This window comes from Bufo bufo, chromosome 4 (assembly GCF_905171765.1).
Source record: "Bufo bufo chromosome 4, aBufBuf1.1, whole genome shotgun sequence".
NCBI classification, from domain to species: Eukaryota; Metazoa; Chordata; class Amphibia; order Anura; family Bufonidae; genus Bufo; species Bufo bufo.
Window position 1 is genome coordinate 618,186,420 of NC_053392.1, and position 72,089 is coordinate 618,258,508.

Below are 72,089 nucleotides of genomic sequence, written 5' to 3' on the forward strand. Positions count from 1 at the left end.
GCCCCACCTCTATCTAAGAATGATTGGCAACCAGCGTCCGAGGTAACGCGAGATCAGTGATTACGGACTTAAAGGCCTAGTCCCGCGCATGCGTCCTGTCTCCCGGGATTTCCTGAGAGAATCTCGGACTGCGTAGTGACGTCATGCGTATGACGCGCTATGTGCACATGCGCAGTTTGAACAGTGGGAAGCAGATTCATCAGGTGAGTAGGTATTTAAACTGGTGGTGGCAACTTATGTGCGCTGCCGGCTATCACATTGGCCACTATCGCCTTAGCCACCATGCTAGTTGTTACTGTCCTGCCCTGATGAACCTTCGCATCATAGCTGGGGAAACGCGTCGGGAGATTTGGTTACTGGGCCACCCCATGGACTTTTATTCATATTGGGCATCCGTGCATGGGATATCCAGGCAGGGAGTCTAATTCTAGGGGCTACGTTTTTGGTAGGACAGTTCTCCCTATCCAGGGGGTTCTGCCCTGCTTTAGGTAGGGATAGTATAGGCTGTTAGGGTCAGTTATCCCATTGTCCAGCCTTATTTGGCCCTATATTATCAGCTGCATTCATCGCTGCATCTCCATAACTGGGGTACCTCGTTTCATCATCTAAGAATATCCAGGATGAACTGCTGACCCTATTCTGGACTAATCCTGTTCCAATTTATTCCACCTGAGATGCATGGTATCGTGAGTGGTTGCTCCATTTTTTATCAATGGTACCGTGAGTAACCGCATAGCGGTAACCTTTCTTGTATCTGCCTCTAATTATCGTGTATAGTCCTATTGGGTCATTGGTCCTAGTGATCCTATCATCTATTATTATTATTTGTTTGTCTACATTTTTGTGGGTTCTATTTTATCTATATTTAATAAAAGTGACGTTTTAAAGGGTACATTTACTAGCTTCAGTGATATTCACGGGAGTACGGGACCTAAAAATTAGGCATTCCTCTGACATAAAAGAAATTGTGATTATGTGGCACGAGGTACATTATGCGGTCTACTGGAGTTCAGGCCCCAAACATTAGGCATTTACCGTACAGAAAAGATCAAGTGATTATGTGGCTGGAGGTATATTAGACGGTCATTGGATATCAATTTTACTGCAGGCCAGTACAAATACATGTCAAATACATACGTTTAAAAGAATTAAAAATATAAAATTGGATTAAAAACTTGGCTAACGAAATCCCCCCTCTTGAATAAACCCCAAATGATAATAGGTGAAATTCGATAACAAGTGGTCGTCACAGGTGTTGAATTCCTCTGAGGCCCCAACAATTAGGCTTTCACCTTACAGAAAAGATCAAATGATTATGTGGCTGGAGGAATATTAGACGGTCAATGGATATCAATTTAACTGCAGGCCAGTGGAGTACAGGCCCCAAACATTAGACATTCACCGGACAGAAAAGAACTCGTGATTATGTGGCTGGAGGTACATTAGGCCGTCACCATATAACAATTTTATTGTTGGCCAGTAAGATTATATGCACCAAAAATGATGCATTCATCGTACAGAAAAGATCAAGTGATTATGTGGCTGGAGGTATATTAGACGGTCAATGGATAACATTTTTACTGTAGGCCACCGGAGTACAGGCCCCAAACATTAGGCATTCACCAGACAGAAAAGATCAAGTGATTATGTGGCTGGAGGTATATTAGACAGTCATTGGATGCCAATTTTACTGCAGGCCAGTGGAGTACAGGCCCCAAACATTAGGCATTCACCAGATAGAAAAGGCCTTTTATGCCGCTGTATTTACATAAGACAGGGACTATTCTTTGTACTGGGTTATGGCGGATATGTGTGGGATGGCATGAGGAAATTCTATTAAAAGTGGTAGTCACAGGTGTTGAATTCTTCCGAGATCCATGCCTCATTCATTTTTAGAAATGTGAGGTAGTCCACACTGTCGTGAGCTAGGCGAGTGCGCTTATTGGTCACGATCCCCCCCTGCTGCGCTGAACATCCTTTTGGACAGGACACCCGGCAAGGGTCAAGCCTAGAGTTCCATGGCAAATTGTGCCAGCTCTGGCCACAAGTCAAGCCTGCACACCCAGTAGTCCAGGGGTTCCTCGCTTCTCAGAGCATCCACATCGGCCATTAACCCGATGTAGTCGGAGTACTGTCGGCGTTCCCTGAGGCTGGATCCAGAGGGCGGCTGTCGATGGGTTAGCTGCAAGAATTATCTCATATCCGAAGTGACCAACACATCTTCAAACCGCCCTCTTCTTGCATGCGCGGTACGATTGTTACCCGCAACTGTTACTCTGTAGGTGGAAATTCCTCTGCCAGTGCCCGCAACAGCAGAATGCAGCATCTCTTGCAGCAAGGCCTGGAAATGCTGCATTCTGACAGCCTTCTGTGATGCTGGTAACATGTCCACTGTTTTGTGTTTGTACCGGGGGTCTAAGTATGTTGCCACCCAGTACTGGTCCTTGCTCTTTATGCTTTTTATACAGGGCTCCCTCTTCAAACACTGGAGCATGAAGGCCCCTATTTGCACTAAATTGGAAGCGGTGGAGCGCCCTGGCTCCTGCTCATCGCCCAGGAGAATGTCGTCCTCTGTCTCCTTCCCCCATCCACGGACAACACCACGGATCACCGAAAAGTTTTAAAGCCTGCTCTTCTTGCTCCTTCTCTTCCCCCCAGGTACCATTCTCCTCTGACTCCTCTTCAGACTCCTGCTGACTTGTCTTAGATGGAGTAGCCCCCCCCTGGGAATTCATTCAGCATTGCGAATTCCTCATCTTCCAGCTCCTGCTCCTCGACGGCTTGATTAATGACACGACGCAATGCGCGCTCCAGAAAGAAGGCGTAAGGTACGATGTCACTGATGGAGCCCTGGCTGCGATTGACCAGTTTGGTGATCTCATCAAATGGCTGCAGAAGTCTGCATGCGTTGCGCATGAGCAGCCACTGTTGCGGTGAAAAGAAACCAAGCTCCCCAGAACCTGTCCTGCTGCAGAGTTCGTACAGGTACTCGTTAACGGCACGTTTCTGCTGGAGCAGCCTATCAAGCATATATAAGGTGACGTTCAAGCGCCTCGGGCTGTCAGAAATCAGACGTATGATGGGCAGGTGGTGTCGCCGCTGAACGTCAGCAAGTCGAGCCATGGCCATGTAAGATGTTCTAAAATGGCGAGAGATTTTCCTGGCCTGTCACAAGACGTCCTGGACCCCAGGGTATTTGGCAACGAATTGCTGCACGACTAAGTTCAGGACGTGTGTCATGCACGGCACGTGTGTCATTTTGCCCTATTTCAGCGTGCTCAGATTGGCACCTTTGTCGCACACCACTTTACCAACTGTCAAATTGATTGGGGTTAGCCACTGATCGGCCTGTGACCGCAGAGCTGAAAGCAGTGCAGGACCGGTGTGGCTCTTGGCTTCCAGGCACAACAGCCGCAGCACAGCATGGCAACGTTTTACCTGGCAGGTCTAAATGGGTTTTGGGGAGCTTGGGGGTGCAGCGGAAGAGGCGGTAGCAGTGGAAAAGGAGGAGTCCGCTAAGGAGGAGACGGAGGATGGAGGAGGAGAAGAAGAGGCAGGCCTGCACGCAATCCGTGGCGGTAACACCAAATCCACACGGGTGCCACGGGTTGCATGCTTGACAGCCGTCAGAAGGTTCACCCATTGGGCAGTAAAAGTTATGTACCTTCCCTGCCCGTGTTTGCTAGACCACGTGTCTGTGGTCAGATGTATCTTGGCACCGACACTGTGTGCCAGAGATACATTCAGTTGCCGCTGAACGTGGCCATATAGCTCTGGGATGCCCTTCTGGGAGAAATATTTCCTTCCGGGGATCTTCCATTGCAGTGTGCCAATGCCACAAATTTTCTAAAGACCTCCGAGTCCACCAGTTTATATGGCAGTAGTTGGCGAGCTAGCAGTTCCAACAAGCCAGCAGTCAGCCGTTGGGCAAGAGGGTTATCCGGCGTCATCAACTTTTAACGTTCGAAGATTTGGGCCACAGAAGCCTGTATTTTGCCAGATGAACGCGACGACGGCACAGTGGAAGGTGGAGTGGAGGACAAATGGGAGGAGAGAGGAGAAGAGGCAAAACGGGGAGCGCCGGGAGTGTGGCTTTGTGGATTCTGACGGTGTTGCTCACACTGGGCTCGGTGATGGGAGGCCACGTGCCTTCTTAAAGGGAACCTGTCACCGGGATTTTGGGTATAGAGCTGAGGCCATAGGTTGCTAGATGGCCACTAGCACATCCGGAATACCCAGTCCCCATAGCTCTGTGTGCTTTTAGTGTGTAAAAAAAAACGATTTGATACATATGCAAATTAACATAAAAGAGTCATATCTTACTTGTGTGACCAGAGAAGAGTCATATTTTCAAGCTCTGATTCATCTCAGGTTAATTTGCATATGTATCAAATCGGTTTTTATACACAATAAAAGCACACAGAGCTATGGGGACTGGGTATTGCGGATGTGCTAGCGGCCATCTAGCAACCCATGTCCTCAGCTCTATACACAAAATTCCGGTGACAGGTTCCCTTTAAGGCGGTCGTCCCTAGGGGAGTGTTGGGCTTACCGCAACGTATGCGTTGACAGCACAGGATGCAAATGGCAATACTGTTGTCAGCAGCTGACAAGTTAAAAAAGCCCACACTGCGGAGCCATGTGCCAGCGTCCTGAGAGGGCCAGATGCGACGTGCATGGTGGATGGCTCGCTCCAGATACATTTGCAGTCTGCTTTTTGCCTCCTGTGCACTGCGAGTTCTGCCTGCTGCTGTCTATCCCTCTGAACTGTCCCCCTCTCCCTCTCTTGTTGGCACCCATGTGACATCCACCGACACATCATCATCGTCACCTTCACCACCACTGACATTAGAGATCTCGGAGTAGGCAGCAACAGCGGGGACCTCCGTCCTTGGGCTGATCTAGGTACTGTCGTCAGACCGCTGGGTGGCAGCCGTTGCTACCTCCTCTTCTTGATCCGATGCCAAGAATGGTTGCGCATCGGTAAGGTCTGGGAATGGATGGGAAAATAATTCCGCTGACTCGAGTGGAGGGGCTAAGGTGGTGGTGGTGTCTTTGCGGGTGCACACAGCAGAGAGTGAGGAGGGTGCAGATGCAGAGGATGAGGAGGGTGCAAAAGCGGTAGGCTCACGCACCTTCTCCACCTTCCCACTTAGGCTCCGGCCTGGTGAACCTGCCCGACCCCTACCACTCCTCTGCCTGTCATTTTCAAAATGATCCTGTGACTAAATCCCAATAGAAGAGCAGTATTTGTGGAAGCAGGTATATTGCACGCCTCAATCAATATTTGGAGGAAGTCGGTAGAGTTGTTGCGATACCAAATTTTTTTATTCAATTTCGATACCATAAAAAAGTATTGCGATACTCGATACCATTCAATACCACGCGAAAAAATAAACAAAAAAAGCCACATGCATTCCGCATTTTTAAAAAATGGCGAATCGTGCAGTTTTATTTATTTTTTCTGTTCCGGCGTTCACAGCATAGATTTTTTTAAAATATTTTATTAGTTTGGACTTTTTTGACGTGGCGATATGTTTATTTATTTATTGTTTATATATTTTATATGTGAAATTGGGAAAGGGGGTGATTTATACTTAATATTTTGGTGGTTTATTTTTACACTTTTTATTTAATAACTATTTCCCCCCTTAGGGGCCAGAACCTGGGATCTTTTCATCCCTTGTCCTGTTCACCCAAATACAGCTCTATCAGGGTAAATAGGACCTCACACTGTCCCTGCTGCCCTGTGCTCTGTGCACACAGCAGCAGGGAGATGACTATGGCAGCCAGGACTTCAGTAGCGTCCTGGCTGCCATGGTAACTGATGGAAGCCCCAGGATTACACTTGGAGTGTAATAATATTACAGGCTATAGCTACCAGAGATGGGTCGTTGATCCAGGGAGTTATTCGGATTGCCTGATTAGAGTCGGGAAGGAATTTTTTCCCCCTTAAGTGGGGAAAATTGGCTTCTACCTCACAGGGTTTTTTTTTGCCTTCCTCTGGATCAACTTGCAGGATAACAGGCCGAACTGGATGGACAGATGTCTTTTTTTGGCCTTATGTACTATGTTACTTTATTGAATGCTGGACAGTTCTATTTTCCCACTGGATTTGGTGATGCCGTCTCATTGCTGCAATAGAGCTTTGTTGCCAATGCTTGTGTTTGAATGTCAATGACATATTTTAATCTTGCAGATCAGTTTTTTGTGTTGGCCTTGTGGAGAAAAACAGCCATACACGAGTCGCTCGCACAGAGCTAGCGGCAGCCAAACTTGTTTTCAGTGGCATCACCAGTTCCCGAGCTCAACAAAATAGAAGTAGATCTGGCTCTGGCCATACATTGCCTGCACTCTTTATTGCAGCCACGCCATCACCCTTCTCCTCTGATGCAGTCTCCTCCTCCGCTCCCATGTCCTGTCCAACACAAAATCATCATCATCATAGTCCTAACCCTTCCCTTTTATCAGAAAGTGATATGTCATCGTAGTATCCTAACCCCCCCCCCCCCCCCCCCTTGCTTCCCTGTTCTGGGTTTGCCCATTTCACCCAAGTCACACTGTCGCCACAGATACTATTGCTGTTACTGTCACTACTACCACCAAAACAGCTATGTATTGGGTCTTCCACCTCTGCCTAACTCTGACACTTCTCACACAAGTCATTAACAGGAAGACTATTTGGATTATCTTCCACAGCACACGGGGTTTTGTTGCCTCTTCTTAGGAAACAAGAAGGTCCCTCATTAGAAGAGCGCAATTAAGAGACAGAGATGTAACAGGGTTGATGTTCCTGGAGGGATACACCAAATGGAAAAGGATTTGGGAAAACTAGAGGAATGGTCAAAATTCTGGCAACTAAAATTTAATGTTGATAAGTGCAAGATAATGCACCTGGGGCGTAAAAACCCAAGAGCAGAATATAAAATCAGTGATACAGTCCTAACCTCAGTATCTGAGGAAAGGGATTTAGGGGTCATTATTTCAGAAGACTTAAAGGTAGGCAGACAATGTCATAGAGCAGCAGGAGATGCTAGCAGAATGCTGGGGTGTATAGGGAGAGGCATTACCAGTAGACAGAGGGAGGTGCTCATGCCGCTCTACAGAGCACTAGTGAGACCTCATCTGGAGTATTGTGCTCAGTACTGGAGACCATATCTCCAGAAGGATATTGATACTTTGGAGAGAGTTCAGAGAAGAGCTACTAAACTAGTACATGGATTGCAGGATAAAACTTACCAGGAAAGATTAAAGGACCTTAACATGTATAGCTTGGAAGAAAGACGAGACAGAGGGGATATGATGGAAACTGCTAAATACATAAAGGGAATCAACAAGGTAAAAGAGGAGAGAATATTTAAAAGAAGAAAAACTGCTACAAGAGGACATAGTTTTAAATTAGAGGGGCAAAGGTTTAAAAGTAATATAAGGAAGTATTACTTTACTGAGAGAGTAGTGGATGCATGGAATAGCCTTCCTGCAGAAGTGGTAGCTGCAAATACAGTGAAGGGGTTTAAGCATGCATGGGATAGGCATAAGGCCATCCTTCATATAAGATAGGGCCAGGGGCTATTCATAGTACTCAGTATATTGGGCAGACTAGATGGGCCAAATGGTTCTTATCTGCCGACACATTCTATGTTTTATATTTGGCAATTAGCAGATGTACATATAAACGTGCCCTGCTATGAACACACTGGTAAAATGTGTTGAACGGCTTAACCGCTTTCTGACAGATTTTCCATTTTCATTTTTCACTCCCTGCCTTCCTGGAGCCATAACTTCTTTATTTTTTGTTCACATCGCCACATGAGGGCTTGTTTTTTGTGGAACAAGTTGTACTTTCTAGTGGCACTATTTAATATTGTATATGATTTAGTGGGAAGCTAGAAAAAAAAAAATCATGGAAGCACTAATTAGTACAGGAGGACCAGGGAGCGGTGAATACAGCTCTCCCCGTGCTAGCTCTGTACTCCCCACTTCTTGGTCTTCTTCTGCAGGCTCTGCGCGCTGTGCTGTGACCTGCGCACAGCGTGAGGATGTCGGCGTACTTTGTGACCTCGCGCTGTGTGACGTCGGGTCACAGCACAACAGGAAGAGGGGGTTTTATAAACATTGGGGGACTGAGCTGAGGTCTGATAAAAATATAATTACTTTTGTTTTCCTCCTCTACAACCTAGGTGCGTCTCATGGGAAGGTGCGTCTTATAGGTCGAATAATACTGTATTCAGATTTTTAATACTGAAAAAAAAAATAAAAAGTAAAAAAATACCTTTCATCTCCATATTCTGACTCCCATAACATTTTCAGTTATGTCTACTGAGCTGTGTAAGAGCTAAGGCTGGGTTCAGACGTGAGCGTATTCGATATGCGCTGTTTACAGGCGTTTTTATCGGGCGTATTTTGGGGCGTTTTTGTATTTTGGAAACGCGCGTCGTACGCGCGTTCTTGCTATTGACTACAATGACTTACGCGCGACAATACGCCCCAAAGAAGCTCCTGTACTTCTTGGGGCGTAGGGCGTTTTACAGCGCTTTCGTACGCGCTGAAAAACGCTCAGGTGTGAACCCAGCCTAATTTTTTGCAGGATTATCAGAAGTTTTTATTGATACCATTTTGTGGTGTTTTTTTTCCATTACACAATTCGCCGTAAGGGATCAATATTTTTAGCTTTAAATAGTAGAGGTGTTATCGAACGTAATGATGTCTATATTTTTCATTATTTACTTTTATTTCAATTTGGGGTAAATGGGGGCAATTTGAATTTTTGTTTTGGCCCCCAACATGTAATCATTCGATTACCTTTTATATTAAGTATTGGAATTTTAGCCATTACAGAATATAAAGATCAGTATATTACAATACATGCTGCCACCTGCATCGGAATATACAAGTAATAGTCCTAAAAGCCTTCTACAGCATCTGGCCTATTACTACTATGGGACGCCTTCCCTGATTTCAGCCATGGAAAAGTGTTCCTGCCCAGAAAGCGCGTGCTTCTGGGTTTTTTACCCCTCAGACGCCGCGGTCACATTTGAACACAGCATCTGAGGGGATTAATGTCTGTGAACGGCATTATCACTGATCACAGACATTAGCCCCGTATGTCTGCTGTATGGAACTGCAAGCACCCGGTGGCTAAGGCGCTTGTTCCGGAGCAGACACCATCTTTAGAGACCCGATATCTGCCGTACATGTATGGATGTTAGGAAAGGGTTAAATGGAACAGTTTAGGGGCCATTTTTCTGCTGACAAGTTCCATTTAATTACAATTAATAAAAAAAAATATAACACCAGAAACCATTTGCAAACAACAATAACATGAAATACAGAGTACAGTATACTCCACTGCTGCTGGGGGAGGTCAGTGGAAAGCTCCATTACATCAGTCTATAGAGGATTTGTAGAAACCTCAGCTTCACCTACCTGATGATCCAGTGGGATATTTGGTTTCTCCTCTGGGCAGTCCTGGGAATACAGAGGACTGGGACATCTCTCTGGTGGATTTCTCTGACTGGATCCATCTGTAGGAAAAACACACGGTGACTGAATACATTGTCTATATCCAATGATGAGTGAATCTGTGATGCCGGCCGGTCCGTGGCTGCTGACATCTCCTTGTTCCTTGAAGGCCGTTGGAGCGCTTACCCAACTCCCTGCTCCGGTGGTCCATACCTGTTGACATTTCATTGTTCTGTCCACAGTGTGCTGATCTGTGGCCAGCTCTTGGCCTGCAGTGGCTTTGTCCGCCTGTAAGGCATGTGCTTCCTCTGGTTCTTAAAGGGCCAGCATGTGTGGCCCTAATCCGTCCACTCTATGGCTAGCCTCCCTGGGATATTTAAGGCACCCTCCCCTGTGGAATGGTGCCTGAGTAAGAGGTTAGAGTTGCTAGTTTCCTACCAAGGAGCTCCACTCTTGAGTTCAGTTGCACATTTAGACTGCTTTCAGACGAACGAGTGTGACGCTGAGGACTCACATCGCAGCACCCGTCCTGAACTTCCAGCACTGCCAGGGTCGCATAGCATTATTGATTTATAATGCTTTGTAACCCTTAGAGGTCTGGAATGTATTGGATGACACTGACATAATGCTGTCAGTGTTATCCAATACGTTCCAGAACTGTAAGCGTTACATAGCGTCATAAATCAGTATAATGTGACCTCGGCAGTGCTGGGAGGTCAGGACGGGTGACACTTGCTCGTCTGAAAGCGGCCTTATTCACCTCTGCCTGCTAACTGGATTTAACTTATTGCTGCCTGACCTGACCTCTGCCTGTTTCTAGTACTGACCCTGTGCTGCCTACTCTGATCTTTGCACTGTTTACTGCATTGCACAAACGCTCCCTGTCTTTGCTGGTCTTGTGGCTACAGTTCTGACTGATCTCTTGGTGCTTTTCATTGGTATCTCTTGATCCCAGTGGGTCAGCAGCCAGAAGTAGTGGCCTGATGGTTCCCCTGCAGTGATGTCCATATAAATTAAAGGGTAAGGACTGGGGGGGGGGGGGGGGGTAATCTAGATGCTCCTTTAGAAGTAGCCTCAGCCAAATCTGTGGCACAGCAGATCTACATCCGCACTCTGATTCAAAACTGTTCTCTCCTCTACAGTCATGGAAGGTCTCCTCTTACCCGGTGATGTGAGGGACTGGTGATTCTCCATCAGGACGTCGTTGTACAGATCCTTGTGTTCTTCTAAATACTCCCACTCCTCCATGGAGCAATAGACAGCGACATCCTGACACCTTATAGGAACCTGACAACACAAGGACACAGTCATTACCAGACCCCTCCCTTGGTGTTATTGTATAATGTCCCAGCATTCCCAGCAGCGCTCACCTCTCCGCTCAGCAGCTCAGTGATCCTGGTGGTAAGTTCTAGGATCTTCTGCTCATGTATCAGGGAATGAGGTGGAGGCTCGGTGATGGGGCTCTGGGTCCTGCTCCATCCTCCTGACACACGGGGTGTCACACACTCACCAGACGACTTCTTCACTACTGTGTAATCCTGTGTATGGAGAGACGCCGATCACTACAGAGATTCTAAGAATCCTTCACCTTTCCAGACATTTCCCTGGTTTATTACTAGAGATAAGAGTGATGTCATGTGAGACTCTCACCTCTCCAGTTATCAAGGAGATGATCTCCAGGGTGAGGTCTAATATCCTCGCAGCCATGTGGTCTCTGTCCTTCTCCATCCTTGGTGGGTCCTTGATGGAAAGGACCATTGGCTCCAAAAAGAAGAGAGTCCTGCACCTAAGAAACCTGAGGGAAACAAGGAGGATTGGGAGCAAAATCACATCTTACATGAACTAAAGTGTCTCACAAACTAAGGCCTCATGCACATGTTTTTCTCGGCCTCCGTTCCGTTTTTTTTGCGGATAGGATGGGGACCCATTAATTTCAATGGGTCAGCAAAAAAATGCTGATAGTTCATCCGTTTGTGTTCCGCGTCCGTTGTCCGTGTTTCCCTTCAGCAAAAAAAATAGTGCATGTCCTACTTTTTTCACATTTGCGGACAAGGATAGGCATTTATTACAAGGGATCTGTGGGGAAAAAACGAATCCTCCAAAAAAATACGGATGCCGCATCCGTTTTTTTTAGCGGACGCACAATTTGCGGATGCAAAAAACAACTGCCGTGTGCATGAGGCCTAAGAGTGACAAAAGTCTAACAATATTGTACAATGGAGGTGACTTGGCTATTGAGGTGTCTTATACATACCAGACTGGTGACCATAATAAATCAGTCAGCCGGCCTCCTGCTATACAGTGAATACAGTGTTACACAGGATACACATCGCAGTCTACCACATACAGGTCCTTCTCAAAAAATTAGCATATTGTGATAAAGTTCATTATTTTCTGTAATGTACTGATAAACATTAGACTTTCATATATTTTAGATTCATTACACACAACTGAAGTAGTTCAAGCCTTTTCTTGTTTTAATATTGATGATTTTGGCATACAGCTCATGAAAACCCAAAATTCCTATCTCCAAAAATTAGCATATTTCATCCGACCAATAAAAGAAAAGTGTTTTTAATACAAAAAAAGTCAACCTTCAAATAATTAAGTTCAGTTATGCACTCAATACTTGGTCGGGAATCCTTTTGCAGAAATGACTGCTTCAATGCGGCGTGGCATGGAGGCAATCAGCCTGTGGCACTGCTGAGGGGTTATGGGGGCCCAGGATGCTTCGATAGCGGCCTTAAGCTCATCCAGAGTGTTGGGTCTTGTGTCTCTCAACTTTCTCTTCCCAATATCCCACAGATTCTCTATGGGGTTCAGGTCAGGAGAGTTGGCAGGCCAATTGAGCACAGTAATACCATGGTCAGTAAACCATTTACCAGTGGTTTTGGCACTGTGAGCAGGTGCCAGGTCGTGCTGAAAAATGAAATCTTCATCTCCATAAAGCTTTTCAGCAGATGGAAGCATGAAGTGCTCCAAAATCTCCTGATAGCTAGCTGCATTGACCCTGCCCTTGATAAAACACAGTGGACCAACACCAGCAGCTGACATGGCACCCCAGACCATCACTGACTGTGGGTACTTGACACTGGACTTCAGGCATTTTGGCATTTCCCTCTCCCCAGTCTTCCTCCAGACTCAGTCCACTGCTTCCGCAGGTCCCCCAAGGTCTGGAATCGGTCCTTCTCCACAATCTTCCTCAGGGTCCGGTCACCTCTTCTCGTTGTGCAGCGTTTTCTGCCACACTTTTTCCTTCCCACAGACTTCCCACTGAGGTGCCTTGATACAGCACTCTGGGAACAGCCTATTCGTTCAGAAATTTCTTTCTGTGTCTTACCCTCTTACTTGAGGGTGTCAATGATGGCCTTCTGGACAGCAGTCAGGTCGGCAGTCTTACCCATGATTGTGGTTTTGAGTAATGAACCAGACTGGGAGTTTTTAAAAGCCTCAGGAATCTTTTGCAGGTGTTTAGAGTTAATTAGTTGATTCAGATGATTAGGTTAATAGCTCGTTTAGAGAACCTTTTCATGATATGCTAATTTTTGGAGATAGGAATTTTGGGTTTCCATGAGCTGTATGCCAAAATCATCAATATTAAAACAAGAAAAGGCTTGAACTACTTCAGTTGTGTGTAATGAATCTAAAATATATGAAAGTCTAATGTTTATCAGTACATTACAGAAAATAATGAACTTTATCACAATATGCTAATTTTTTGAGAAGAACCTGTACAGCAGACAGTTCTCATCTTATTTTTACTGTAAATGTCTTTATTAATGGGACGACTGATAGGAAGGTCACAGACACTTGATTTGACATGCTTTCTGCAGCCTTTGAGAATTTGAAAGTTTTCCAATGTAATGACTCACAAATGAAGGTGCCACTCCTTCAAGACAAGTTAAAGAGGACCTTTCACCGATCCTGACATTGTGACCTAAGTATCATGACATATACAGTGGTGCCCAGGGATCTCACTGCACTTACTATTATCCCTGGGTGCCGCTCCGTTCTCCCGCTATGTCCTCCGGTATGTTCGGGGACTTGGTTATAGTAGGCGGAGACTTAGGGGACTTGGTTATAGTAGGCGGAGTCTGCCCTTGTTCTGCTGGGCGTCTCCTTCTCCTAGACTGTAGCGCTGGCCAATCGCAGCGCAGAGCTCACAGCCTGGGAGGTTTTTTTCTCCAAGGCGGCTGTGATCTCTGCGCTGCGATTGGCCAGCGCTACAGTCTAGGAGAAGAAGACGCCCAGCAGAACAAGGGCAGACTCCGCCTACTATAACCAAGTCCCCGAACATACCGGAGGACATAGCGGGAGAACGGAGCGGCGCCCAGGGATAATAGTAAGTGCAGTGAGATCCCTGGGGGCCGCTGTATATGTTATGATACTTAGGTCACAATGTCAGGATCGCTGAAAGGTCCTCTTTAAACAAAATCACTGAAAAAAATAAAAATAAAACATCCTGCACGTTATAGGTTATGGTTGCATCTATTATTTTAGTGCATTATTTTCTGTGACTGTATAAATGTAGCCATGTACATCCGCAGCATTCATTATCATATTGTGCAGGATGCTTTGTATAATTTTATTACGTGATTTGTTTAACTTGTCTTAAAGGAGTGGCACCTTCATTTGTGAATACGCTCCTATCTTGGGAGTAGTATTCATGTGCACTTTTGCCCCACCTATCCAATAGGCGTCCTTGATTAAGGTGGTACATATAGGTGTGTGTGCTCCTCCTCCCACCGGTTGCTGCTGCACATGGAGGTAACTAGGAGCAACACACTTTATGTGCGGGGTCTGCGCTCCAGAACATAAATGCATAACGGAATAGGCACCTGAACTGAGACCACCTTGTTGCTTGGTAGGTGGGCTTAGATGTGTTTTGATCAAAATGTAATGTTACCGCTGTCCTGATGAAGACCTATATGTGCTTTTAAAATAATGAAATAAAGCTTGAAGATTTTATTCATCTCAGTGCTGGGCATCTTCTGTTTTTCCTGGATTATACGTACTGGACCGGCTCCTTACACGAGACACAACATGGGTAGTGCTGGCTTTCTTCTTTGACTTATACGGTATGTTTGGGCTTATTTTAAGTTTATTTCAAAAATATAATCTGGTTTCTGCTGCATAGCTAGATGCATTTCACTCAGAAGCATTACTGTATGCAGTGACTTCACTTCCCTTACTTTCCACTATGTTTTTTTCTAAGGAGCTCAGAAAGCTGATAAAGAGGGATAAATCACACTTACAGAAAGGCAGGAGGCTCCTGGGATCTTCAGAAGCTTTGTAGAAGACGTTATTTTATCAGGGTCAGGATCTCATCCGGCTCTGACACCCCCCACTTCCTCTCATCCGTCTTCTGGGTCTGGGTAATGTTTCTGTATAATGACTCCTAATTTCTTTGATTGTATCTCGGTCACTGGGATTTAATGTGAAATAACTGGATTAATAACTAGTATATTCCAGGGATTCATTCAGACCCTGCGGTGTCAGGGAGATAAACCGGAAGATCCAATCCATCTCTTTTCTACAGAGGCGCTGATAAGATTGTGGCCCCCACTCAATTGGAGTCAGACAAAGTGTTGGGTCCCCATCAAGCACCTGTGCAAAATGTCCTGGTATATCCGTTCTATGTACATTCCCTGTGTGTGATTAGGGAGAGTTCAGGCGCCTTCCCCCAAATTATTGTTTTATTATAGATTTTTTTCTTGATACTTACTGTTCACCTCCTTTATATATATTTTTTTTAAACCACCAGAGTTTTTGGGTGAGTGCTGCCACTGCCTCCTCTGTTTTTTAATTTTTTTTAGAAATTTATATTTTTATTATAACTTTTGTAATTATTTTACATCTATAAGAGATTGCTTACAGTTTCCACATCCATCCTCCTCCAGGTACCTTATTCTATCCTGTTGACGCCCTTCTCCCCTCCCCCACTCTCTGAGTTTCACCCTCAGGGTATCCTACTAAACTCCTATTTTCTTTTATATACTTTTTTATTGACATCAATATCTGACCGGTGGGGGTCCGACACCTGGCCCCCCCGCTGATCAGCTGTTTATAGAGGGGGCTATGCCCCCTGCGAGCCCTGCTTCCTCTGTATTACACTGCCCATCCTCCCCCCTGTAGCGGCGGTGTAGTGCGATTACAATTACTTGCTTCATTCAAGTCTATGGAGCGAGTTCTAGTAATTATACTGCTCCTCCGAGACAGCGGGCAATCTAATGAAGAGGAGGTAACACTCACATGGAGCGCTGCCTCCTCTTCAAACAGCTGATCGGCGGGGGTACCGGGTGTAGGACCTTCACAGATCTGATACTGATGACCTATCCTGAGGAAAGGTCATCCATATAAAACCCCTGCACAACCCCTTTAAGATGGAAATGTCATATTTCAACTCCAGCGACGTTCTCTTTATTCCAGAAGGACGGTCTTATTTAATAACCGCAACTCATACGCTTTATTCTCCCTCTCATGAAGTAATCCAATAATCCTCCCAAAAAAACAACAAGGCAACATTATTTTAAGGGGACAGCACTATTGTGAGGGGCACTAAGGGGACAGCACTATTGTGAGGGGGCACTAAGGGGACAGCACTATTGTGAGGGGGCACTAAGAGGACAGCACTATTGTGAGGGGGCACTAAGGGGGCAGCACTATTGTGAGGGGACACTAAGGGGACAGCACTATTGTGAGGGGGCACTAAGGGGACAGCACTATTGTAAGGGGGCACTACCAAGGGGACAGCACTATTGTGAGGGGGCACTACTAAGGGGACAGCACTATTGTGAGGGGGCACTAAGGGGACAGCACTATTGTGAGGGGCACTAAGGGGACAGCACTATTGTGAGGGGGCACTAAGGGGACAGCACTATTGTGAGGGGGCACTAAGGGGACAGCACTATTGTGAGGGGGCACTAAGGGGACAGCACTATTGTGAGGGGGCACTAAGGGGACAGCACTATTGTGAGGGGGCACTAAGGGGACAGCACTATTGTGAGTGGGCACTAAGGGGACAGCACTATTGTGAGGGGGCACTAAGGGGACAGCACTATCATGATAGGGAACTTAAAGGGGCAGTACTACTGTGAGGGGGCACTAAGGGGACAGCACTATTGTGAGGGGGCACTAAGAGGACAGCACTATTGTGAGGGGGCACTAAGGGGACAGCACTGTTGTGAGGGGCACTAAGGGGACAGCACTATTGTGAGGGGGCACTAAGGGGACAGCACTATTGTGAGGGGGCAATAAGGGGACAGCACTATTGTGAGGGGGCACTAAGGGGACAGCACTATTGTGAGGGGGCACTAAGGGGACAGCACTATTGTGAGGGGGCACTAAGGGGACAGCACTATTGTGAGGGGGCACTAAGGGGACAGCACTATTGTGAGGGGCACTAAGGGGACAGCACTATTGTGAGGGGGTACTAAGGGGACAGCACTATTGTGAGGGGGCACTAAGGGGACAGCACTATTGTGAGGGGGCACTAAGGGGACAGCACTATTGTGAGGGGGCACTAAGAGGACAGCACTATTGTGAGGGGGCACTAAGGGGACAGCACTATTGTGAGGGGCACTAAGGGGACAGCACTATTGTGAGGGGGCACTAAGGGGACAGCACTATTGTGAGGGGGCACTAAGGGGACAGCACTATTGTGAGGGGGCACTAAGGGGACAGCACTGTTGTGAGGGGGCACTAAGGGGACAGCACTATTGTGAGGGGCACTAAGGGGACAGCACTATTGTGAGGGGGCACTAAGGGGACAGCACTATTGTGAGGGGGCACTAAGGGGACAGCACTATTGTGAGGGGGCACTAAGGGGACAGCACTATTGTGAGGGGGCACTAAGGGGACAGCACTATTGTGAGGGGGTACTAAGGGGACAGCACTATTGTGAGGGGGCACTAAGGGGACAGCACTATTGTGAGGGGGCACTAAGGGGACAGCACTATTGTGAGGGGGCACTAAGGGGACAGCACTATCATGATAGGGAACTTAAAGGGGCAGTACTACTGTGAGGGGGCACTAAGGGGACAGCACTATTGTGAGGGGGCACTAAGAGGACAGCACTATTGTGAGGGGGCACTAAGGGGACAGCACTATTGTGAGGGGGCACTAAGGGGACAGCACTATTGTGAGGGGGCACTACTAAGGGGACAGCACTATTGTGAGGGGCACTAAGGGGACAGCACTATTGTGAGGGGGCACTAAGGGGACAGCACTATTGTGAGGGGGCACTAAGGGGACAGCACTATTGTGAGGGGGCACTAAGGGGACAGCACTATCATGATAGGGAACTTAAAAGGGCAGTACTACTGTGAGGGGGCACTAAGGGGACAGCACTATTGTGAGGGGGCACTAAGAGGACAGCACTATTGTGAGGGGGCACTAAGGGGACAGCACTATTGTGAGGGGGCACTAAGGGGACAGCACTATTGTGAGGGGGCACTACTAAGGGGACAGCACTATTGTGAGGGGGCACTAAGGGGACAGCACTATTGTGAGGGGCACTAAGGGGACAGCACTATTGTGAGGGGCACTAAGGGGACAGCACTATTGTGAGGGGGCACTACTAAGGGGACAGCACTATTGTGAGGGGCACTAAGGGGACAGCACTATTGTGAGGGGGCACTACTAAGGGGACAGCACTATTGTGAGGGGCACTACTAAGGGGACAGCACTATTGTGAGGGGCACTACTAAGGGGACAGCACTATTGTGAGGGGGCACTAAGGGGACAGCACTATTGTGAGGGGGCACTACTAAGGGGACAGCACTATTGTGAGGGGGCACTAAGGGGACAGCACTATTGTGAGGGGCACTAAGGGGACAGCACTATTGTGAGGGGCACTAAGGGGACAGCACTATTGTGAGGGGGCACTACTAAGGGGACAGCACTATTGTGAGGGGCACTAAGGGGACAGCACTATTGTGAGGGGGCACTACTAAGGGGACAGCACTATTGTGAGGGGCACTACTAAGGGGACAGCACTATTGTGAGGGGCACTACTAAGGGGACAGCACTATTGTGAGGGGGCACTAAGGGGACAGCACTATTGTGAGGGGGCACACATGTTTTTATCTATCATTAATCAACATGAATGTTGAGAAAAAACAAAAAGCCCCATTCCGTCTACACGACGACCATTGTTGCTGAACACAGTTTGTACTTCTAGTCTATGGTGTCGCACTGAGACATTACGGTTCCCACCTTTCCCAACAAAACATACCGGCCAAGTAGAGCCACATCCCACAAGTCGCTATGTCATAATGTGGCTCCCAGTGTTAATAGTGCCCCCTTCAGTGCCACCTACAATGGATAATAGTATTTCCAGTAATAGTAATGCACCCCATTAGCACCCCCCAGAATTAATACTACCCATTTAGTGCCCCCAGTAACAGTAATGCCCCACCAGAATTATTAATGCCTCAATTAGTGCCCACAATAATATTAATGCCCAAATTAGTGCCCCCAGAATTAAGTGCCCTCAATAGTGCCTCCAGTAACAGTAATGCCCCATTAAAGTCCACCAGAATTACTAATGCTCCCTTCTCTTCTATGTGCTCCCCCAGTTGATGGCTCCGCTGCGTTCTAGCATGATGGCGTCCGGCCGGTCCTGTCCTGAGCTACCAGTGAGCAGCGAGTGTTCCCAGCAGAGGCAGGAAATTACCGGCCGGGGGGAACCCTACTGGTCATCAGTGTGCGGTAGGTGGGGGCTCGTCTCTATCAGGACCCCACTAATCCTGGGAATGGAGGGGCTGCAGAGCTGCTTTACTGCTGAATCTCCTCCACAGTCCCTGCTCATTAGAGCTCCGGCCTCCGCTGTGCAGGGACAGTGAGGAGAGGACACAGCGCTGCAGCCCCTTCATCTAGAAGAGGTTGTCCCCACCGACCACACACTGACTCCATATCCTAGTGACATCACAGAACAGTGTGTGATGGAAGACCCCTCTAATCCAGGAGAACAGCCCCTCTTACAGGGGTCTGGGGGTCTCCTAATATTCCAGGGGGAGAGCAGACATGTCTGAGGAGAACTCCCCTCCTGACCTCCAGACTGTGTGAGCAGAGACTCTCTATGGCCGGTGCTGCCCCCTGCTGGCTGGACCTGCTATATGTCACCTATAGAACCGCTCCATTCTAATAAACCCAGAACCAAGACCAATAACTGACCTGCAGATCTCACCTCCTGGGGCTGCAGGACCTGCGATGACATCACACTGGTCACATGACAGGAAGTGCTGCACAGTGAAAAACCTCCCCTGCTTTACTCCTCCCCTCATGTGACTGATCACATGACCGTGACATCATCAAAGGTCCTGAAGTCACTAGGATATAATGTCGGTAGTATCTACACTCTGTGAGCTGTATATCTGTAAAGAATAAATCAAGGCAACTGGACTTACTGTAGATTTCTTGAAAACGTTTCACTCGTTCTTCCAACGAGCTTTCACCCTGTGAGCTGTAGGGTGGGTTGAGCGAATCCGAACTTTACGACTTTTTGACCCCAGACCCAAACCCGTAACTCTGCGATCTACTGCAATTTATTTTTGTGTGGGTGCAGTGCAACATTTTTGTACCCTGCCCTGAGCCCAGTGACACAGAAAAAGAACTTTTATCCGTCTGTTAGTTAGGTGGGCGTCGGCATATGTGCCAGGGACTATAATTTAATCCTGTTTTTTTGGTTCAGTGGGCAACATATACCCATTTTTTAAGTGCACCTGCACTGCATATGTGCCAGGGGAAGGGAAAATAATATAGGGAATCCGTCTGTGAGTTCAGGGACCCAGGGGGTGACATATTTAAAAAAAAATCTGTAAAGTACCCCTGTGCTCCATATGTGAGTGTAATCAATTCAGTAAATCCATAGCGCATACGCATAGCGACCCTTTCAGGTTGGGAGAGATTGTATAAACGTGATTTTGGCAGCTTGGCGCCTGGGATGAGATTAATAGGGCAGTCGTACTCCCGGTGCGGGGGCAACTCCTGGACACCACTCTCGGAAAACACATCCGAAAATTCAGAGAGAAAAGATGGCACAGTCTTGGTAGAAACCTCTGAAAGAGACGCCGTGAGACACTTCTCTCTGCAAAACTCACTCCAACCATTTATTTGCCTTGCTTGCCAATCAATGGTGGGGTTATGTTTAGTGAGCCAGGGTAGCCCCAACACTAGAGGAGTAGGTAATCCGCTTAGGACAAAACATGACATATCCTCAACATTAGCGTCACCCACAGTCAAACGGATATTGTGAACTATGCCCTTTAACGATCTTTGAGAAAGTGGAGCGGAATCGATAGCAAAAACAGGTATATCCTTTTCCAAAGTGCATACCTGGAAACCATGCGTTATTGCAAATTGATTATCAATGAGATTGACAGCTGCTCCACTATCTACAAAAATCTCACAATGTTCTTGCTGTCTAGCGCCACCCTGGCAGGTAGGAGAAAAAGGGAACTACAAGCAAATGGCAAACCTTCAATTTCCGCATCAACCTTGCCAATAGTAGCAAATGGAAAGTTTTTAGAGGTCTTTTTTTTGTTTTGTTTTTATTACCTTTAGAAAACTTCATGAATCTCCTAGGGGGGCAAACATTAGCCAAATGATTTATACCCCCACAACAGAAACAAACCCTCCTCTGAGAGCTGAATCCTCTACTATCAGAGGCAAGCAAACCCAGCTGCATGGCCTCCTCCTCAGAGGGGATTGAGAGAGACTGAGGCCCCTGCGCACTGAATGAGACAGCCCCTCTGTCCTTGGGCTGAATATGACAGGAAAGAGAAGTCTCCTCTCTCTCTCTAAGACGCCTGTCAATACGAACAGCTTGAGACATGGCAGACTCCAAGGAGGCAGGTCTCTCATGAAAAGCGAATGCATCTTTCAATCTTTCCAAAAGACCATGGCAAAATTGACTTCGGAGTGCAGCATCATTCCAACCAGTATCAGCTGCTTATCTCCGAAATTCAGAACAATATATCTCTGTGGACTGTTTACCCTGGCATAAAAGACGCAGTTTAGATTCAGCCAGAGCAATACGATCCGGGTCATCATATATCTGCCCCAGGGCTACAAAAAATGAATCCACCGATTGGAGGGGCCGTGCCCCCACCGGCAGCGAAAATGCCCAAGACTGAGCGTTATCCCTGAGCAGCGAGATGATGATCCCCACCCTCTGCTCCTCATCACCAGAGGAATGGGGAAGTAGGCGAAAATGGAGTTTGCAAGCCTCTCTAGGGCGAACAAAATTCTCACTACCCCCGGAGAAAGTATCTGGAAGCGAGATCTTAGGCTCGGAACAAACTCCATGAACGCCAGCAGAACCGGTCACCTGAAACTGAGACACAGTTTTACGGAGATCTGCTACCTCCAGCGAAAGACCTTGCATGCGGTCAATCAAGGCTGAAACCGGATCCATGCTTAAGACGGTTATGGCGGTTTATAATGTCACGGATGAAGTTAGCAGATAGCTGGAACATATACATAAACATCCGACTGGCTTGATACCAAACTAAGGAGCTTATAGGTGAGCCCTATAAAACCCTAAGAGCTCTCCCTGACTGCTATGCCCATGCAAGGGTCTGTATGGTAGACGATTGCATGCCCGCGTACCTAATACTGTGTGACACCTGAAAACCCTATAATAGTGAGGGGACACGACCACCGGCTCCCTGCACTTAATACGGACGGATTCAGGGTCACCTAGAATCAAGCCAGCAAGGAAACACAATAAAGTAAAGGACTTATCTGAACAAACAGCAGAAGCAGCCTCCAGCAGTGAACACCTCATCCAGGAAGTTGTATAAACCGCAAAGTGAGGCAGTATGGGAGGGATTATAAAGGAAACCGATTAGTCGAAATAAGTGACACCTGGCAGAAGGAAAGGAGATGAGAAAGTGAAACCAAAACAAAGAACATCATACAAGAGGTAGAGAAAAACGTCTGCCAGATCTTCTCACAGAACTGGCGGTGACACCAATACACCGGCCCTCTGCTCACCGCAGTTTTTATAAACATTAATCCTTATCCTGTTAATAAGTTTAACTAAAGCTGCGCTCTCCCCGTTCCCCAGTATCAGTACAGCACTTACAAACAAGCTTCCATAGCAGGCAGAGCGGACGGCAGAAGTAACGTCACTCACTGACGTTGCGCGCCTGCTCCACCTGCTTCATTCATAAAGTGGGAGGAGCAGGCGCTCAACGTCAGTGAGTGACATTACTGCTGCCGTCCGCTCTGCCTGCTATGGAAGCTTGTTCGTAAGTGCTGTACTGATACTGGGGAACGGGGAGAGCGCAGCTTTAGTTAAACTTATTAACAGGATAAGGATTAATGTTTATAAATACTGCGGTGAGCGGAGGGGCCCGGTGTAAGAGTACAGTGACTGCACCGGGCCCCGTCCCTAGTTCCGGACTCCAGCCCTTCCTCTCTCCCGGCTCATACATCGCAGTCTGCGATGCTGCAGCATCTCAGACTGCGATGTAAAATGGAAGCATTCGCCCCATAAGACACAGGGGCATTTCCCCCCCTTTTGGGGGGAAAAGTGCGTCTTATGGGGCGAAAAATACGGTAAATAGTGCTGTTATATTGTTTGAAAAAAACATTCTCACCTGACAGCGGGGGCACAGTGGAAGCACAAGGCGAAGGCAGAGGAGGAGGTAGAGGTCGCCAACACAGCTCGGGCACCACCAGCACCTCAGAAGGCAGGGTTAGCATGGCTGAAATGTGGAAAAGCTTTGTCAGCACGCCACAACAACCAGCACCACCAGCTGATATGGAACGTCTTAGCAGGAGGCAGCATTTCACCAACATGGTGGAGCAGTATATGTGCACATGCCTACACGTACTGAATGACGGGTCTGCCCCTTCAACTTATGGGTCTCCAAATTGGGCACATGGCCTGAGCTTGCCATTTACGCCTTGGAGGTGCTGGCCTGCCCTGCAGCCAGTGTATTATCTGAACCTGTGTTTAGCACGGCAGGGGCCGTTATCACAGACAAGCGCAGCCGCCTGTCCACAGCCAATGTGGGCAAGCTCACGTTCATTAAAATGAACCAGGCATGGATCCCACAGGACTTGTCCGTACCTTGTGCAGGATAGACATGTATACCAGCCTCATCCAGCCATTGTTATACACTGCTCAAAAAAATAAAGGGAACACAAAAATAACACACGCTAGATCTGAGTTAATTAAATATTCTTCTGAAATACTTTGTTCTTTACATAGTTGAATGTGCTGACAACAAAATCACACAAAAATTTAAAAATGGAAATCAAATTTTTCAAACCATGGAGGTCTGGATTTAGAGTCACACTCAAAATTAAAGTGGAAAAACACACTACAGGCTGATCCAACTTTGATGTAATGTCCTTAAAACAAGTCAAAATGAGGCTCAGTAGTGTGTGTGGCCTCCACGTGCCTGTATGACCTCCCTACAACGCCTGTGCATGCTCCTGATGAGGTGGCGGACGGTCTCCTGAGGGATCTCCTCCCAGACCTGGACTAAAGCATCTGCCAACTCCTGGACAGTCTGTGGTGCAACGTGACGTTGGTGGATAGAGTGAGACATGATGTCCCATATGTGCTCAATTGGATTCAGGTCTGGGGAACGGGCGGGCTAGTCCATAGCATCAATGCCTTCGTCTTGCAGGAACTGCTGACACACTCCAGCCACATGAGGTCTAGCATTGTCTTGCATTAGGAGGAACCCAGGGCCAACCGCACCAGCATATGGTCTCACAAGGGGTCTGAGGATCTCATCTCGGTACCTAATGGCAGTCAGGCTACCTCTGGCGAGCACATGGAGGGCTGTGCGGCCCTCCAAAGAAATGCCACCCCACACCATTACTGACCCAATGCCAAACCGGTCATGCTGGAGGATGTTGCAGGCAGCAGAACGTTCTCCACGGCGTCTCCAGACTCTGTCACGTCTGTCACGTGCTCAGTGTGAACCTGCTTTCATCTGTGAAGAGCACAGGGTGCCAGTGGCGAATTTGCCAATCTTGGTGTTCTCTGGCAAATGCCAAACGTCCTGCACGGTGTTGGGCTGTAAGCACAACCCCCACCTGTGGACATCGGGCCCTCATATCACCCTCATGGAGTCTGTTTCTGACCGTTTGAGGAGACACATGCACATTTGTGGCCTGCTGGAGGTCCTTTTGCAGGGCTGTGGCAGTGCTCCTCCTGTTCCTCCTTGCACAAAGGCGGAGGTAGCGGTCCTGCTGCTGGGTTGTTGCCCTCCTACGGCCTCCTCCACGTCTCCTGATGTACTGGCCTGTCTCCTGGTAGCGCCTCCATGCTCTGGACACTACGCTGACAGACACAGCAAACCTTCTTGCCACAGCTCGCATTGATGTGCCATCCTGGATAAGCTGCACTACCTGAGCCACTTGTGTGGGTTGTAGACTCCGTCTCATGCTACCACTAGAGTGAAAGCACCGCCAGCATTCAAAAGTGACCAAAACATCAGCCAGGAAGCATAGGAACTGAGAAGTGGTCTGTGATCACCACCTGCAGAACCACTCCTTTATTGGGGGTGTCTTGCTAATTGCCTATAATTTCCACCTGTTGTCTATACCATTTGCACAACAGCATGTGAAATTGATTGTCACTCAGTGTTGCTTCCTAAGTGGACAGTTTGATTTCACAGAAGTGTGATTGACTTGGAGTTACATTGTGTTGTTTAAGTGTTCCCTTTATTTTTTTGAGCAGTGTACTACAGCGCAATTGCTCATTGTTGTATTTTTTATATTTCCCACTCTTTTGGGGTGTACCCTAATAGAAAATAAAAAAAATTAAAACCAAAAACCAGTGTTGGCTACCTCGTCCTCCTCCACCGCCGCTTTCACCTACACCGCTACATCCACCGCCTCCTCAAACTCCTACTCCATATGGACGTCCACCTCATAAATCAATATATTTTTTTTTTATGTCATTTCACTAATTGGTCTGTTAAATTTTCGGGTGTAATTCACCAATTTCGGGGTGTGATATACCACTGCTATACCTACTAAACAGGTAAAAAAAATTCACTAATTTGTCTGTTACATTTTAGGGTGAAATTCACCAATTTTTGGGTGTGATATACCACTGCTATACCTAGTAGACAGGTAAAAAAAAAAATCACTAATTTGTCTTACATTTTTGGGTGAAATTCACCAATTTAAGGGTGTGATACACCACTGCTATACATAGTAGACAGGTAAAATAAAATCACTAATTTGTCTGTTACATTTTCGGATGAAATGAACCAATTTTTGGCTGTGATATACCCCTGCTCTTCCTAGTTGACAGCTTAATAAATTTCACAAATTTTTCTTTTACACTTTCGGGTGACATTCAACAATTTTTGTGTTGACATTTTACAATTTTTGACGTGAATAAACCCCTGCTCTGCATAGGTGACAGGAACCGAAATTATTGAAAATAATCTGTTCCATTGGTGGGTGACATTAACCCATTTCTGGCGATGAAAAACCCCTACTCTGCATAGGCTACTTTCATACAGACGGATCCGAAGATCCGTCTGCATAAAAGCTTTTTCAGAGCTGAGTTTTCACTTCGTGAAAACTCAAATCCGACAGTATATTCTAACACAGAGGCGTTCCCATAGTGATGGGGACGCTTCTAGTTAGAATATACTACAAACTGTGTACATGACTGCCCCCTGCTGCCTGGCAGCACCCGATCTCTTACAGGGGGCTGTGATCAGCACAATTAACCCCTCAGGTGCCGCACCTGAAGGGGTTAATTGTGCGTATTATAGCCCCCTGTAAGAGATCAGGGGCTGCCAGGCAGCAGGGGGCAGACCCCCCTCCCTCCCCAGTTTTAATTTCATTGGTGGCCAGTGCGGCCCCCCCCGGCCCCCCCTCCCTCTATTGTATTAATATCATTGGTGGCCAGTGCGGCCCCTCCCTCCCTTTATTGTATTATCATTGGTAGACAGTGTGCGGCCCCCCCGGCCCCCCCTCTATTGTATTAATATCATTGGTGGCCAGTGTGCGGCCTCCCCTCTCCCCCCCCCACCCCGATCATTGGTGGCAGCGGAGAGTTCCGATCGGAGTCCCAGTTTAATCGCTGGGGCTCCGATCGGTAACCATGGCAACCAGGACGCTACTGCAGTCCTGGTTGCCATGGTTACTTAGCAATATTAGAAGCATCATACTTACCTGCTGCGCTGTCTGTGACCAGCCGGGAGCTCCTCCTACTGGTAAGTGACAGATCATTAAGCAATACGCCGCACAGACCTGTCACTTACCAGTAGGAGGAGCTCCCGGCCGGTCACAGACAGCGCAGCAGGTAAGTATGATGCTTCTAATATTGCTAAGTAACCATGGCAACCAGGACTGCAGTAGCGTCCTGGTTGCCATGGTTACCGAGAGGGGAGGCCGCACACTGGCAACCAATGATATTAATACAATAGAGGGGGGGCCGGGGGGGGCGCACACTGGCCACCAATTATAATACAATAGAGGGAGGGAGGGGGGGGGGGGGGGGGGGGGGGGGCGCACACTGGCCACCAATGATATTCAAACTGGGGAGGGAGGGGGGTCTGCCCCCTGCTGCCTGGTAGCCCCTGATCTCTTACAGGGGGCTATGATACGCACAATTAACCCCTTCAGGTGCGGCACCTGAGGGGTTAATTGTGCTGATCACAGCCCCCTGTAAGAGATCGGGTGCTGCCAGGCAGCAGGGGGCAGTCATGTACACAGTTCGTAGTATATTCTAACTTGAAGCGTCCCCATCACCATGGGAACGCCTCTGTGTTAGAATATACTGTCGGATATGAGTTTTCACGATGTAACTCAAATCCGATGGTATATTCTAACATAGAGGCGTTCCCATGGTGATGGGGACGCTTCAAGTTAAAATATACCATCGAATTGGAGAAAACTCAGATCCTATGGTATATTAACTCCTGACTTTACCTTGAAAGTCAATGGGGGACGGATCCGTTTGCAATTGCACCATATTGTGTCAATGTCAAACGGATCCGTCCCCATTGACTTGCATTGTAAGTCAGGATGGATCCGTTTGGCTCCGCACGGCCAGGCGGACACCAAAACGACTTTTTTTTCATGTCCGTGGATCCTCCAAAAATCAAGGAAGACCCACGGACGAAAAAATCACGGCTCACGGAAAAACGGAACCCGTTTTTGCGCACCGCAAAAAAAAACGGTTGTGTGCATGAGGCCTATCTCCCTTGGATGTGGTCTCTCATTCTCACGCTCCCTCTCCGGCATGGAACCCTGAATCGCCGATAACCGTGATCAACATGGTAGGCTCAGAAAAGAACATTGAAAGTTGTTAGAGAAGATATCCAAATGGATGGTGGACGTCACAGGGACGTGCGATCAGGCAGAAGTTATCTAGCGTCAACAAAGCGGCAGCAGGGCCTCTCCTGTCTAACGTTTCCTAATCCAAAATACTGCAGTGACATTCCCTGTAATTTTTAATTAATCATTGAAATAACAGGGCATCTTAAGAGTCCTGTATTGTTATTTATCGTCACTACCTCCCCGAGTCGGGAGTGGGTAATTGCTGCGCGCCCCCTCCTTAACTTGGAAGCTTATGCTTCAATACTTTGTCCCGCATTTCCACTCGATTACATTTAGTTTCATCCATTGACCTCCCTTGGATGTGGTAGCCGTTTCTCAGGCTCCCTCTCCGGAATCGAACCCTGATTCCCCGTTACCCGTGATCACCATGGTAGGCGCATAAAAGAACATCTTAAGTTGATAGAGAAGATATCCAATTGGATCGTGGACATCACGGGGATGTGCGACATTGTGGAGCAGTATGTGTGCCCACGCCTACATGTACGAACTGATGGGTCTGCCCCCTTCAACTTCTGGGTCTCCAAATTGGGCACATGGCCTGAGCTTGCCCTTTACCCCTTGGAGGTGCTGGCCTGTCCTGCAGCCAGCGTATTGTCTGAACGTGTGTTTAGCACAACTGGAGGGAGTAATCACAGGTTATATTTCCCAATGTTTTGGGGTGGACCCTAATTTAAAAAAATAAAAATAAATTTAAAACCAAAAAGCAGTGTAGGCTACCTCCTCCTCCTCCACCGCCGCTTTCACCTACACCGCCACATCCACCGCCTCCTCAACCTCCTACTCTATATGGTCCGTATTTTATGTTATTTAAAGTCATTTTCCTATCCTCATTTGTTTGCAGAGCACTTGCCATTCTCTTAACCACATTTTGATGCCATTTGCAGCCCTCTAGCCCTTTCCATGACATTTTTACAGCCATTTTAGTGCTCAAAAGTTCGAACCCGTTGAACCCGAACATCCAGGTGTCCGCTCAACTCTAGGCTTAAATTATTGGGTTTGCATCTGTTTGTATAAGTTTCCGTTTGCAGGAGAAAAGATGAATGGGCATTATTCTCCAGAAATTGGTAATTGAGTTTATATCTCTCTCTCTCTCTCTTGCAGTTCTCTGTGTAGCTATGAACAGCTGTGAATATGAGAGCTGCAGCAAGGGAACGTCAATGTACAAAACTGAGGCCCTGAGTGTGTGAAGAGGAACCATTCATAATTTTATGATGTTTTGTGTGTAATGTGCATGGGTGTTGTTTTATTGGAACTCCAAGGGATTTATGATGTCAAATAACTCAGATGCTTGTGTAACATGGGTCCTTTATGTTTGTCTGTTCCATTATATGTTGAATGTTGTGTTTATTACTTATTATATGTGGACCAGTGATCTGACTTCATGAATTGCCATGAAGAGACTAATTGGTAGAGAGGAAGATCAGACGATCCAAAGGATTGGACTTAGATGACAGAGAGAGGAGGGAAAAGGGTGGACAACACAAGACACAAGACAATGAGCTTCTTTGCTGGCTTACATTTAGACCATTTTCTGGTCCCATCCACTTACCCGCTCACTTTTTTTGACTGACATTAGAGGGAAAAAGTCACAGATTGCGGCACAAATAATTTATCAGGTAGTGACAATAACCTTCCCTCCTAATAAAAGTCGCAATAGATCTGCCATGTGGTTGAAGCAGAAAAGTTATTTTTTTTAGGTGTGGTTCACACCCGTTCAGAGTCTTCCAGTTCGCACACATCCGTCACTTTTTTCATGATTCAGAAGGAAAATTTACTTTTCCTATAAAGTCATATATCAATTGCAATTCTGAATATGTGATATATATGATTATGTGTGTGGACTGTCAGAAATGCTACACAGGGTCCACCTCCAGAAAATAAAAAACATTTAAATGACATTTCTAATCAGAATAACCCAAATAGGAATATATCTAATATATCTTGCCGTTTTGTTCAGGCACATGGCAGATCAACTAAAGTGTTCAGAGTTATGGGCACAGAGAGGGTCTTCAAACCCCCCCCCCCCGGTGGTGACAGACAGCAGCTGCTGCAGAACCGTGAGGTGAACTGGATCTTCCACTGCCGCTCCCACGTACCCCATGGTTTCAATTTAAAATGATTCTACATTATTATTATTATTGAATCTGGGTTACATAAAATATGGTGACATTCTATGCAAACTAAATACCATTCCACTGGAATTGGTTATAATTTGGTATGTCATACTATCGACATCATGTCCCACATATATTTTTATTGCATTGGTTTTCATTTACTTCTGTTTGTATGTATCAGGTGTTCTTTGTGGAATACAATGTTACCACTTGCATCTATGTATTAATTCATCTGCACCTGATGATGATGGGGGGGGGGGTACAGCCCCTACATAGACCGGGCTGTTTTCCATGCACGTCAGTCATGAGTAAGACTGTGGAACAGTTGAAACGCGTTGACGGATTATGGCAAAGCGGTATGCCCTGAATTGTTTTTAACATGTATCCTCAATAAAGCCCCTTGCAGGCGAGCGTGACGGATTCGGTCTGAATGCGTTTAGTGATAATCGCGAGATGTTGCAAGCAAGTTCAGTCAGTTTTGTCTGCAATTGCGTTCAGTTGTTCAGAGAAAAAACTGAAGGTTTACAAACAACATCTCTTATCAACCATCAGTGAAAAACGCATCGCACCCGCACTTGCTTGCAGATACAATGCATTTTTCACGCAGTCCTATTCTCTTCTATGCGTTATGTTAAAAACACAGAATAAATAACATGCTGCGATTTTTACACAACGCAGAACAGATGCGTGAAAAACAACGCTCATGTACGCAGACCCATTGAAATGACTGGGTCCGGATTCCGTGCGGGTGCTATGCGTTCACTTCACACATTGCACCCGTGTGGAAAACTCATTTGTGTGAAAGGGACCTAAAGCTTGAAATACTTTTTAACCCTTCAGTGCTGGATAAACCTGTTTACTGGATTTCTTAGTAAAAGTTAATACCAGGCACTTACTAATGTAGTGTGATTGTCTATATTGCCTCTTTTGCTGGCTTGATTCGTTTTTCTATTGCATTGTACACTGCTTGTTTCCAGGGGTTACGAACACCCAGCAATCCAGCAGCGGTGGCCGTAATTGCACACTATAGGCAAAAGTTCCGGTCTGTGTGCATTCCCGCTGTCTCGGCCACCAGAGAGACCAACGCCTTTTCCTGTGTGTAATGAGTAACTAAAAAGAAGTGATATACAGTACAGACCAAAAGTTTGGACTCACCTTCTCATTCAAAGAGTTTTCTTTATTTTCATGACTATGAAGGCATCAAAACTATGAATTAACACATGTGGAATTATATACATAACAAACAAGTGTGAAACAACGGAAAATATGTCATATTCTAGGTTCTTCAAAGTAGCCACCTTTTGCTTTGATTACTACTTTGCACACTCTTGGCATTCTCTTGATGAGCTTCAAGAGGTAGTCCCCTGAAATGGTCTTCCAGGAGTTCCCAGAGATGGTAGTCCCCTGAAATGGTCTTCCAGGAGTTCCCAGAGATGCTTAGCACTTGTTGTCCCTTTTGCCTTCACTCTGCGGTCCAGCTCACCCCAAACCATCTCGATTGGGTTCAGGTCCAGTGACTGTGGAGGCCAGGTCATCTGGCGCAGCACCCCATCACTCTCCTTCATGGTCAAATAGCCCTTACTTTCAAAGTTTTCCCAATTTTTCGGCTGACTGACTGACCTTCATTTCTTAAAGTAATGATGGCCACTTGTTTTTCTTTACTTAGCTGCTTTTTTCTTGCCATAATACAAATTCTAACAGTCTATTCAGTAGGACTATCAGCTGTGTATCCACCTGACTTCTCCTCAACGCAACTGATGGTCCCAACCCCATTTATAAGGCAAGAAATCCCACTTATTAAACCTGACAGGGCACACCTGTGAAGTGAAAACCATTTCAGGGGTCTACCTCTTGAAGCTCATCAAGAGAATGCCAAGAGTGTGCAAAGCAGTAATCAAAGCAAAAGGTGGCTACTTTGAAGAACCTAGAATATGACATATTTTCAGTTGTTTCACACTTGTTTGTTATGTATATAATTCCACATGTGTTAATTCATAGTTTTGATTCCTTTAGTGTGAATCTACAATTTTCATAGTCATGAAAATAAAGAAAACTCTTTGAATTAGAAGGTGTGTCCAAACTTTTGGTCTGTACTGTACGTTACAGTGTTATCATGAGACAGAGGCCATCGAAGACCATTGAAAAATATGTATTGCCATTGTTTATTTAATGTGTTAAGAACCAAGATGAGAATCTCTATGATGTGCAACTTACTTTGGAAGTGTTTTTTCATATTGGGCCAAATATTGAACAAATAATTGAGACTGATACATTGTATACATACACTGCTCAAAAAGAATAAAGGGAACACAAAAATAACACATCCTAGATCTGAGTTAATTAAATATTCTTCTGAAATACTTTGTTCTTTACATAGTTGAATGTGCTGACAACAAAATCACACAAAAATAAAAGAATGGAAATCAAATTTTTCAAACCATGGAGGTCTGGATTTGGAGTCACACTCAAAATTAAAGTGGAAAAACACACTACAGGCTGATCCAACTTTGATGTAATGTCCTTAAAACAAGTCAAAATGAGGCTCAGTAGTATGTGTGGCCTCTACGTGCCTGTATGACCTCCCTACAAGGCCTGTGCATGCTCCTGATGAGGTGGCTGACGGTCTTCTGAGGGATCTCCTCCCAGACCTGGTGTTACGGTTACTCCCAGGCTAGCTGGAAGCTGGACCGCTTGGATAGTCTGGATCTCTGTTTAGGGAGAGAGAGAGAGGAGCCGCTTCGTCTCGATATCCAGAAGGATCCTGTAAATGTAGAACAATCCCACTAGCTATTTTACAGCTAGGATAATCTTTCCCCCACAAAATGAGGCGAGGCTGCGATTTGAAGGTCAAGCTAGGACTGACTGTCCTGGGGCATACAGCCTCTTTTTATTTACAATCCACATTGTACTGCCCACAGGGGTTTGAAATACAATAAATCAATCCGTACAATACACACAGACACTCCCACACAAAATCCTCCTCTCTGCCTGTGATAAGATTACTGAATACAATGGCTAATATAATTATCACAGGCAGAGAAATACAGTTTTGTAAAACATATCACAGGAACCCCAAAACATGCAATAACCCCATAACAAGTATATCTTTGGAACCGGGGGATCTGGGTGAACCACATATCCGAAATTCACCCAGATCCGTTCAGTAGTTTGGAAGATACAGTTTTATGCCAGTTACACCGAAAATATACAAGTTATACAGAAAATAGTCACTAATAAATGTGTCCCCTGTTTGGTAGTTTCAAATTACTGAATGATGTCTCTGTGCACCAAATACCGGCGAGATGGCACCGTGTTGAAAAGTCAGAACAGTGTCTGTGAGTTAAAATGGCCGCCATCCATTGTTCTCACCATGTGCTTCATCCATTCAGACTAACAGGGTAAATAACAGTTTTGTAACACCTGGACTAAAGCATCTGCCAACTCCTGGACAGTCTGTGGTGCAACGTGACGTTGGTGGATAGAGCGAGACATGATGTCCCAGATGTGCTCAATTGGATTCAGGTCTGGGGAACGGGCGGGCCAGTCCATAGCATCAATGCCTTCGTCTTGCAGAAACTGCTGACACACTCCAGCCACATGAGGTCTAGCATTGTCTTGCATTAGGAGGAACCCAGGGCCAACCGCACCAGCATATGGTCTCACAAGGGGTCTGAGCATCTCATCTTGGTACCTAATGGCAGTCAGGCTACCTCTGGCGAGCACATGTAGGGCTGTGCGGCCCTCCAAAGAAATGCCACCCCACACCATTACTGACCCAATGCCAAACCGGTCATGCTGGAGGATGTTGCAGGCAGCAGAACGTTCTCCACGGCGTCTCCAGACTCTGTCACGTCTGTCACATGTGCTCAGTGTGAACCTGCTTTCATCTGTGAAGAGCACAGGGCACCAGTGGCGAATTTGCCAATCTTGGTGTTCTCTGGCAAATGCCAAACGTCCTGCACGGTGTTGGGCTGTAAGCACAACCCCCACCTGTGGACGTCGGGCCCTCATATCACCCTCATGGAGTCTGTTTCTGACCGTTTGAGAAGACACATGCACATTTGTGACCTGCTGGGGGTCATTTTGCAGGGCTCTGGCAGTGCTCCTCCTGTTTCTCCTTGCACAAAGGCGGAGGTTGCGGTCCTGCTGCTGGGTTGTTGCCCTCCTACGGCCTCCTCCACGTCTCCTGATGTACTGGCCTGTCTCCTGGTTGCGCCTCCATGCTCTGGACACTACGCTGACAGACACAGCAAACCTTCTTGCCACAGCTCGCATTGATGTGCCATCCTGGATAAGCTGCACTACCTGAGCCACTTGTGTGGGTTGTAGACTCCGTCTCATGCTGCCACTAGAGTGAAAGCACCGCCAGCATTCAAAAGTGACCAAAACATCAGCCAGGAAGCATAGGAACTGAGAAGTGGTCTGTGGTCACCACCTGCAGAACCACTCCTTTATTGGGGGTGTCTTGCTAATTGCCTATAATTTCCACCTGCTGTCTATCCCATTTGCACAACAGCATGTGAAATTGATTGTCACTCAGTGTTGCTTCCTAAGTGGACAGTTTGATTTCACAGAAGTGTGATTGACTTGGAGTTACATTGTGTTGTTTAAGTGTTCCCTTTATTTTTTTGAGCAGTGTACATATGTCATGCGAGACTTTGCGAAAAAACTTCATAAATCAATTTCTACTATAAAAAAACATTTCCCGAACTCGGATTCGGTTCCAAGTGGTACCTTTTTTTTTACAGTAGAAATGAATTTATGAAGTTATTACACGAAGTCTCGCGAGACTTTGTGAAGTAATAACTTCAGCTCATAGGAGCCAACACATTCTAATACTGTATGGGGCGCTCTCTCCGTACAGTATTCAAACAAAATATTATGCGAATCGACTTCGGATGTTTCATCCGAAGTCGATTCGCTCATCCCTAGTGAGGATAGCTCCAGCTCCCAAAGAGAATGCATCTACCTCTAAGAAGAGTTGCTTACAGACATACAGGCAATGCAAAATCGAGGCTGAGGAGGTCTGCTTGAAGGTCTGGAATGTGGATTCCACCTCAGGTATCCACTCCATAATGTTCATTCCTTTGTAGGTAAGTGCTGAGATAGGGGCAGTCCACACCTGCGTCAAGTTGTTTCTAGAAAATCTCTCATTTATAATGAAGAAAGACCGGGTGGAGGCGTCTTCTAGGAAAGTTTTTCCTCCTTCTCCTTCTAGTTTTTTCAGGGTGGGAAAGCTTTATTAACTTGTTAGACAGTCCATACACGATTGTTTCCAGTCCCCTCTAATGTTAGGAGACCCACTGGTGAGTGTGACATCATTTTTTTAGTGACTTGATGGAGGGTTCCATGTGCCACACACCTGTTCCCATCTCCAAAATATCAGTCATTGGACAAGAGGTGATGGTTCTGGGCTCTTCAACCTACGCGGTGTAAGTTTACAGTAGACTTGCTGACTTTGCAGTTCTTAATGCACAGGTACTTTCCCTCGGGAGAAGGTGTCTTAAGAACCCCACGTTAGCCAGCCATTGACTGGGGAATATTAAGCAAAAAGATTGTAGCAATCCATAAAATAGCATGGAGGTTGCCATCGGACCCCCCCCCCCCCCCCACACACACACAAAGATCCTGCTACCACACCAGCCCCAAAGAGCCTGCTGCCATTTTGCCCCAAGAGATCTAGCTGCTACCAGTTGTATTTACCTTCTCCATTCCTGCTCAATGCGGGCACAAAAAGAAGAAAGCGCCTGGCAATGATATGTGCTCATCGATCCTGTCCCGGCCACTCAGCAATCATGACGACCGACTCTGGCACCACTAGATATCTTGTTGATGTAATTGTTATGCGGCCGAGATGGGATTGGTGAGTGCACATATACATGAGCATAGAGACTACACTGCAATAGCGTGCTGCTCATAGGAGTCACACTGTTGTGGCACTACTTACCCATATTACGGGCCTTATTTCTCCTCAGCCGCCCATTACACTGGTAGGCCACAAAAAACAAGGTTTTTGACACATGTTGTATAGCAGCCTCTGCCAATCCAATACTATTTTGTGAACTGTGACTTGGGCTGAGTCCACTGCTGGCATCAGCTAAAGCTTGTCTTACAGCCTACTGCCATTTCATGAGGCCTATGTGCCTCCTAGACATTACCTAGACCTACTCTTATACATACTAATTTGTAAAACTAATATCTCTATTAATTTTGGGGTTCAAACTTTGCTGAGCAAGTGTTGAGACATACGGCTCTATGGACCTTTCCTTCTTGTTATATCTTCTGCTTTCTTGTTACTTTGAGTGGACAGGGGGTCTTCCAGTGTCTGTGCTATAATCTGCTTGTCTGTCCAGATTCAAACTTTACTTGATTCCCAGATTCTGACCCTCTGCCGCCCGACCTGACCTGTGCCTTATCACCATATCGACTCTGAGCGGCCTGCCTATCCTTTGGACTTGTTTCTATGATTTGCACAAACTCTGCTGCCCTGACCTTGACCTGTTACAACTTTTAATCAGAGAAGTAATATATATATATATATAGGACGGCTCACCCTGTGCTACTATGGAAAGGTGTACCAATCTTTTGATTCACTCTGATCAATAAGTTTAGTCAAAGAATAAATAGAGATGGGCACTCTAACAGTCGGGACCACTAGGAAATAATATAAATAATGGATCAAATTTTAATAAAAAATAACAAAGATAAAAGGTATAAAAATCACATGACATCAACGGTCTAAGAACAAATACGGCATACACAGAAGGAATCCACTAATAACAGAATGGCCATTAATTACTAAAATTAATAGTAGTATATAAATAGTAAGGTATAATCCAGTCTAGTGAAAAAGATATTCTATTGTCAATAGGAGAGTGCTATTTCAGTAGCTTGCACATTAGACAGATTTATATATTGTTACAATGCGTCGCTGTTTTATATTATTCCATACAGCTCCTCTAATATGCTGGATCTTGTTTTTACTCCTATTGAAAAACATATTATGCTGATTTATGTAAATATTTTTGGTATATTGTACTGCAGTAAATAATTGCGGTTCCGCAGTCAATTGCACCACATGGTAAAGTGCCGTAATATAAGAGATATGTTCCTTGTTAATTTGGATCAATAAAAATGACTTTCCAAATGATGTTCAGTAGATGCTAGTTATATCGTTTCAATAATGTCCCCGATGTATATGGCAGCATGTAGGGATATTGCAGGTTATTCGCTGTTGTTGTAAAACACAGCGGAGTATCGCAATGTGGAGTAAATATCCTTCACTGGTCTTAACTCATAGATGACTCTCTCCAAGATCTCCGACAGAATTTAGAACGTGTTCACCATAACATTTGCCGGCATGTAGAGGTATTGTATGTTACTCACTGTTTGTATACAGTAGATGAAGGAAGTGGTGCCTGCCGTGGCGTCCCACCCACGTGGTCTTTGGCACTTGGCGTCTTACCTCCACGCTTTTAGGTCTGTATTAAATAAAAGTAGAAATATCAGATGTTGGGTCCCAATCTCGATAAAAGTTTCGCCGGTTGTTGGTGTCACTGTAGTGGCTCTGGATGTAGATTTGGAATCTTGTAGGTCTTGGGCAAGAGGAAAATATGGCGAAGCACTTCTTCTGTTTAAATTTCCAATCGAAATCTGATTCTCTGTATCCCGAAGAGTAGAGATATTAGCGATATTTGTAATAACCCCTTTAGTAGAGGTTTTATTCAAATAGAGACAACACTCTTGGGCTATCTATTAAAAAATGAATATTCTGATAGTAGGGGTCTCCTCATCTTCAGCTCTATCAAAATTTCAAGTAGCAAATTTCAAGTAGCAACTGATAAGTCACATCCAGCACAAGTATTTGTGACTCATCTGTTATGGCCATGATGACACCGCATTTAGCAGCAATCAACACATTGGGAGGGTTTATAGTGTACGCTCAGTTCAATGTCGGACTGGGGTGCCTGGGGTCCACCGTACGGATACATTCAAATGTTACCTGCTCACACAGCAGCAAGATGCTACCAGATGCTTGAATATGGGGGTCCCTGCAGTAACTTTGAGAAGGTAGGTCCTGGGGAAAAGAGGATACTGGCTATCTTTCCTCTATACCTAGAAGACATCTCAACTATCTGATCCTTTCTATAATAAACTGAGGAGTTTCTTTAATTATCTATGAAGTTTGTTATATGAACATAGGCTGGTTGAGGTGCTGTATATTGAATATATGTATGTAGTGCAGCAAGTCTACTGTGTTATGCAAGGGGTGGGAGACTAGGGGTCCACCTTGCTCAGGGCCCCACCGGTGGATTCACCTATACCCCTGTGGGCCAGTCCGAGCCTGGCTCAGTTCACTTCAGGACCACATACAGCATCCCCGCTGGCTGCATTTTCTTTAGACCAGACCTCATAGGTTCAATTTTGCCCATAGAGTTCCTTTTTACCGTTTTGCAAGTATGCTGTCCATGATACCCTCCCTCTGGAGCCATGTACAGTTAACAGGGAGAGAGTAGCAATGTCTCTCCTTCTGCAGTCTGTCAGTACTGGACACGCTATCGATCAAATTCAAGAATGTCTCGACTGAAATCTGTTCCCAGATCTCTTCTACACGTTCTCAATGTCAGTGCATACTGGTCGACTCACATTCCTGAGGATAGGTCATTAATATGGGAAACTAGACAACCGTTTTAAGTTATACAGAAGACATGATTAGGAAGCTCCACATCTCTCCCTTGTCTTACAATCTGAAAATTACAATGGCTTCTCTTCTAAGTGAATTCTCTCATGTTTAGCAAGACTTGATATCTGAATAAAAGACTTCCCACATAAATATGGCTTCTCATATGGGTTGTGAGTTCTGTGATGTCAAAAAACACTTGCTTGACAGGTGAAACATTTCCCACATTCTGAACATGAAAATGGCTTCTCCCTTGTGTGAGTTCTCTGATGTCTAAGTAGAATTGCTTTATAGCAAAAGATTTACCGCATTCAAGAAATGAAAATGGCTTCTCTCCTAAGTGGGTTCTTAGATGTTTCACAAAATTTGATTTCTGGCTAAAACGTTTTCCACATTCTGAGCGTTAAAATGGATTCCCTCTTGTGTGACTTCTTAGATGTTTTATGAGCACTGATTTCACACCAAAAAACTTCCCACATTCAGAATACATAAATGGCTTCTCCCCTGTGTGACTTCTCTGATGTCTAACAAGATGTGATTTCTGACCAAAACATTTCCCGCATTCAAGACATGAAAATGGCTTCTCACCTGTGTGACTTCTTAGATGATAGTTAAGACTTAATCTCACCGTCAAATACTTCCCACATTCAAGACACATAAATGGCTTCTCTTCTATTTCAGTTATCTGATGTGCTCCTATGTGAGTTCTCTGATGTGTAACAAAATATGATTTCAGACCAAAGCACTTTCCACATTCAAGACATGAAAATAGCTTCTCCACTGTATGGGTTCTCTGATGCCGAAAAAAACTTGTTTGAGTCTTAAAGCATTTCCCACATTGTGAACATGAAAATAGATTCTCCTCTAAGTGGAGTCTTTCATGTTCCTCAACATGAAGATGAAAATGGCTTCTCTCTCTTATATATGACTTCTTACATGTCTTATAAGCATTGATTTCGCACCAAAATACTTACCACATTCAAGACACATAAATGGCTTCTCCCCTGTGTGAGTTCTATAATGTCTAACAAGATGTGATTTTTGACTAAAACATTTCCCACATTCTGAACATGAAAATGGCTTCACCCCTGTGTGAATTCTTTGATGTCGTATAAGAAATGACTTCACACGAAAACACTTCCCACATTCTGAACATGAAAATGGCTTCTCCCCTGTGTGAGTTCTCTGATGTCTAACAAGATCTGATTCTTGACTAAAACTTTTCCCACATTCTGAACATGAAAATGGCTTCTCTCCTGTGTGAGTTCTCTGATGCTTAGTAAAATTATGTTGACTGTTAAAGCCTTTCCCACATTCAGGACATGAATACAGCTTCTCTCCTGTGTGAGTTCTGTGATGGGCAACAAGATTTGATTTCCGACTAAAGCACTTTCCACATTCAAGACATGAAAATGACTTCTCCCCTGTGTGAGTTGTCTGATGGGCAACAAGACCTGATTTCCAACTAAAGCACTTTCCACATTCAAGACATGAAAATGAATTCTCCCCTGTGTGAATTCTCTGATGGGCAACAAGACTTGATTTCCGACTAAAGCAATTTCCACATTCAAGACATGAAAATGGCTTCTCCCCTGTATGAGTTCTCTGATGTCCAACAAGACACATTTTCAGACTAAAACATTTCCCACATTCTGGGCATGAATATGGCTTCTCCCCTGTGTGAGTTCTCTGATGTTGAATAAAAGTTGATTGATTGATAAAGCCTTTCCCACATTCAGGACATGAATATGGATTCTCCCTTGTGTGAGTTCTCTGATGTTTAACTAGAATAGATTTCATGCTAAAAGATTTTCCACATTCAAGACATGAAAATGGCCCATTATCTCTATTACATTTCTTTTTAAAACGTTTCTCACTAGAAAAAATGTTCCCACATTTCTGTTTACTTCTTGTTTTACCAATCAGTAATTGCTTGGATGAAGGTTTCTTGTGACCAGCGGTATCAGTGGATAGATCTCTGCTGTGAAGGACTGAGGGTACATTAGGAGTTATTGAATCATCTTGTGTGGTATTGTTATCTACTGCTTCATGATGGGAAGATAAATGGAGATGTCTATAGGAGTCGCTCATCCCGTCTTCCACTGGAAAATTAAACAATATTATATTATTTTCGCAGCTTTATTGAGACAATTGCAAGCCAGGAAATGTGATCACTACCATCTTCAATAACCTGTAGCATCCCCTGCATAAACACACTGATATAAACTTTTTCCTACCACATATTACTGCAACATGTCATTCTAAAACCACTGGTTGACTTGTTTCAGGATTGAGGGATCTCCTATCACTGGCGATTCCCTTTGCCCTTTTTGTCAGAAATAGGTGAGGCTCATCTATTCTCAGTCCAAGGATTCCTTCAGGATCAAGATCTACCTCCTGTGATCTTGGCTGCCTGGCCCTCCTTGGCAACTTCCTTCTTAGCTGGATCCCATCAGTCTAGAAATCATTTGGTCTCCTCGGATCTGCAAAACTGCCCTCCCCCCACATTCCTCTGCTACCCTGCTGGGCTTCCTGCAACATCTCCTGTGATGCTGGCCTGTACTGAATGAAGACTAGTTTAGTAAAAGTACTTTACACATTTACTTTTTTTGCAGAGCCTCCCTCTTGTCTAAAATCTTCACCTTTTGTAAATTGCCTTTGATCGGTCTTTAGGTAACTGCTACCTTTTCCTTATCATTGATGGTCTTGTGATATGGAAACCAGTTTTTTAAAATTACAAGTACTTTCATCTCAGCAGGTTTGGTTTGGTTTTATCAGTTTTTACCAGCTAATTTGCAAGTGTCCTCCTCCCCTTATTTCTCTTATCATCATTAGATTTCTTCACTTTTCCAGGTATTTTTTCAATGGCTATTTACCCTTCACCTTTAGGACCAGGCCCTAATCTGACTGAATGCTTACATCCTGTACTACTGATCTCCCCTGCAAGGTGGGAACCTGTCTGAGAGGGGATATGGACAACTGGAGCACTCTGACTCGAGAAGGACCCCATGGGTCCACATACCACAGGTTCTTTGGCCTATCGTATCATGTGACCTTCATTCTGAATCAGCATTTACCCTCCAATCATTTTTGTGTTTGTGATTGAATCTATTCACATTGTGTCACATTTTACCGGTGCCAATGAAGATCAAGGGATATTATGGCTATAAATTAATTATTCATATTAATTGTATCATTAATGATGATGAAGAGGAGGTTTCTCTGAACTTCCTATTATTGTCCCATTAATAAAGGCATTTATAATCAAAAAAGATTGATGAAAGGCTCTTACCATTCACAGACACTGAGATGGGTTGTTCAAGTCCACTCGTCGTTTCACCAGAACTTTCCTGCAAGATGAAAGACATGAGAAAAATATACCCCGCTGCTAGTTTTTCTTATGTCCAGGCGAAAATGAAACACTTCTACAAGACATGAATTCGGCTACTTTCACACCAGCGGTTTTGCTGGATCCATCATGGATCAGCCAAAAAAGTTTCCGTCATATACAATGATAATACAACCATCTGCATCTGGATCCGGTTGTATTATCTTTAAAATAGCCATGACGGATCCGTCATGAACACCATTGGAAGTCAATGGGGGACGGATCAGTTTTCTATTGTGTCAAAGAAAATGTATCGGTCCCCATTGACTTACATTGTGAGCCATGACGGATCCGTCTTGCTCCGCACCACATGGCGGACAGAAAAACGCTACTTGTAGAGTTATTCTGTCCGCGATGGGGATGCAACCAAACGGAGCGGACTGCATTCTGGTCCACTCCATTTCGTTCAGTTCTGTCCCCATTGATAATGAATAGGTACAAAATGGAAGCGTTTTCCCCCACTATTGAGATCCTATGACGGATCTCAATAGCGGAAAGGGAAAACGCAGAAGTCAAAGTAGCCTTAGAGATGAGCGAATTTCTTGAAATTAGTTTTAGGTCCAATTCGGACAAATCACTCCAAGAATTAGATTTGGGTCTGAATCAATTCTACCTCAATTACAAGTGCTCCGATTGGCCTCAGAACTGGTATATCACACTCTAAGATCTCCTAGGACACATATTATTTCTCTTGTGTCTCTTTTTTATTTTCTTCTCTCCCCCTTTTAAGCCCTTTAACGTTAAATAATGTCAGAATGACACTGATATGTATAGCTCTGGGTATTTGGGCAGGCATCTGCCTCTAATACGGGACAACTATTGGAATGTTTTTAATTTTAAAAAGCATAACACATTCAACGGCACAGTGTCTTTTTAACCCTTTAACACATTTGGACGCATTATTGACAGAGTTAAGAAGCAGCCTTGTTAAAAAGACACTGTGCCGTCGCATGCGTTATACTTTTTAAAATTAAAAACATTACAATAGTTGTCCCGTATTGGAGGCAGATGCCTGCCCAAAAATTCTCCCTTTTTTGGGAGCAGCAGTGCAAAAAAGGAAGGCAATGTGCAGCCATTTAGGGGTAGTAGTAATAGCACCAGGCAGAGCAGCAGCTGCAGTACAGTATGGAACACCATGAACAGGCAGGCAGTCACATCACTGGCTGATCATAAATAGCCAGCAATGGCAGATCTATTCATTGTCATCTGCTGGAAATGTGTGAAAATCCTCAAGGATCCATGTGCCTGAATTGTTTTGACAAAGCTAATGTTTTGCAAACGCGTAAGACGTTTTGTCTGCTTGGGTGGGAAAATGCCACCTTCCATGAGGAAAACCCTCCCTGAGATGACACAAGAGGCTGGAAAACATAGTACTGTGATAGCAAACTTGGCCATTTCCAGCCACTGTTCCAATCTGCATTCCCAGAAGTCCATAGGGTCAGGACACAGGGTGTGTGCCAGAGAAAGGGCATCGTCCAGGTACAACTGAACCTAGCTGTTCAGACAATGCATGTCCGGGAGAGTGGTGACTGAAATTCTGGTGAAGAAATGGAACTGCACTGCAATTACCACAACTAAGTGGTACGGCAGCAACTGCACTGTCAGCAACTTGGCCTCGTGGGAGTTCACTTTGCACACAAGCTAATTGCTGGTTGCGAATAGATTTCCCATGGTCGCACATTCTGTTATGGATGTCTCATGATGGAACAGAAGACAAGGAGGAGGAGTATGAGCAGGAGAAGAAGAAGCTAATGATGATGATAAGATCACTGTACTGCTTGGGGATGTTGCCTGGCTGTCACAAAGAAGACTGGGAGAAAGAGGTCAGACTTTATTGAATGCTGGGCAGTTCTATTTTCCCTCTGGATTTGCAGAAGCCGTCTCATGTGCTGCAATACAGCTCTGTTGCGAATAATTGTGTTTTAATGTCAATGACATATTTCAATCCTGCAGATCAGTTTTGTCTGTTGGCCTTGTGGAGAAAAACAGCCATACATGAGTCGCTCGCACAGAGCTAGCGGCAGCCAAACTTGTTTTCAGTGGCATCACCAGTTCCCGAGCTCAACAAAACAGAAGTAGATCTGGCTCTGGCCATACATTGCCTCCACTCTTTATTGCAGCCACGCCATCACCCTTCTCCTCTGATGCCGCCTCCTCCTCCGCACACAGATCCCGCTCCCATGTCCTGTCCACCACAAAATCATCATCATAGTCCTAACCATTCCCGTCACGTTTATCAGAAAGTGATATGTCATCGTGGGATCCTTGCCTCCTTCCAACCCGATTCCATGTTCTGGGATTGCCCATTTGACCCAAGTCACACTGTCGCCACAGATACTATTGCTGTTACTGTCACTACTACTGTTACCACCACCACCAAAACAGCTATGCATTGGGTCCTCCACCTCTGCCTGAACCTCCTCCTTATGGCAGTCCTAACTCTGACACTTCTCACACAAGTCATTAACAGGAAGACTATTTGGATTATCTTCCAGAGCACACAGGGTTTTGTTGCTTCTTCTTAGGAAACAAGAAGGTCCCTCATTAGAAGAGCGCAATTAAGAGACAGAGAAGATGCAAATGAAAAGCTTCTCTGGAGCCACAAGGAGGAGAGCAGGAGGAATGCTGTGACTCTTGGCTCAATGGCACATTGTCAGACTCAGAGGTAAAAATTGACATCAGCCTGCTGTGACTGAGAGGAGGAGTGAGCCATCCAATCCACAATCTCATCCTCTTTCTCCTCTATAATATTCTGGCGCCTACTAGAAGCTAGGGAGAACTGTGGTCTGCTGCTACTACTACTAGCCGGGCGGCTGGTGCTGCTAATACTGTTTGCACTACTACAGCCACCCACATTCTGAATCATAGATGATGAGGCACGGGTAGTGGAAGTGCTCATTAGTACAGAAGGCCCAGGGAGTGGGAAGTACGGTGCTAAGTATTACATACCGCACCCTGGTCCTCTTCTCCCGGCGTCAGCACTGCATTCTGTTCTGACACAGGTTTCAGGATACAGTGTGCGGCACGCAATATGACAGGGGTGGCCAACCTTACAGACACAAAGTATGACTGCCAAGAGCCACAAGCTATCCGTTTACACAAATATGCGTGCACCCGACAGTATTACTGCAATTGAGTTATCCTGTAGTGTAGACAGCTTTAGTGAGAATTCTGGCAATCTTTGTTTTTCACAATGATTTCTTAGATGACACCCTTATGCTCAGATGACCGCCCATGCTCAGATGACCGCCCATGCTCAGATGACATCCTTATGCACAGATGACCGCCTTATGCTCAGATGACATCCTTATGCACAGATGACACCCTTATGCTCAGATGACACCCTCATGCTCAGATGACCGCCCATGCTCAGATGACATCCTTATGCACAGATGACCGCCTTATGCTCAGATGACATCCTCATGCACAGATGACACCCTTATGCACAGATGACACCCTTATGCACAGATGACACCCTTATGCTCAGATGACACCCTTATGCTCAGATGACCGCCTTATGCTCAGATGACCGCCTTATTCTCAGATGACGCCCCATGCTCAGATGACGCCCCATGCTCAGATGACCGCCTTATTATCAGATGACGCCCCATGCTCAGATGACACCCCATGCTCAGATGACGGCCTTATTATCAGATGACGCCCCATGCTCAGATGACCGCCTTATTATCAGATGGCGCCCCATGCTCAGATGACACCCCATGCTCAGATGACACCCCATGCTCAGATGACACTCCATGCTCAGATGACGCCCCATGCTCAGATGACCGCCTTATTATCAGATGACGCCCCATGCTCAGATGACACCCCATGCTCAGATGACGGCCTTATTATCAGATGACGCCCCATGCTCAGATGACCGCCTTATTATCAGATGGCGCCCCATGCTCAGATGACACCCCATGCTCAGATGACACCCCATGCTCAGATGACACTCCATGCTCAGATGCTCAGGGGTGATTTTAAATTGGGGAGATGTGAGCATGGGGTGTCAGATTTTTAGTGTCTTATGTAAGCACTGGGAGGCTTATTTTGTGGGTCTGATGAGGATTTGGGGGTCTTATCTGAGCTCATACTACCCCCATGTCAGATAAGACCCCCAGATCAGTACTTTAATAAAATAAAACTGTGTAGGAGGCTTATCCTACCTCTGCTGCCGCTGCTCTGAAGACTGTGGCGACCTCTGACCGTGCACAGCGTCAGGTCAGAGCGCGGGCCTGCATGTATTAAGGGGGGGTGCACTGCTCCACCAATGACAACCTTTAATACAGATACAGGAGGCGGGTGCCGGCAGAATCACATAGCCGACACCTGGCCTCTATGCTGCATTCCCCGGCACTTAACCCCTCAGGTGCGGGCTATATGATTCTGCAGCCAGAACCCGCCTCCTGTATTTGAATAAATGAGTGAGTTAACATCATTGGGGGCAGTGGAAACAGCCCCTCCCCTCCTCTTCCCCTCTGCATTCTCATTGGTGGCAGCGGCAGCAGCACAGGGAGGAGGAGGGGACTGCTTTCTTCTTCCTTCTCCCCTGTGCTGCTAATATTTTGAAAACCTGAGACATCCCTGGCCCGCTCCTCTCTGCGAGCCGCATATGTAGAGCAGACCGCGCTCCTCTGAGAGCCGCAAGTGAAGGTCCGAGGAGCCGCGGGTTGGCCACCCCTGCAATATGACCTGACACTGACATCAGGACACAGTGCAGCGGCAGTACCGGATACAGTGCTGAACTAAGAGCGGTGGTACCTGGAGGAGGAGAGGTGAGGTTCTTTTCTTTGTCTGGTCTGAGGTCTGCATTTAAGGGGCCAAGAGGTGAGGTGGGAGATTATAGGTGTGACAGGGGTCTGCATTAATTCAGGGATCTGATATAAATTTGGGTCTTAATTTAGGGTCTGTATAAATTTGGGATCTGATCTGGGGCTAAATACATTTTGATGCCAATTTGTGGTCTGTATAAGTATGAGATGTGTACTTATTTTGGGGTCTGATTTGCAGCCTGTATTATTTTGGGGTCTGTATTTTTTTAGGATTTGTCTGGAGGTATGTATTAGTTTTGGGGTTGCCCAATCATATAAAATATATATTTTTTTTAATTTATTAGAATGTCATAAAACAATAAAAGTAGTGACACATTTCTGATCCCGGTGCTGCAGCGTTAATCATCTCGTCAAAATGACACAACATTAAGACCAGTGATGGTCAATTCGCAGTGTTCGCTAGCGAACACATGCGGGCTGCCATCTTTAGTAAGGTAGACTCACCCATCCGGCGATGCACAGGTGAGCCCTTACCTGTGTCGGGAGCCGGTCTGAAATCAAATGCAGTCACTGGGAGCAGGCAGTTCCGAGAACAGCCGCCAGGGGCCTTCATCGGGCTGTTCTCGGAACTGCCTGCTCCCGGTGACTGAATTTGATTTCAGACCGGCTCCCGGCAAAGGCACAGGTAAGGGCTTACCTGTGCATCGCCGGACGGGTGAGTCTACCTTACTAAAGATGGCAGCCCGCATGTGTTCGCTAGCGAACACTGCAAACTGACCATCACTGATTAAGACCCATGATGGCTGGTCATTACTTTTTAAATTACATTCCGCCCTACCAAACTTACAGGAGAATACAGCACCACATACCTCTTACATCCACAGATGTCTCCTCTGACGTTCTCACAGTTTGTCACACAGAAATCTTAGATTCCTACTTTTCCATCATCCTCTCACCTTCTCAACACCCTATTCTGCCTCAATAGTTGCTGTTCTCCCCAATACTATACTGCAGAAACAGATAGTCCTCCAGAAAATACTAGTACCACACAGACAGTGCCCCATTCATTAATTATTGGCACACAAAGTGCCCTCAAAAATAAATTGCACCCAGCAGATAGTTCCCCTGAAAGTCTGTAATAGTGCAGCAACCATAGTATCTCCCAAAAATAGTGTGCCAGGGTGCGCCCCATAGTAATAGTGCTACCAAAAGCCCCACCAATAATATTAATTCTCTCCCACATTGCCCTTTGTAGTAATAGTGTCCCAAAGGTAAATGTCCACCATTGTGCTCCAGAAGTAATAATGCCCCCATAGTGCCCATACTAGTAATCATGTTCCCCATGGTCCCCCAGTAGTAATAAAGCACACCAAAATGCCCACCTACAATGCCCCCAGTAGTTCTAACGCCCCCTATTGTGCTCCAGTAGTAATAAAGCCCTCCATAGTGCCCTTCAGTAGTTTTAAAGCCTACCATAAAGCACCAGTAGTATTAAAGCCCCCAGTGTGCTTCAGTAGTAAATATGCCCCCAGTAGAGCTAATGCCCCCCCCCCAGCAGTAATGACAGCCACGACAGTATGCCACAGAAATAATAATGTCTGCCTATAGTGCCCCAGTTGTAGTAAAGCCCCCATAATGTGTGCCAGTAGAAAAAATGCCCTCTTATAGTCTACCCAGTAGGGTTGCACCAGGTACCGAAGTCTCGATACTTTTTTGATAGTTTGGTACCCGATTTGATACCGGGATTGGCATTTTTTCACTATTGTGCAGCTTAGAATCAGTCACTATTAGTGAACATGGTGCGTGCAAAGCTCAGCGCACACCATGTTCTCATAAGCAGCTGCAGCGTGAAGAAGAAGGGAGAACGTCCCTCCCTCCTCACTGTGACGTGGTCTGCCACGGCCACCAATAAAGTAACTGGGTGGCCTGATGGGGGAGAGCCAGGGAGAGAGGGAGGGGGACGAATAGGAGGGCAGGAGAGAGATAAACTCACCTTAGTCCTCAATGTTGATAAGTAGAGATAAGCAATTTTTAAATAATTCGATTCGGACGGTTGCAAAATTTCCCAAAAAGATTTGATTCAAATTTAATTGTGATGAATCGCGTTAAAACAGCAGAGAGCCTGTATATTGGTGTAGAACACTGTGCATTACAGAAACATACATAGGGAGTCCGCTGTGGTAGTGAAATAATACTGTGAGTTCGTATGACATGCAGATGACAGGCGTCGCTCTTAGAATCACTGCACACTTCACTTATTTGGTCAGTTACGGGGTCAAAACTGACCAAATAACTCAAGTGTGAACTCAGTCTTACAGGTCAATGATAGCGCCAGGTATAAAGAACCGCGCAGTGGCCCAAGATTCTACTATAGCGTGAAAGAGCGCACAAACAGCTCCGCACACATAACTACAAAAAGTTATAGGGATCAGTATACGGATGGAAAGAAAAAAATATATATTTTTCAGTATTAAAATGCAAGAAAAACTATACACATGTGGTATCACCGTAATCTTACTGACCTGGAGAATGAAAGTAACAGGTCAGTTATACGGTATGGGGAACGCCGTAAAAACAAAACCCATAAAACTGTTGCGGAATTGTGTCATTTTTCCAATTTCACCCCATTTGAAATTGTTTTCCAGCTCCGCACTACATCCTATGTATTAATAAATGGTGGCATTAGAAAAAGCAACCTGTCCTGCAAAAGGCCTCGCAGCCCCGTATGGCGTCACTGTACGTCGGGATCACAAGATACGGTTTTGTCACTGGTTACCAAAACGTGATGTTACACCCTCCCTGGGAGTACATAAGGTCAGCTTGGCACAGTTTACACAGATACCCCCTTTCCGCACGGGGAGTGAGAGAGGGTGATCCACGTTACCTTCAGCGGGATACAACACTCGCTCACAACCCTGACAAGCTGAGAGAGCCTTTCCACTGCCCCAGTGAAACAGAGCACTGCGAGCCCGGTAGACTGTCACCAGTTCCTCGTTAGAGATAAGCTCGGTCCGTTAACGGGATTATATCGGGTCAGGAACCAACCCGGGTAGCGTATGACATAATGCGGAAACAGGGACATGGAGATTCGTGGATCGAGATACAGAAAAGCGCAAGGTTAATTTATATATTTATTTGCCTTAAGGGCGCACTAGACACAACACTATACACAGACAGATATATACAATGGTCAGATGTACAAATACAGATGGTACTATCAATTAGCAAATGAAAGTCAGTTCCCGGATAAAGTCGTAATACTTTAGCTGTGATGGTGAATGCTGTAGCCACACGGGAGGCAGTGACATAAGCAGGTTTTCCAAGGTTCCTCCAAACACGTTACACGACGTGACCCCCTTCAGAGAAGGACCAAGGTCTGTGCCCTGCGCGGGCATTTTAACCCTTAGTCAGTCACGCCCTCCCTCCCCTGGTAGGATTCCACTCTATCTCCCTGGTAGCCAAAATCCATAAAATCTATTATCATTCATCGCTCCTCACCGGATGGTCATAGGGAGATGGTTCTGGTACCAACAGATCAGACTGGACCGTTGGAGCATGTGGAGATCGAACACAGCATTGATATTTGGTTCCAATTAGGAGTTCCCCATATCTCCCCGTCCCTGCATCCGACAAGCAAGTGCGAAGACCGGGGGAACGTCCGTCTCGGGCCCTGGGTTGCAGAGACGTAAACTGTGTATTTATGATATGTACGGTTAGTTCATCATGTCTAACTGCCGGTTCCAGGAGGTCTACAGAGTTTATTTGTTGTTGTTGTTGACCGGCTCAGCCCCCACAGGTATTCATCCTGCCAGAGAAGCAAAGCTGCCAGTGTGGCCGAGTGGGGTGTGAAATGTAAACAAGTGGTCTGATTTGAAGCAGGGCCACCTGTGGAGCCTGATTTCCTCTGCCCAACTACCCCTCACCCTCAGCAGATGGCAGGCATTAAATCATCACTCCACATATTCCTCACAGCCGGCCTCTACATAACTTCAGCGGATCCACCGCCTGTATAAATCTATGTCACCTCCCTTGCTGATATAGACTTAGGCATAGAAAATGACACATGAGACGGGCCAAAAAGTGGTGTATATCTGTTAGTAAATGAACCACATTAATAGTAATTAACCCCTTCATGTACCTCACATGTACCCCACCATGTTGCCCAGTATGTGAAGAGTAAGTTGATGAGGTTACTACTAATGTGAGGCGTATGGTTTATGAACTTAAACTTCCATGTGCCAATCATGTCCTCACATAATGGGCAATCGATATTTTGCACACAAAAAACAAAAAAAACAAAAATACACATTAACCTCATGTTGTGTATTTTTTGTGTTTTGTGTTGCATCAAATGGTTTAGAGTATTGCAATACTTTTACTTGGTATCATACTGTCATGGCCTTTGGTTTGCGCTGTGACACTGTTGCTACACTTGCGGTTGCCCGCGGCAAGGTTTCGCTGTGTGTGCATGCGGTGGCAGTGTCTCAGCCTTCTGGTTGATGCCATGACCTGGTTGCCACGCATGCTGTTGCCGGTGGTAACGTGTGGTTTGGTATGCTTGTGTGTGTACTTCCCCTTTAAGTGACTTCCTTCCTCTGTCTGGTGTTGGAAGGGTTAACTCCCTTCCTAGTGTTTTGTGAACACTGGGTTTATGTGTGTGTGGGTGTGGCTGCTTGTTCTATTTAACCTCTGCTGGATGCCTGAGGCTCAGTTTATCCTCCAGCCTTGGTGTATGCTGGTGGTTCACTGTTCCTGGCTTTTACCATCTGTCCAGTGAGGGCCACCCTTGTGGTCATTGTTGTTATTATGGTGTCTTCTTTCCTTCTTATCTTTTGGTTTGCGTGCGTTATGTTCAGGGTGTTGTGTGTCTTGTGTTGTGTTACATGGCTGGGGATGTTTGGTATTCAGCATGTTTGCTAGACATTCCCCTGTCTCACGTTTATTGCAGCTATGGGTGTCATGGGTTCCTGTGTGGTTGTGGTTTGTGCTGTGTCCTTCACTGTTGGTGTGGACAGCAGCACTAGTGCACGGGTTCCAGTCAGTGTGTCTGTGGCAGGTAAGTGTGTTATGGGTTTCGCTTACCTGCCAACTCCATATGCTGTATGTGTTCCCCTCTCCTTGCAGCCTGGCCTCAGATAGAGACTCCTGTTCCTCCATGACTGGCATGAACAGGTCGTCTCTTCCTGGCTCCTTGGTGAGGGATTATCAGGGCGACTCAGGGTCTCTAGGAATCCAGAGTATGAGCTGTCCTACCATCGGAGTCCGCTCATACGGTGAGGAGTCAGGGAGAGGATTAGGGATGCTGTAGGAGGTGACCTGCTCCCTTATTACTCTTTTTGGCCAGGCTGATCCCCTTTACCCTTTGACACCACACTGTGGGGGGTTTCCCCCACTCCCCACCGTGACACATACTCTAGTCTGCAGTAGTACAAATTGCCCCTTTTTAGTTCTGCTAGTAGAGAAAAAAAATGTTGCCTTATTTGTGCCAGTAAAAAAAGGGTCCTCATATATACTCACATATATTTTGGTAATTAACTGACAAAGTTGCAATTAAACATCCCTCCCCTTTTACAAAAACACCACACACTGGTATTGACAATATACAATGTCATATCAATGAATAAACGTGTAGATTGATGCAGTACAACACGTTAAATAACTGGTATATTAATGCAGTAGTACAATGCTTTATATTAAACTGCACGGTATAATGATGCTATACAATACATTATATTAATCTTTTATACTGAGGCCCTCAAATAAGCTAAAATGCGAATTACAATCGGAAGATAAACTGAAACTATTTGGCAATTAACAGAGGTACATATAAACGTGCCCTGCTATGAACACACTGGTAAAATGTGCTGAACGGCTTAACCCCTTTCTGACACAGAGATTTTTCCTTTTTCACTCCCTGCCTTCCTGGAGCCATAACTTCTTTATGTTTTGCTCACAGAGCCACATGAGGGCTTGTTTATTGGGGAACAAGTTGTACTTTCTAGTGGCACTATTTAATATTGTATACGATGTAGTGGAAAGCTAGAAAAAAAAATTATGGAAGCACTAATTAGTACAGGAGGAACAAGGAGTGGTGAATACAGCTCTCCCCGTGCTAGCTCTGTACTCCCCGCTTCTTGGTCTTCTTCTGCAGGCCTCCGCACAGCGTGAGGATGTTGGCGTATTTGTGACCTCACGCTGTGCGACGTCAGGTCACAGCACAGCAGGAAAAACATTGAATCTCAGGAGGGGCGTTCGGAACAGGAGAGGTGAGTTAATTTTTCTTTTTTCTGATTGAGGACTGATTAACTTGGAGGTTTTAGTAACATGGTGTCTGATCTGAGGCTTGATTGGGGGGGTCTTATAAACATTGGGGGTCTGAGCTGAGGTCTGATAAAAAATATTATTACTCTTGTTTTCCTTCGTTACAGCCTAGGTGCATCTTATAAGTCAAATAATACTACAGTTTTTCTAGATTTTTAATACTGAAAAAAAAAAATTTAACTGAAAAAATAACTTTCCTTTCATCTCAATATTCTGACCCCCATAACATTTTCAGTTATGCCTACGGAGCTGTGTAAGAGCAAATTTTTTTGAGGGACGATCTGTAGTTTTTATTGATACTATTTTGTGGTATGTTTTTTTTCTCATTACACCATTCGCCGTAAGGGATCAATATTTTTAGCTTTTAATAGTAGAGGTAATATCGGATGCAGTGATGTCTATATTTTTTGTTATTTACTTTTATTAATAGAATTTTTGCAAATTGTAAAAAAAATATTTTTTTGGGCCCCCAACATGCAATCATTAGATTGCCTTTTATATGAAGTATTGGAATTTTAGCCATTACAGAATATAAAGACCAGTATATTACAATACATGCTGCCACCTGCATTGGAATATACAAGTAATAGTCCTAAAAGCCTTCTACAGCTTCTGGCCTATTACTACTATGGGACGCCTTCCCTGATTTCAGCCAGGGAAAAGTGTTCCTGCCCAGAAAGTGCGTGCTTCTGGGTTTTTTACCCCTCAGATGCCGCGGTCACATTTGAACACAGCATCTGAGGGGATTAATGTCTGTGAACGGCATTATCACTGATCACAGACATTAGCCCCGTATGTCTGCTGTATGGAACTGCAAGCACCCGGCGGCTCAGGCACTTGTTCCGGAGCAGACACCATCTTTAGAGACCCGACATCCGCCGTACATGTATGGCGGATGTCAGGAAAGGGTTAAAGGGGACAGTTTAGGGGCCATTTTGTTGCTGACAAGTTCCATTTAATTACAATTAATACAATCTTTTATGACACCAGAAACCATTTGCAAACAACAATAACATGAAATACAGAGTACAGTATACTCCACTGCTGCTGGGGGAGGTCAGTAGAAAGCTCCATTACATCAGTCTATAGAGGATTTGTAGAAACCTCAGCTTCACCTACCTGATGATCCAGTGGGATATTTGGTTTCTCCCCTGGACAGTCCTGGGAATACTGAGGACTGGGACATCTCTCTGGTGGATTTCTCTGACTGGATCCATCTGTAGGAAAACACACAGCGACTGAATACATTGTCTATATCCAATGATAAGTGAATCTGTGATGCCGGCCGGTCCGTGGCTCCGGTGGTCCATACCTGTTGACATTTCATTGTTCTGTCCACAGCGTGCTGATCTGTGGCCAGCTCTTGGCCTGCAGTGGCTTTGTCTGCCTGTAGGGCATGTGCTTCCTCTGGTTCTTAAAGGGCCAGCATGTGTGGCCCTAATCTGTCCACTCTATGGCTAGCCTCCCTGGGATATTTAAGGCACCCTCCCCTGTGGATTAAGAGGTTAGAGTTGCTAGTTTCCTACCAAGGAGCTCCACTCTTGAGTTCAGTTGCACATTTAGACTGCTTTCAGATGAGCGAGTGTGACGCTGAGGACTCGCATCGCAGCACCCGTCCTGAACTTCCAGCACTGCCAGGGTCGCATAGCATTATATTGATTTATGAAGCTATGTAACCCTTAGAGGTCTGGAATGTATTGGATAACACTGACATAATGCTGTCAGTGTTATCCAATATGTTCCAGAACTGTAAGCATTACATAGAGTCATAAATCAGTATAATGTGACCCCGGCAGTGCTGGGAGGTCAGGACGGGTGCTGCGCTGCGAGTCCAGTGTGACACTTGCTTGTCTGAAAGTGGCCTTATTCACCTCTGCCTGTTAACTGGATTTAACCTATTGCTGCCTGACCTGACTTCTGCCTGTTTCTAGTACTGATCCTGTGCTGCCTACTCTGATCTTTGCACTGTTTACTGCATTGCGCAAACGCTCCCTGTCTTTGCTTGTCTTGTGGCTGATCCCTTGGGGCTTTTCATTGGTATCTCTTGATCCCAGTGGGTCAGCAGCCACTGAACAGAGACTACTTCCAAAGGTAGTGGCCTGGTGGTTCCCCTGCAGTGATGTCCATATGGATTAAAGGGTAAGGACTGAGGGGGAGGGGGGGGGGGGGGTAATCTAGCTGCTCCTTTAGCAGTAGCCCCAGCCAAATCTGTGGCACAGCACATCAAAACTGTTCTCTCGTCTACAGTCACGGAAGGTCTCCTCTTACCCGGTGATGTGAGGGACTGGTGATTCTCCATCATGACGTCCTTGTACAGATCCTTGTGTTCTTCTAAATACTCCCACTCCTCCATGGAGAAATAGACAGCGACATCCTGACACCTTATAGGAACCTGACAACACAAGGACACAGTCATTACCAGACCCCTCCCTTGGAGTTATTGTATAATGTCCCAGCATTCCCAGCAGCGCTCACCTCTCCGCTCAGCAGCTCAGTGATCCTGGTGGTAAGTTCTAGGATCTTCTGCTCATGTATCAGGGAATGAGGTGGAGGCTCGGTGATGGGGCTCTGGGTCCTGCTCCATCCTCCTGACACACGGGGTGTCACACACTCACCAGACGACTTCTTCACTACTGTGTAATCCTGTGTATGGGGAGACGCCGATCACTACAGAGATTCTAAGAATCCTTCACCTTTCCAGACATTTCCCTGGTTTATTACTAGAGATAAGAGTGATGTCATGTGAGACTCTAACCTCTCCAGTTATCAAGGAGATGATCTCCAGGGTGAGGTCTAATATCCTTGCAGCCATGTGGTCTCTGTCCTTCTCCATCCTTGGTGGGTTCTTCATGGAAAGGACCATTGGCTCTAAAAAGAAGAGAGTCCTGCACCTAAGAAACCTGAGGGAAAGAAGGAGGATTGGGAGCAAAATCACATCTTACATGAACTAAAGTGTCTCAAAAATTAGGAATGACAAAAAACTACCAATATTGTACAACGGAGATGACTTGGCTATTGAGGTGTCTTATACATACCAGACTGGTGACCATAATAAATCAGTCAGCCGGCCTCCTGCTATACAGTGAATACAGTGTTACACAGGATACACATCACAGTCTACCACATACAGCAGACAGTTCTCATCTTATTTTTACTGTAAATGTCTTTATTAATGGGATGACTGATAGGAAGTTCACAGACACTTTCTGCTGCCTTTGAGAATTTGAATGTTTTCCAATGTAATGACTTCCATTTGGTGTCAGGACTGTGTTTAAAGTGAACCTGAGTCTTCAAAAAAGGTTTGTATAATGGCAGTGCGTCTTTGCACAGTCTGTGAAGGAACTGTTATGTTTGGGCTTACCTTAAGTTTATTTCAGCCATATTATCTCATTTCAGCTGCACAGCTAGATGCATTTCACTCACAAGCAGGGGGTGTCTCCCTTCTACAGATACTGTATGCAGTGACCTCACTTCCCTTACTTTCCACTAAGGAGCTCAGAAAGCTGATAAAGAGGGATAAATCACACTTACAGAAAGGCAGGAGGCTCCTGTGATCTTCAGAAGCTTTGTAGAAGCAGTTATTTTATCAGGGTCGGGATCTCAGCCGGCTCTGACACCCCCCACTTCCTCTCATCCGTCTTCTGGGTAATGTTTCTGTATAATTTCTTTGATTGTATCTCGGTCACTGGGATTTAATGTGAAATAACTGGATTAATAACTAGTATATTCCAGGGATTCATTCAGACCCTGCGGTGTCAGGGAGATAAACCGGAAGATCCAATCCATCTCTTTTCTACAGAGGCGCTGATAAGATTGTGGCCCCCACTCAACTGGAGTCAGACAAAGTGTTGGGTCCCCATCAAGCACCTGTGCACAATGTCCTGGTATATCCATTCTATGTACATTCCCTGTGTGTGATTAGGGAGAGTTCAGGCGCCTTCCCCCAAATTATTGTTTTATTATTATTTTTCTTGATACCTACTGTTCACCTCCTTTATTTTGTTATTTTTTTAAACCACCAGAGATTTCGGGTGAGCGCTGCCGTTGCCTCCTCTGTTTTTTTTAGATATTTATATTATTATATCTTTTGTAATTATTTTACATCTATAAGAGATTGCTTAGGCTAGTTTCACACTTGCGGCAGGACGGATCCAACATACTGTTCACCATGTCGGATCCGTCCTGCGGCTATTTCGCCGTGCCCCCGTGCCGCCGCTCCGTCCCCATTGACTATAATGGGGACGGGGGCGGAGGTCCGGCGCAGCACGGCGAAAGCCGTCAGACTAAAAAACTTGACATGCAGTAATTTTAGTCCGGCGGCCTTAAGCCGTGCACCGCCGTGCTGCGCCGGAGCTCCGCCCCCATACCCATTATAGTCAATGGGGACGGAGCGGCGGCACGGGGGCACGGCGAAATAGCCGCAGGACGGATCCGACATGGTGAACAGCATGTCGGATCCGTCCTGCCGCAAGTGTGAAAGTACCCTTACAGTTTCCACATCCATCCTCCTCCAGGTACCTTATTCTATCTTGTTGGTGCCCTTCTCCCCTCCCCCTCTCTGAGTTTCACCCTCAGGCAGGGTGGATTTGATTTAAATCATAGTTTTCTACATAAAGACTAATTCTTGCTGGTATAACTTATAATATGCAAGTAGATGAAGATTTAAACAACTTTTCATATTAGTTTGATTAGGTTGATTCTGCATTCATAGGTTTGTAGAAGTTAGGATTAAGGTATTTTTCTCAACTCTGTTCACGTTATAACATTTTTGCTGTGAAGAAGAGGCGGCCTGTGATCTCTGCTGAGTCAAATTCAGTTATGAGAACTGCAAAAATAAACCAAGCATCTGTGATAATATCTTGTAGGCAGAGAAACTGCCCAATAATCTTACAAAAACCTCTGGAAGAGCCGGACATTGTGAATGGATTAATGGAATTTATTTACCAAAAAAATTACACATATAGAAACATAGAATGTGTCGGCAGATAATAACCATTTGGCCCATCTAGTCTGCCCAATATACTGAATACTATGGATAGCCCCTGGCCCTATCGTATATGAAGGATGGCCTTATGCCTATCCCATGCATGCTTAAACTCCTTCACTGTATTTGCAGCTACCACTTCTGCAGGAAGGCTATTCCATGCATCCACTACTCTCTCAGTAAAGTAATACTTCCTTATATTACTTTTAAACCTTTGCCCCTCTAATTGAACACTATGTCCTCTTGTAGCAGTTTTTCTTCTTTTAAATATTCTCTCCTCTTTTACCTTGTTGATTCCCTTTATGTATTTAGCAGTTTCATATCCCCTCTGTCTCGTCTTTCTTCCAAGCTATACATGTTAAGGTCCTTTAACCTTTCCTGGTAAGTTTTGTCCTGCAATCCATGTACCAGTTTAGTAGCTCTTCTCTGAACTCTCTCTAGAGTATCAATATCCTTCTGGAGATATGGTCTCCAGTACTGAGCACAATACTCCAGATGAGGTCTCACTAGTGCTCTGTAGAGCGGCATGAGCACCTCCCTCTTTCTACTGGTAATGCCTCTCCCTATACACCCCAGCATTCTGCTAGCATTTCCTGCTGCTCTATGACATTGTCTGCCTACCTTTAAGTCTTCTGAAATAATGACCCCTAAATCCCTTTCCTCAGATACTGAGGTTAGGACTGTATCACTGATTTTATATTCTGCTCTTGGGTTTTTACGCCCCAGGTGCATTATCTTGCAGTTATCAACATTAAATTTTAGTTGCCAGATTTTTGACCATTCCTCTAGTTTTCCTAAATCCTTTCCCATTTGGTGTATCCCTCCAGGAACATCAACCCTGTTACAAATCTTTGTGTCATCAGCAAAAAGACACACCTTACCGTCGAGGCCTTCTGCAATTTCTCTGATAAAGATATTAAACAATATGGGTCCCAGAACAGATCCCTGAGGTACCCCACTGGTAACAAGACCTTGGTCTGAATATACTCCATTGACTACAACCCTCTGTTGTCTGTCCCTCAGCCACTGCCTAATGCATTCAACAATATGGGAGTCCACGTACAGCCTTATTCTACATAATTAAAAAACTAATCTTTATTTCATGATGGAATAACCTTTGGATGGTAATATATTTTCCTCAAAAAGCATTTTATATAAAAAAAAATCTGATTTAAATCCCAAAAATCTGATTTAAATCCCAAAAATCTGATTTTTTTAAAAAAAAATCATAGATTTTTATCCACCCTGCCCTCAGTGTATCCTACTAAACTCCCATTTTCTTTTATATACTTTTTTATTGACATCACTATCTGACCGGTGGGGGTCCGACACCTGCCCCCCCCCCCCCCCCCGCTGATCAGCTGTTTATAGAGGGGGCAGTGCCCCATGCGAGCCCTGCTTCCTCTGTATTACACTGCCCATCCTCCCCCCTGTAGCGGCGGTGTAGTGCGATTACAATTACTTGCTTCATTCAAGTCTATGGAGCGAGTTCTAGTAATTATACTGCTCCTCCGAGACAGCGGGCAGTCTAATGAAGAGGAAGTAACACTCACATGGAGCGCTGCCTCCTCTTCAAACAGCTGATCGGCGGGGGTGCCGGGTGTCGGACCTTCACAGATCTGATACTGGTGACCTATCCTGAGGAAAGGTCATCCATATAAAACCCCTGCACAACCCCTTTAAGATGGAAATGTCATCATTTAACTCCAGCGGCGTTCTCTTTATTCCAGAAGGACGGTCTTATTTAATAACCGCAACTCATACGCTTTATTCTCCCTCATGAAGTAATCCAATAATCCTCCCAAAAACCCCAACAAGGCAACATTATTTTAAGGGGACAGCACTATTGTGAGGGGGCACTGAGGGGACAGCACTATTGTGAGGGGGCACTAAGGGGACAGCACTATTGTGAGGGGGCACTAAGGGGACAGCACTATTGTGAGGGGGCACTAAGGGGACAGCACTATTGTGAGGGGGCACTAAGGGGACAGCACTATTGTGAGGGGGCACTAAGGGGACAGCACTATTGTGAGGGGGCACTAAGGGGACAGCACTATTGTGAGGGGGCACTAAGGGGACAGCACTATTGTGAGGGGGCACTACTAAGGGGACAGCACTATTGTGAGGGGGCACTACTAAGGGGACAGCACTATTGTGAGGGGGCACTAAGGGGGCAGCGATATTGTGAGGGGGCACTAAGGGGACAGTACTATTGTGAGGGGCACTGAGGGGACAGCACTATTGTGAGGGGGCACTAAGGGGACAGCACTATAGTGAGGGGCAACTAAGGGGACAGTACTATAGTGAGGGGCACTACTAAGGGGACAGCACTATTGTGAGGGGGCACTACTGAGGGGACAGCACTATTGTGAGGGGCACTACTAAGGGGACAGGACTATTGTGAGGGGGCACTACTAAGGGGACAGCACTATTGTGAGGGGGCACTACTAAGGGGACAGCACTATTGTGAGGGGCACTACTAAGGGGACAGGACTATTGTGAGGGGGCACTACTAAGGGGACAGCACTATTGTGAGGGGGCACTACTAAGGGGACAGCACTATTGTAAGGGGGCACTACTAAGGGGACAGCACTATTGTGAGGTGGCACTACTAAGGGGGCAGCACTATTGTGAGGGGGCACTACAAAGGGGACAGCACTATTGTGAGGAGGCACTAAGGGGACAGCACTATTGTGAGGGGCACTAAGGGGACAGCACTATTGTAAGGGGCACTAAGGGGACAGCACTATTGTGAGGGGGCACTAAGGGGACAGCACTATTGTGAGGGGGCACTAAGGGGACAGCACTATTGTGAGGAGGCACTAAGGGGACAGCACTATTGTGAGGGGCACTAAGGGGACAGCACTATTGTAAGGGGCACTAAGGGGACAGCACTATTGTGAGGGGGCACTAAGGGGACAGCACTATTGTGAGGGGGCACTAAGGGGACAGCACTATTGTGAGGGGGCACTAAGGGGACAGCACTATTGTGAGGGGGCACTACTAAGGGGACAGCACTATTGTGAGGGGGCACTACTAAGGTGACAGCACAATTGTGAGGGGGCACTACTAAGGGGACAGCACTATTGTGAGGGGGCACTACTAAGGTGACATCACTATTGTGAGGGGGCACTACTAAGGGGACAGCACTATTGTGAGGGGGCACTACTAAGGGGACAGCACTATTGTGAGGGGGCACTACTAAGGGGACAGCACTATTGTGAGGGGGCACTACTAAGGGGACAGCACTATTGTGAGGGGCACTACTAAGGGGACAGCACTATTGTGAGGGGCACTACTAAGGGGACCGCACTATTGTGAGGGGGCACTACTAAGGGGACAGCACTATTGTGAGGGGGCACTAAGGGGACAGCACTATTGTGAGGGGGCACTAAGGGGACAGCACTATTGTGAGGAGGCACTAAGGGGACAGCACTATTGTGAGGGGGCACTACTAAGGGGACAGCACTATTGTGAGGGGCACTACTAAGGGGACAGCACTGTTGTGAGGGGGCACTACTAAGGGGACAGCACTATTGTGAGGGGGCACTACTAAGGGGGCAGCACTATTGTGAGGGGGCACTACTAAGGGGACAGCACTATTGTGAGGAGGCACTAAGGGGACAGCACTATTGTGAGGGGCACTACTAAGGGGACAGCACTATTGTGAGGGGGCACTACTAAGGGGACAGCACTATTGTGAGGGGGCACTAAGGGGACAGCACTATTGTGAGGGGCACTACTAAGGGGACAGCACTATTGTGAGGGGGCACTAAGGGGACAGCACTATTGTGAGGGGGCACTAAGGGGACAGCACTATTGTGAGGGGGCACTAAGGGGACAGCACTATTGTGAGGGGGCACTAAGGGGACAGCACTATTGTGAGGGGGCACTACTAAGGGGACAGCACTATTGTGAGGGGGCACTACTAAGGGGACAGCACTATTGTGAGGGGGCACTAAGGGGGCAGCGATATTGTGAGGGGGCACTAAGGGGACAGTACTATTGTGAGGGGCACTGAGGGGACAGCACTATTGTGAGGGGGCACTAAGGGGACAGCACTATAGTGAGGGGCAACTAAGGGGACAGTACTATAGTGAGGGGCACTACTAAGGGGACAGCACTATTGTGAGGGGGCACTACTGAGGGGACAGCACTATTGTGAGGGGCACTACTAAGGGGACAGGACTATTGTGAGGGGGCACTACTAAGGGGACAGCACTATTGTGAGGGGGCACTACTAAGGGGACAGCACTATTGTGAGGGGCACTACTAAGGGGACAGGACTATTGTGAGGGGGCACTACTAAGGGGACAGCACTATTGTGAGGGGGCACTACTAAGGGGACAGCACTATTGTAAGGGGGCACTACTAAGGGGACAGCACTATTGTGAGGTGGCACTACTAAGGGGGCAGCACTATTGTGAGGGGGCACTACAAAGGGGACAGCACTATTGTGAGGAGGCACTAAGGGGACAGCACTATTGTGAGGGGCACTAAGGGGACAGCACTATTGTAAGGGGCACTAAGGGGACAGCACTATTGTGAGGGGGCACTAAGGGGACAGCACTATTGTGAGGGGGCACTAAGGGGACAGCACTATTGTGAGGGGGCACTAAGGGGACAGCACTATTGTGAGGGGGCACTACTAAGGGGACAGCACTATTGTGAGGGGGCACTACTAAGGTGACAGCACAATTGTGAGGGGGCACTACTAAGGGGACAGCACTATTGTGAGGGGGCACTACTAAGGTGACATCACTATTGTGAGGGGGCACTACTAAGGGGACAGCACTATTGTGAGGGGGCACTACTAAGGGGACAGCACTATTGTGAGGGGGCACTACTAAGGGGACAGCACTATTGTGAGGGGGCACTACTAAGGGGACAGCACTATTGTGAGGGGCACTACTAAGGGGACAGCACTATTGTGAGGGGCACTACTAAGGGGACCGCACTATTGTGAGGGGGCACTACTAAGGGGACAGCACTATTGTGAGGGGGCACTAAGGGGACAGCACTATTGTGAGGGGGCACTAAGGGGACAGCACTATTGTGAGGAGGCACTAAGGGGACAGCACTATTGTGAGGGGGCACTACTAAGGGGACAGCACTATTGTGAGGGGCACTACTAAGGGGACAGCACTGTTGTGAGGGGGCACTACTAAGGGGACAGCACTATTGTGAGGGGGCACTACTAAGGGGGCAGCACTATTGTGAGGGGGCACTACTAAGGGGACAGCACTATTGTGAGGAGGCACTAAGGGGACAGCACTATTGTGAGGGGCACTACTAAGGGGACAGCACTATTGTGAGGGGGCACTACTAAGGGGACAGCACTATTGTGAGGGGGCACTAAGGGGACAGCACTATTGTGAGGGGCACTACTAAGGGGACAGCACTATTGTGAGGGGGCACTAAGGGGACAGCACTATTGTGAGGGGGCACTAAGGGGACAGCACTATTGTGAGGGGGCACTAAGGGGACAGCACTATTGTGAGGGGGCACTAAGGGGACAGCACTATTGTGAGGGGGCACTACTAAGGGGACAGCACTATTGTGAGGGGGCACTACTAAGGGGACAGCACTATTGTGAGGGGGCACTAAGGGGGCAGCGATATTGTGAGGGGGCACTAAGGGGACAGTACTATTGTGAGGGGCACTGAGGGGACAGCACTATTGTGAGGGGGCACTAAGGGGACAGCACTATAGTGAGGGGCAACTAAGGGGACAGTACTATAGTGAGGGGCACTACTAAGGGGACAGCACTATTGTGAGGGGGCACTACTGAGGGGACAGCACTATTGTGAGGGGCACTACTAAGGGGACAGGACTATTGTGAGGGGGCACTACTAAGGGGACAGCACTATTGTGAGGGGGCACTACTAAGGGGACAGCACTATTGTGAGGGGCACTACTAAGGGGACAGGACTATTGTGAGGGGGCACTACTAAGGGGACAGCACTATTGTGAGGGGGCACTACTAAGGGGACAGCACTATTGTAAGGGGGCACTACTAAGGGGACAGCACTATTGTGAGGTGGCACTACTAAGGGGGCAGCACTATTGTGAGGGGGCACTACAAAGGGGACAGCACTATTGTGAGGAGGCACTAAGGGGACAGCACTATTGTGAGGGGCACTAAGGGGACAGCACTATTGTAAGGGGCACTAAGGGGACAGCACTATTGTGAGAGGGGACAGCACTATTGTGAGGGGGCACTAAGGGGACAGCACTATTGTGAGGGGGCACTACTAAGGGGACAGCACTATTGTGAGGGGGCACTACTAAGGTGACAGCACAATTGTGAGGGGGCACTACTAAGGGGACAGCACTATTGTGAGGGGGCACTACTAAGGTGACATCACTATTGTGAGGGGGCACTACTAAGGGGACAGCACTATTGTGAGGGGGCACTACTAAGGGGACAGCACTATTGTGAGGGGGCACTACTAAGGGGACAGCACTATTGTGAGGGGGCACTACTAAGGGGACAGCACTATTGTGAGGGGCACTACTAAGGGGACAGCACTATTGTGAGGGGCACTACTAAGGGGACCGCACTATTGTGAGGGGGCACTACTAAGGGGACAGCACTATTGTGAGGGGGCACTAAGGGGACAGCACTATTGTGAGGGGGCACTAAGGGGACAGCACTATTGTGAGGGGGCACTAAGGGGACAGCACTATTGTGAGGGGGCACTAAGGGGACAGCACTATTGTGAGGGGGCACTACTAAGGGGACAGCACTATTGTGAGGGGGCACTAAGGGGGCAGCGATATTGTGAGGGGGCACTAAGGGGACAGTACTATTGTGAGGGGCACTGAGGGGACAGCACTATTGTGAGGGGGCACTAAGGGGACAGCACTATAGTGAGGGGCAACTAAGGGGACAGCACTATAGTGAGGGGCACTACTAAGGGGACAGCACTATTGTGAGGGGGCACTACTGAGGGGACAGCACTATTGTGAGGGGCACTACTAAGGGGACAGGACTATTGTGAGGGGGCACTACTAAGGGGACAGCACTATTGTGAGGGGGCACTACTAAGGGGACAGCACTATTGTGAGGGGGCACTACTAAGGGGACAGGACTATTGTGAGGGGGCACTACTAAGGGGACAGCACTATTGTGAGGGGGCACTACTAAGGGGACAGCACTATTGTAAGGGGGCACTACTAAGGGGACAGCACTATTGTGAGGTGGCACTACTAAGGGGACAGCACTATTGTGAGGGGGCACTACTAAGGGGACAGCACTATTGTGAGGGGGCACTACTAAGGGGACAGCACTATTGTGAGGGGCACTACTAAGGGGACAGCACTATTGTGAGGGGCACTACTAAGGGGACCGCACTATTGTGAGGGGGCACTACTAAGGGGACAGCACTATTGTGAGGGGGCACTAAGGGGACAGCACTATTGTGAGGGGGCACTAAGGGGACAGCACTATTGTGAGGGGGCACTAAGGGGACAGCACTATTGTGAGGGGGCACTAAGGGGACAGCACTATTGTGAGGGGGCACTACTAAGGGGACAGCACTATTGTGAGGGGGCACTAAGGGGGCAGCGATATTGTGAGGGGGCACTAAGGGGACAGTACTATTGTGAGGGGCACTGAGGGGACAGCACTATTGTGAGGGGGCACTAAGGGGACAGCACTATAGTGAGGGGCAACTAAGGGGATAGCACTATAGTGAGGGGCACTACTAAGGGGACAGCACTATTGTGAGGGGGCACTACTGAGGGGACAGCACTATTGTGAGGGGCACTACTAAGGGGACAGGACTATTGTGAGGGGGCACTACTAAGGGGACAGCACTATTGTGAGGGGGCACTACTAAGGGGACAGCACTATTGTGAGGGGGCACTACTAAGGAGACAGGACTATTGTGAGGGGGCACTACTAAGGGGACAGCACTATTGTGAGGGGGCACTACTAAGGGGACAGCACTATTGTAAGGGGGCACTACTAAGGGGACAGCACTATTGTGAGGTGGCACTACTAAGGGGGCAGCACTATTGTGAGGGGGCACTAAGGGGACAGCACTATTGTGAGGGGGCACTACTAAGAGGACAGCACTATTGTGAGGGGGCACTACTAAGGGGACAGCACTATTGTGAGGGGGCACTACTAAGAGGACAGCACTATTGTGAGGGGGCACTACTAAGGGGACAGCACTATTGTGAGGGGGCACTACTAAGGGGGCAGCACTATTGTGAGGAGGCACTAAGGGGACAGCTCTATTGTGAGGGGGCACTACTAAGGGGACAGCACTATTGTGAGGGGGCACTACTAAGAGGACAGCACTATTGTGAGGGGGCACTACTAAGAGGACAGCACTATTGTGAGGGGGCACTACTAAGGGGACAGCACTATTGTGAGGGGGCACTACTAAGGGGGCAGCACTATTGTGAGGAGGCACTAAGGGGACAGCACTATTGTGAGGGGGCACTACTAAGGGGACAGCACTATTGTGAGGGGGCACTACTAAGGGGACAGCACTATTGTGAGGAGGCACTAAGGGGACAGCACTATTGTGAGGGGGCACTACTAAGGGGACAGCACTATTGTGAGGGGCACTACTAAGGGGACAGCACTGTTGTGAGGGGGCACTACTAAGGGGACAGCACTATTGTGAGGGGGCACTACTAAGGGGGCAGCACTATTGTGAGGGGGCACTACTAAGGGGACAGCACTATTGTGAGGAGGCACTAAGGGGACAGCACTATTGTGAGGGGCACTACTAAGGGGACAGCACTATTGTGAGGGGGCACTACTAAGGGGACAGCACTATTGTGAGGGGGCACTAAGGGGACAGCACTATTGTGAGGGGCACTACTAAGGGGACAGCACTATTGTGAGGGGGCACTAAGGGGACAGCACTATTGTGAGGGGGCACTAAGGGGACAGCACTATTGTGAGGGGGCACTAAGGGGACAGCACTATTGTGAGGGGGCACTACTAAGGGGACAGCACTATTGTGAGGGGGCACTACTAAGGGGACAGCACTATTGTGAGGGGGCACTAAGGGGGCAGCAATATTGTGAGGGGGCACTAAGGGGACAGTACTATTGTGAGGGGCACTGAGGGGACAGCACTATTGTGAGGGGGCACTAAGGGGACAGCACTATAGTGAGGGGCAACTAAGGGGACAGTACTATAGTGAGGGGCACTACTAAGGGGACAGCACTATTGTGAGGGGGCACTACTGAGGGGACAGCACTATTGTGAGGGGCACTACTAAGGGGACAGGACTATTGTGAGGGGGCACTACTAAGGGGACAGCACTATTGTGAGGGGGCACTACTAAGGGGACAGCACTATTGTGAGGGGCATTACTAAGGGGACAGGACTATTGTGAGGGGGCACTACTAAGGGGACAGCACTATTGTGAGGGGGCACTACTAAGGGGACAGCACTATTGTAAGGGGGCACTACTAAGGGGACAGCACTATTGTGAGGTGGCACTACTAAGGGGGCAGCACTATTGTGAGGGGGCACTACAAAGGGGACAGCACTATTGTGAGGAGGCACTAAGGGGACAGCACTATTGTGAGGGGCACTAAGGGGACAGCACTATTGTAAGGGGCACTAAGGGGACAGCACTATTGTGAGGGGGCACTAAGGGGACAGCACTATTGTGAGGGGGCACTAAGGGGACAGCACTATTGTGAGGGGGCACTACTAAGGGGACAGCACTATTGTGAGGGGGCACTACTAAGGTGACAGCACAATTGTGAGGGGGCACTACTAAGGGGACAGCACTATTGTGAGGGGGCACTACTAAGGTGACATCACTATTGTGAGGGGGCACTACTAAGGGGACAGCACTATTGTGAGGGGGCACTACTAAGGGGACAGCACTATTGTGAGGGGGCACTACTAAGGGGACAGCACTATTGTGAGGGGGCACTACTAAGGGGACAGCACTATTGTGAGGGGCACTACTAAGGGGACAGCACTATTGTGAGGGGCACTACTAAGGGGACCGCACTATTGTGAGGGGGCACTACTAAGGGGACAGCACTATTGTGAGGGGGCACTAAGGGGACAGCACTATTGTGAGGGGGCACTAAGGGGACAGCACTATTGTGAGGGGGCACTAAGGGGACAGCACTATTGTGAGGGGGCACACATGTTTTTATCCATCATTAATCAACATAAATGTTGAGAAAAAACAAAAAGCCCCATTCCGTCTACACAACGACCTTTCTAGCGGAACACAGTTTGTACTTCTAGTCTATGGTGTCGCACTGAGACATTACGGTTGTCACCTTTCCCGACAAAACATACCGGCCAAGTAAAGCCACATCCCACAAGTCGCTATGTCATAATGTGGTTCACAGGATTATTATTGCCCCCATTAGCACCCCCCAGAATGAATCCAACCCATTTAGTGCCCCCAGTAACAGTAATGCCTCACCAGAATTATCGATGCCCCTATTAGTGCCCCCAATAATAATTCCCCAATTAGTGCCCCCCAGAATTAACAATGCTCCCATTAGCACCCCCAGAATAAATAATGGCCCCATTTGGGCGCCCCAGAATAAATAGTGCCCCCAATAATATTAGTGCCCCCCAGAATTACTAATGCTCCCTTCTCTTCTATGTGCTCCTCCAGTTGATGGCGTCCGGCCGGTCCTGTCCTGAGCTACCAGTGAGCAGCGAGTGTTCACAGCAGAGGCAGGAAACTACCGGCCGGGGGGCAACCCTACTGGTCATCAGTGTGCGGTAAGTGAGGGCTTGCCTCTACCAGCACCCCACTAAGGGCTCATGCACATGACAGTGTGCCGGCCGTTCCGTGCATTGGAGACCGCAATTTGCGGTCCCTAATGCACGGCAACATCCGTGCGGCTGTAGTAGACAGATCCAGATTAGTGTTGATCGAGCACCAAAGTGCTTGTGTGCTCTGGCCGAACACATCGGTATGCTCGTGTGTTCTACCGAGCACCCGAGCACAATGGAAGTCAAAGAGAACCCCAGGCACCCCCTACTCGGTAGAGTAGAGGGCGTCTGGTTCACAAAAAAAGGTTAGAAATTTATGGAAACCCAATCAAGATGGTTTGGAAACAGCATTAAGAGGATGGCTGGATGCGTCTTGGACTTCTATTATCTATGACATACAATAAACAACCACACAAATGCTATATGCCAAAAGCCAGGTATGTGCAAGCCATCAATCTATCCATGAGACAGATGACAGGCTTAGTCAGCATACCTTACAATGGCAGCCTTGTGCACTATGAGACATTCCAAACCAGCTCTCATCTGACTGAGAGCCAGTAAGCCTCAAAGTTACTTCAGATTTGTTGGATGGCTTGGATGGACCTGCACACCTAGATCAATATCATTAGGGAGACAAAAAGTTTGCTGATTGTCCTAACATAATATTCAATAACCTTTCTATCCAGTTTTGTCATGTAAAAACTAATTTGCATAAACATGGGCATATGGGAAAGACATGCAAATGAGCAGAATCTGCCTTGTTTTTCAGCTGAAAAACCATTTGCATGGAAAATTCACAATCTACACTACTTGTCTTATGACAAGAGTAATAGTATTGTCATAAGACTATGAAACCAATTGATGGCGCAGTTTATGAATCAACGGTCGGCACACGGTCGTGTGCATGAGCCCTAATCCTGAGAATGGAGGGGCTGAATCTCCTCCACAGTCCCTGCTCATTAGAGCTCCGGCCTCCGCTGTGCAGGGACAGTGAGGAGAGGACACAGCGCTGCAGCCCCTTCATCTAGAAGAGGTTGTCCCCACCGACCACACACTGACTCCATATCCTAGTGACATCACAGAACAGTGTGTGATGGAAGACCCCTCTAATCCAGGAGAACAGCCCCTCTTACAGGGGTCTGGGGGTCTCCTAATATTCCAGGGGGAGAGCAGACATGTCTGAGGAGAACTCCCCTCCTGACCTCCAGACTGTGTGAGCAGAGACTCTCTATGGCCGGTGCTGCCCCCTGCTGGCTGGACCTGCTATATGTCACCTATAGAACCGCTCCATTCTAATAAACCCAGAACCAAGACCAATAACTGACCTGCAGATCTCACCTCCTGGGGCTGCAGGACCTGCGATGACGTCACACTGGTCACATGACAGGAAGTGCTGCACAGTGAAAAACCTCCACTGCTTTACTCCTCCCCTCATGTGACTGATCACATGACCATGACATCATCAAAGGTCCTGAAATCACTAAGATATAATATCAGTAGTATCTACACTGGTTGTGACTTAATCCTATACTCCATAAAGACCTGGTCCTCACCAGTGATAGGAAATAGCCGACTCTACGGTAAAGGCTAAATACAATACTCTACTACTGTCTATTCCCATCATTTGTAAGGACCTCTTCTTCTGCCTCGTTGATCTGGTTACTGAACTGTGTTAGGATTTAGTTGCTTCTCAATGACTCGGCTAAATCCCCTTGTCTATTAGGACCTGGTCATTAACTATGTCCAGTAACACATCTTCTACATGGATACGGTGTTATAGTCTACAATAAAGGTATATAGGTGACTATTGTAGAATAAGCCTCTTTTATGTTTATTTTTATTTCTGAAAAATCTTTACAATAAACAATTAAAAAAAAACCTATCATGTGACTTCTGAGTAATTGTCTCTGCAGAACTTTCCGGTCCTGTGCTACTCAGGGTAAAGTGCTTTGCAGAAACATCTGGTCATGTGATCTCTGTACTTTCACACGTCCGCAATTCTGGGATGGGTCCGCAATTTTGCGGAACGGAATTGCGGACCCATTAATTTCTATGGGGCCACACTATGTGCTGTCCCGATCCGGAAATGCGGATCCGCACTTCCGGGTCCGCAATTCCGTTCCCGAAAAAAGTAGAACATGTCCTATTCTTATCCGCAATTGCGCAAAACACATACGGATGTGTGACTGGACCCTTAGGGATAGGATTTAGCTGACTCACATTGAAGCAACTATTTCCCATACCCCAAAAGGGCTTTTTCTATCTATTATGTACTAGGATGGATTCATTCTGCTGATGTCCTTTTCAGGGATAGGTGTCAGGAATAAGGACCGCCTTATTCCTAGTTATTATAATGTTTGCTGTTATAATATTTTTTATGCGTACTCAATAAAGAAGTGAAGATAAGTAGCGGCACTCACCCGTGCGTATAGAACAGCTTTATTATTCAAAAATCACATGAGGCAGGGGGCGGACAGATCCAGAGCAAGCATTGAACAGCGGCGGCCGTTTCGCGCTACATGCGCTTCTTCTGGCTGTTTGTCAATGCGTGCTCACGCATCGTTCCTTTTAAATGCTGGCGCAATCTGTTGCCATAGAAACCGACAAACCAGGCTGCGTCCGCACAAAGGTTATAACTGGGAATAATATAGATACAACTATAAAAACAATGACATGTGCAACGTCAAGGATGATAAACAATACAAATAATATGGCAAAAAATTAATACATAAGGTATTACAAAAAGGGGCTGAGATCATTCCTATCGTTCATACCCAGATCCCCTAAGGCCTGCGTACGTAGTACCCATCTAGCCTCTCTCTGTAGGAGTAGACGATGTCTGTCTCCTCCTTGCGGGGGCGTGGGTACTGTTTCTAGACCTGAGAAGGAGATACAGCTGACATCACCGTCATGAGCTCTTCTAATGTGCTCTATAAGTCTCGGACATCCTTTACCTGTCCTAATGGAATTAAAATGTTCCCTGACTCGTTCGTATAGGCATCTTATAGTCTTCCCGATGTAGAAGCGGCCACACGTGCACAATAGCAAGTATACTACATAGGTGCTACGGCAATTGATAAAGGTGTTAACTTTATATGAAATGCCGGCAAACTCCACCCATTTTTTCTGAGAATTGCTAGTGCACAGTGAGCAGCTTCCACACCTGAAGTTGCCCTTAGGAAGATTACTATTGAGCCAACTCTTGCTCCTGTCTGATTGAAACCTACTCCTGACCAGCTTGTCCTTCACAGTGTGGCTTCTTCTGAAGGAAATAAGGGGTTTCTGTTGTGTCAATTCATTTAA

The 72,089-nt window shown here is 46.6% G+C and overlaps 2 protein-coding genes across 5 annotated transcripts in view; both read right to left on the minus strand.

The window, feature by feature from the left end:
- The window catches only part of LOC120999380 (gastrula zinc finger protein XlCGF66.1-like), a 21,035-nt gene extending 1,367 nt beyond the window's left edge, over positions 1 to 19,668 (minus strand). Inside the window, exons 1-5 of the mRNA XM_040430249.1 lie at positions 19,652 to 19,668; positions 11,113 to 11,257; positions 10,833 to 11,000; positions 10,626 to 10,749; positions 9,427 to 9,524 (exon numbers count right to left, since the gene is read on the minus strand). Coding sequence (XP_040286183.1) covers positions 9,427 to 9,524; positions 10,626 to 10,749; positions 10,833 to 11,000; positions 11,113 to 11,220 — 498 coding nt within the window. The 5' untranslated portion in view covers positions 11,221 to 11,257; positions 19,652 to 19,668. The remainder of the gene's footprint in view (positions 1 to 9,426; positions 9,525 to 10,625; positions 10,750 to 10,832; positions 11,001 to 11,112; positions 11,258 to 19,651) is intronic.
- Positions 19,669 to 38,640: 18,972 nt separating this feature from the next.
- On the minus strand, positions 38,641 to 56,894 carry LOC120999679 (oocyte zinc finger protein XlCOF22-like). Of its 4 annotated transcripts, XM_040430696.1 has the most exons (8): positions 56,605 to 56,677; positions 55,829 to 55,973; positions 55,549 to 55,716; positions 55,342 to 55,465; positions 54,193 to 54,290; positions 41,885 to 41,942; positions 40,131 to 40,694; positions 38,641 to 39,794 (listed from the first exon to the last, which is right to left on the minus strand). In XM_040430696.1, the coding sequence occupies exons 2-8, from the start codon at positions 55,934 to 55,936 to the stop codon at positions 39,511 to 39,513; spliced, it is 1,404 nt and encodes a 467-aa protein (XP_040286630.1). In that variant the 5' UTR covers positions 55,937 to 55,973; positions 56,605 to 56,677; the 3' UTR covers positions 38,641 to 39,510. The 4 variants fall into 4 exon arrangements, with proteins under 4 accessions (XP_040286630.1, XP_040286629.1, XP_040286628.1 ...); XM_040430695.1 differs by having other exon boundaries at positions 38,641 to 40,694; positions 55,829 to 55,964; positions 56,605 to 56,894; XM_040430694.1 differs by having other exon boundaries at positions 38,641 to 40,694.
- Between the last annotated feature and the right edge of the window lie 15,195 nt (positions 56,895 to 72,089).

What these genes read in the sequence shown, in the direction of transcription:
- LOC120999679 (XM_040430695.1), bottom strand. Translation starts at nt 55,936, where the DNA reads ATGGTCCTTTCCATGAAGAACCCACCAAGGATGGAGAAGGACAGAGAC. An exon ending in CTGAGCTGCTGAGCGGAGAG is followed by an intron (nt 55,466 to 55,548) that starts GTGAGCGCTGCT and finishes TTGTGTTGTCAG; the next exon opens with GTTCCTATAAGGTGTCAGGA. An exon ending in ATATCCCACTGGATCATCAG is followed by an intron (nt 41,943 to 54,192) that starts GTAGGTGAAGCT and finishes TTCATCTTGCAG; the next exon opens with GAAAGTTCTGGTGAAACGAC.